Genomic DNA, 72,089 nt, shown 5'->3' on the forward strand with positions numbered 1-72,089 from the left:
TTATAGCAACACTTTCGTAAGTTAAATTTACTGCAATCAAGAAAGACTAGCAACCTTCTAGCAAAGTATCGTCCAAACTCTTATATTGGGATTTGGATTGTTGCCCTAGCTACTGTATTCCCTTGCATTGCCGACCTCAAATTCAGTGGGTGTCGAATGACATCAAAATTGCAGACTTCGTTTGTTTTGCCTAGTAAACTTAAGAGTGTTAAAGAGCCATCAGTCAAGTTAAGAGGAATCATGCTGAAATTGAAATGCTACCGGTAAAATTGATCGATCGACTGAGAAAGAACAGCAGCTCAGACGGCGAGGGCGGTTTAGTTGGCTAAACCGGTTTAATTACGGGTTTTTATTTGGAGGCCCAAATCGAGGCCCAAAATTTGAAGCCTTAATTGCGGCTGCCATGGCGCGCGGAGAAGCGGATGGCTTTTCGGTGCCGCTCCGCCTCCTCGAGACCCTCGACGACCGATCACGAAGGAAGTCTCACAGGCAAGCAGATTGATTTAGTCTTCCATGGAGAGATCAAAGAACCAGGTGACTGAGGACGCTTCTGGCGAGCAGCGTGTGAGTATAGTAGTGGCAATCGAGTCTGTGTTCCTTTTTGGATTTCTTCTCCGTGTTTAATTTGACCGCCGTACGTTGTGTTGATTGCTGTTACTCTGGGTTTGCCTCTGGCTGGAGTATGCTTCCAGATGTTATGGTCTCTTATATGTGACCACTGAATGCAATCTAAGATTACGAAAAAGATTCATAAATAGGAGTAAACCAGTGAAATTTACATAGTTTAAGGGTTAGAGAACTACTAATTCGAGTTGCAATTGCTAAGTTTTCTGATTCTTGATGCTATATTGCTTGTCTAGAAAGATTGCTAGTAAAAAACATTAGAGACTAGTAATAGATGGCCTCGATTTTAATAACATGCTCTATCCTGTTTTGGGTGCTCCTGTGTTTTGTTAAGATTCCTAGGATAACATTCTGATGAGTGTATCGAGATGATTCTATAAATGTACTTATGTAACACCTATATTGAATGCAATAGTAGGTGTGTTCCTATGATATTTTAAAATGTTATTTAGAGCTCTTAATTTACAGTGTATTTTTGTTCTCTAGAATCAAGATAAGCAATCAATGATGCAGTATATTGAGATGGAATCTCTCATCGTTTGTATCATGGGAGTGTAGTTAATTTGCCAAAATTATTTGGCCGATAAACTTAAGATGAAAACAAAGTTTTTTTTTTTTTTTTTTTTGTTGTTGCACAATTTGTCCTGATGATGGTCAAAATCTTGTTTAGTGGGTTCCATACTATACTTGGAAGCAATAAAACAATTAATGCCTTGCTGAATCAAGTGATCTCCACTTTGGTCTGATCGTAATATCTTTGAGAAACTTAAAAATGAACATACTCAGGTAAGAAATTGCAAAGGTTAACCTATAGATGCCAACAGTTTACTTGTTTAATTAAACAAGACAGAAACTTAAGCAGGCCAAATGATCTGTGATCATTGTGGCAAAAGGCGAAACGCTCGCCCCCAGCGCCCCCGCCGTACCCGACCCAAGGCCATCACGAGGGAGATAAATCGCAGCATCCGAGCGAGCATGTGACGGACAGGGTGTAATACGGGGGATAGGGGATTTATTCCCTAGCTGCCCCGAGGATCGACCCTGCGACTTCATTGTGGCAACACCCGCCACATACCAACTCGGATGACCTACGGGGTCTCAAATGATCTGTGATCATGCTTATATTATAGGATGATCTGTTTAACCTATTTATATCACTTTTAAAATAAGTTAATCATGCTTATTTTTTATCTAACAAAAATAGTTTTATTTTAAGAATCATCCTTGTCCATGTTGTTTAATATACAATGGTAGTGTATCTTCTGAACTTTCATGAAATTTGATTATATCTTCTTTATAAACAAGAAGAGCATGAGGTGTGCTGCCATAATAAGTTTGTTATATTAGTGATCTGATACGATACAATTAAATATCCACGTTTTGTCTGTACCATGTATGTTTTTTTGTCGTGCTCAAAAATGGTTGTGTATCTATGTGGAGGTCAAAGTCCGTGAGAGTCAACGGGAGGGGACCGCGGATCAAGCTATCCAAGAAAATCTCCCGACTGGATCCTCAGAGTCACTGGGCTGGTCTCTCTTAAGATTCCTGACCGGATTTCTTGAGTGGCTCTACTTCCTAAGACTCCCGATCAGATTTCCTGAGTCACTAGGTTTTGCTCCTTAAGACTCTTTATCGGATCCTTTGAGTCACGATCGAGGCTCTACTCCCTTAAAACTCTTTATTGGATCCTTCGAGTCACGAGGCTCTGCTCCCTTAAGACTCCCCACCGGATTTACTAGGTTCTGCTCCCTTAAAAATCTCGATCGGATCCTCTGAGTTACTGGGCTCTCCTCCCTTAAGACTCCCGACCGAATTTCTCGAGTCGCTGGATTCTGCTCCCTTAAGTATCTCGATCAAATCCTCCTAGTCATTGGGCTTTTCTCTCTTAAGCCCCCCCCCCCCCCCCCCCCCAACTCACAAATAAAGGCTCCCAACTCGGTGGGCCTAACACTCCTGAACTCCTTATGAAATGAATAGGCTATACTCTTAAGCATGCTCGCCCATTACCCAAAATTGGGCTCCCACTTTATTGATCCATTATTCTTTTAGTTGGGTTGAGCCCAATGGGCCTTGCAAATTATAGCCCAATTCCACAATTAATGTTGTGTGTGGTGCTGTCAGAAGCGTATGAGACAATATATTTGATACAGATACGAAATACTAGTAATATATGGGCAATGAGAGTGCTCAATAATGTAAAAATACACCGATAAGATATGTTCCTTACTCTGATATGACATTTAATCATGATATTTATTTAATGCGGGGATTACAAAGTATTATAAAAGGGTCCCGTCCTCGTAGGTGCAGGTACACTTCCTCACCGTGAAAAACTTACTCGCTTCTACTATTCTTCTTATACATTTCCTCCACCTCACTAACTTGAGCGTCGGAGTGGCTGCGTTAAGGACCCCTGACCTCGTTGACGATCCTTCTTCCTCTCCCTTTGGTGCTTTCTGCTGGTCTCATCCAATCAAAGCCTTCTTCTTCTGGTCAATTTCCTAGCCAACTCACTGGTGGTCCAGCTTCATCGATTTCAGAATGGATCGATGACAAAAACTATCATGACCTACAAACTTATTGCCGTACTACCAATATGAATTTTATGATAAAAATCTGCCCGAGAAACATTTTGTACTTTGATTGAAGACAACCTCCCTTACTCAACCTCAGAAAATAGATCGTCAAACAATAAGGAGTATCGTCACTACAATATCAGTCAAAATGTAATCAAATCCAAAATAATGGAGGGAGGTACTATTGTCTTAGTTACATTTTGTTGTCCACTCCATTTAGTCTCAGCATACTTTAATCAATAAATATTCAGCTGGTTCATCACATGCTATCAATTTTATCATCATACTAATTCAAATTTATTCTCAAAATCTCAGTTGTGATCGGACTATGTTCCTCAAGGAGTTTAAGCACATGTACAGAATCCATATTCACTCAATTCTTTATCTCTGTATATTAGTCTTTCTTGGAGCATATACACAGCTTATTTATTAGCTGATAACAGACTAATTCTTGTTAAGCTATTATCGGTCATTAAATTCTCCCTTGAGGCTGGTGAAATTGTTATGCTTTAGTTGATGGGTAGAATCTTCTCATTCAATGTCGTAGATGAATTTTAGTGGTGAAGTTTATTTTTTCTTTTTGTTGTGGATTACAATTCTCTGTAAGCATCTGTTGTTCATATAGTCTTCCATTGCCAATAGGTAAGGTATCTGCTAGGCCATTACTTTGCTATTGCTCGAACCTAATCAATTGTGTACCTAAACCTGACTTGACCCTGACTCTAGTTATGTTTCCTTCTACTCTAAACACTAAGTGAATATGATAAGAGCTGAACTCGAGCAGACTCACATCCAATTTAACAGTGCAGTATGCTAGTATCTAAAAATTTAATCAAACTCAGACTTGCAGATGTTATTAAAATACTTCTGACTTATCATTGCAGTCCCTACATAATTAATCCAAGAAAGTCTTGAATTTTGGCTGGTTATTTATTAAGATGTTAACATGGTATGCAAAATCTCATGAACTGCCACAATTGTTTCATCACTTTTTGTTTGATAAAGATTCCCTATATGGCTTGATCATCAAACTTCTTAAGCATCCTTTCTCTCACCAAAAAAACTGCATAAAAATAAACTTCTTTTCAACAAGTGAAGGAAGTTATTTGTGGTTGTTTGAATGGAAGTTCATACATTATAATAAGATTTCATACCAGAGCAGATATTGTGCATCTCTCTATTTTATCTGATTGTTTGAGTTCAGTTCTGGTTGTTATCATCTGCACCGCTGAGTTCAAATCTCTGGCATTCATATGCATTTTCCAATGCAATTCTGGGCACATGATGAGGTTTATTAAACAAGCATCGCTTGAAATCTTTTAACACAACTCAGATTGGCTGGGAATTTGGGACTTTCTTCTCTTAAACATTTTAGTGTTTTCCTTTGATTGCACAGGCTGGCAATATCTCATTATTTACGAGGACATAGGTGAAGAGTTCGTGTATAAGAGCCCAAACAATGTATACAGTTTTGACACAGGTATGGCTCATCAAATCTCTAAGATGTTTAAAGTTAAAGGTAAATTCTGAGCATCCCAAAATTAGGTGTTAATCCCCATCTTCCAATCCCACCATTCACTAGAATCTTTTGTCAGTTAATTCAGAATCTCTCTCCAGATAATGGGTACTGATTCACGATGCGCACTTGCATTGTGATTTAAACGGCATATTTTCTTGTTCGATTCTTTCCTCAGATTTTAGCTTTAGATTCTGTCTCTTTTCCATTTTTATTATCTTTATCATGACATGACAGATCATGAAATGTGTCTTTCAGACTTGACCTTCACTGTAACTAATAGCATCACAACTAATATTCTTCCCTTCTCATTCATAACAAGATCGACCAGATCTCAGCCGGGATGGGTAGATAGAATCTGGACAAATTAAAGTTGCAATTTGATTGTCTTATCTTTTAGCTTGGTAATGCAATGATTTTGACGAGTGGAAACATGCAGATTCCAGTGCACGTGAAGTGGGTCCTTGATGGAATTCAAGACCTTTGATTGAGGTGTCACTATATCCGTCATCATGACCATCTTTTTGTGTAAGCTTTTGTCTAATACGATGGTGAAGCTTATGAAGAATGATTAATCAGGTTAGGTTGGGTAACGTCAAGTCTGGAGTGATCGATTTAATCCCATGAAAATTTTTCATCGGCCATCAAGATAAATCGAGAGACGCTTGCAACGGGCAGCCCAGGAGCCGATGATGAAACTTATGAGTCATCACTTACAGTTGTTTGATTTACCACGTGGAATAGGAAACTTAGGAGCGAAATATAGAAGGGATAGAATAGAAATAGTTTACTTTTTGCAATGGAAGAGAAATGGAATGCCTTTTTATTATGGTTTGCAGAAATGTTGCAAAGAACAAAATTTTCCCTATGATAAAAATATCTCTACAAAAAAAAAATGACTGTGTAGGTAGTATAATCCTATCACACATCTTGCCCATCAACTCTTAGTCTTCTCTCTGGTCTAAATTGGCCTATCCAATGCGATAGACCCTCTAGCTAGATTAACCCATTCATTTGTTGCTCGACCAACCCAATTGGCATTATCAGCCTATTTGAGTTGATTGACTTGACCCACGTATTTTACCTACTTGATTGAACTTTGTTTGATTCTATCAATTTGTTTGACTCACCAGCTCAATTGATCTTATTAACTTGTTGGCTTGATTGGTTCATCTGACCTTAACCCACTTGATCCATTCCAACCTCGTCTTGCCTGATTCGCCCAAGCTATCCATTTGACCCACCTAGCTCCACAAACTTGATCAACTCAGTCAGCTTATCTAATTCTTCTAGCTCAATTGACTCACTTTGCTCATATGACCCGTCAATCGTATCACACATTTGACTCTATTAAAACTATTCAACCCTATTGCCCATATAACCCAATGAGTTGGATTGGCAGCCTACCCAATCTAACCAAATCGACCTAGTTTGACCTATTGCCTGACCCGTACAGTCGATGGATGCCTTTGCTCCATGTTCATAATACTCATTTCTTGAAGATCAAATATAGTAAAAATATATATTATTTGAAGAATGCAATAGATAAGGAATAATTATTTGTGAAATAGTAAGGAATAACTACTTTTTTTGAATGGGATATCATAATTATGTGAGAATAGTATTTTAAGATCTTTTTTGCAACTTTATGAGAATTTCTAGGGAATAATATAGTTATTCCCATGAAATACACACGTCCAATTAATCTGAGTGGAAATTAATGAACCAAATCTTAGTTGAGATATGAAAGCTGTATATTTTTATTGTATACATGACTATGGACAGTAGATAAGAGCTGCGGAAGTAGCTGTGGCACACCATGAGACCTAAACTCGCATTCAGACCTCATGCAACTAGTACATGTGCTTTCAATGCCACAGGAAAGAAATGGATAAGAGACAGCTCGTTTCTGCATAGGAGCAGCTTAAGTGGACATCCCTTTCTTGTTTAACTAGCTGCCACCTACCACGTTTCCTTTGGTTTTTGCATTTCTCTTTTTTTTAAAAAAAACTTAGGTGACATAGAAATGATGATGTAGGGTAGGGATCAAACACATTGACAATGTCAATGATCAGGTTGAGGTGGAGGGTGAGAGGATTGTGCAAACCACATTGAAAAATAAGTCACAAAGAGAAGTGCACTGTGGATAAGGTCGAGGCTACGGTATCTCACACCATTGATTTTGCTTTGCTTTTCTTCAAAAGCCAAACAATGTTTCAGAGAAGTCAAAAGTGAAAGGTATTCAGTAACTCCACTGTCACTGCTCAGCTTTTGTTGTGACAGGATTGTAGTGCTAGGGGCCAGGTTTGGTCTCACAAATGTTTCGGGAACTAGATTGGATTAGCTGGTTGGATTGGTTAAGCAGGAACAAAAAGGCCAGTCTTTACTGGTTTGATCCTACTAAAATGCACTCGATGTGGGTTTGTTTTCTGATACCCCCTTATTGTAGTAGATGCTTTAAAAGTGCTATAGTGTACTGGAGTAAGATGGAAAACAAAACATAAACGGTGGCAATATTTAATTTTTATTCTAATTTAGAGTGAAATAAAAGTGTGGAATCTATATTTTCAGTTTTCATCACAACTCAGTTTGGAATTCAATTTTATTTCATGTGGAAACTGTGAAGTTTAAGATACTAAAAATTTCTTACTTATTGCAAGAACTTAAAAAAATATATATGAAGTAAAGAAAATAATAATAAATATATTTCCAAAAATGGTATTATCCAAGCATAGCTGTCTAGGTGTTCTTCTTTAAATGTGCATAGATATACTTTTATATTATGTACATAAAACGTAATATTATAGATGGCAGGTACATTTAACAAATGCATGAGTGTCCACAAAATGTGATGACTGCTTTTTTTCGTATGCATTAATAGATTCCTCTGGTCCTTTTCAGTGCCTTCCTCAAGGGACCACTTTTATCTCCGTGCCAAAACAGTGATATAATAACTAATTAGTCTCTTTCAGCATTCTCAGGTAACTTTTATGAGTCAAAGAAAACACTTGCTGTTTTCAATTTCAAGTTTCTGCATGAATTTATTGCTGAATACTGTCACAGAGGTAGCGGGTGAACAGTCAAGGATAGATCACAGGTATACTTACAGCACTAATGGCTACAGACAATGAATCTTTTGAAGTGATTGATCATTGCAGGTAAGACCACAATCTCAGTGACCACATTTGCTCAATTTTCATTTCTGTTCTTCATTTAATATATTTTTTATTGACAGCAGAAGGCTAAGATGCTTCATAAAGCAAGCTGTCCAATAATGGCTGCCCTTTGATGGATCCAAGATGAAGCTACTCAGAAATCTGAAAGCCTCAGTTTCACAGGTAGACAAGTAGGTTATTATTACTCAACAGCATATTTTGATCTTTCTCTGGTTCAGTTTCATGCTCTCATATCATTATCTCTCCGATAATAATATACTGCAATGCCTGTGCTCTGCTCCCTCAAAAGAATAATTACTGAACAGCATATGTTATAAGCATGCCATCTTTATTGAATGACAGCGTCATATATACTCTTCCCTTGAAGGAAAGTGAGAATTAGTCAATATTCTGTGAGAAATAGAAATCTTGGATTCTTTGTTCAGTGAAGGACAAGTGTTGATTATAGTGCAGCAATTGATTGTATGGTCCCCTAGAACCCATGCCTACTAAAATTCTTGGGGAAAATATTCAAGAGGACATCCTTTACTTTTAAAATCATCAAGATGAGCACCTCTGTATTAATTATTATTAAAGAAATACCTCATCACCTTGAACATGCTCATTATACCACCTTGCCACTATCCTAAATTTTAATGACAATTTGAAATTAAAACTTTCTGATTTTTCATGTGACTCTATTACCTACTAAAAGAGAATATTCGAACCTAGACCTACTATAATAGACATAAAAAAAAAGAAGTTATAATGGACATATTCATATGAAGGGAGTCTCCTTGATAATAATCACAATCGGGTACCCTTTGAATAATTTTTAAAAAGAAGAATACTATTTTGATTTTTGGCTAAAATTCTTGAGCTTTAATAAGCTTTTGATGTAAGTAGTTGCAAGCTGTTCCCACTTCTAAGCCTGATTGATGACAAAGTTGAACAGTAGTAATCAATTGTACCACCTAAATTTAAGGGATTGTTTCATTTGTACTGGTGTTAGAATTTAAGATTGTCATATCCCATCTTTATTTCATTTAAGAAATAATATCAATAATCATAAACCTGCAAGTTAGTGGTAGACTTTTCTCTTGGAGACAATTATGATAGAATCTCACTGTCGATACTTGATGGCATTTGGCTTGTGGACAAAGCCTCTTGTTTCTTTTAGTTGGCAAAGTAGTGGGATGGTTTTAGATTCCTTAACCCACATACAAAATCCCTTGCTTACCTTAGAATCTAATGTCTGAGCAATGATTAAGATATGTCCAAAATGGTTTTGGCTTCTCTCTTAGTTGGAGGGCAACCTCTCTTGCTCAATTAAACCACACCTTAATCATGTTAATTCTTATCTTCTTGGTTAAGCCATAAAGAATCAAGGCAGTTGATGGAACCACGTCAATTTTTTATTTTTTTAATATAAGCAGTGACATGTTGTACTATCACATAATACAGTGCACCCAAATAATGCAAGGTAGAGAAGTATTATTTTCAATTTTTTCCTTCGTTCATGTGTTGCTTTATTAATTTGTGGAGTGATTAAAAATGTTATCTGCTTCATTCAAAATGAGCTGCTAACCTATTTATTTTATTTTATAAATTGACCTTGACTTCATTATATTTATTTTATTTTGTTGTAGAAGCAAGAGGAACACTAACTTTGAGTTCCTTGAATATAAATAATTTCATGCATAGACATGGAAAAAAAGAAGATTAATTGCTATTTCTATCCTGCTCTTAAAAAATCTACTCTTGTGTATATGCAATTTTTGGCTAAACAGTTTCCTACATTGCAAACTAGATTTTTTGAGTGTTATCTCCTGAAACCTTCTTGGACACAGAGAAATCAAAACATGAACAAGAGAAAGAGAAAAGCTTTGCATTTATGAAGTCTTCTTTACTGATTTCCAATAGACTTCCAACATTTTTACTGGGGCCGGACATATTTGTTGTCTCGGAAGAATCTCACTTATCTTTTAGGATAAAATCACTTCATCTTTCTGTCGGTTCATGACCCCTCTATCAGCTTTCAACACTGTCAACTCCACTAAAATTTTCAACCATTTCTTTGTCTCCCACAATTCCAAAGTCAAACTTCTTTCAAGGACAATTTTTGAAACTATGGCCTCTCGACTTTAAATACTTTTCATTTGCCTCATATTTTCGGAACAATTCCTTTAAATCAAGTATTGTTTGTTAGTAGTGTTACACTCTTTACTTTGTTGCACAAGAACAATACATAATGCACTTGTCTCCCCTTTCACTAAAAGGTAATAGAAGTAGTAGCCAAGGTGGTGCCTCCAAGAAGCTTGACCAGCCACTTGTTGCACATTAAGTTTAGATTCCTAGGAGAAAAAGGAATTAGCTAGGGAAAGAAATAATGCAGAAAAATGGAAGAAGTAAATTTTCTCTTTCAACCATTTCTTTGGAAAGAAGGAGAAAAACCTCTACCCATCCATGTTTTTTTTCACCATTTGATCCATATTTTTTTTAAAAAAAAAAAGAAAATCAAAAGATAGATATTTGATGTGGTTCATCACATGCAAAGTCAATCAACTGTTTGCTCCGAGCTAAAGGCCTTTCCCTACCACTAATGCTAACTTGCTTGGCTTTGACCCACAAGTAGCTAAAGGTAGGCATGCGAAAGCACCTACCAATTCAGCAAAAATTAGATTGTTAGAATATATGCGAAACTACTTAAGATGAGATTTGATGACCCACTTATCTAGATATGATTTGACTTTTAGATTCGTAGTGAGATGTTTTAAATAAACACATAAGTATAGTTGGAGGAACTCCAAGGGATAGATTCCAAACTTCAACCAAGCCATTAAGCATTAAGGGAAAAAGTCAAAGGAGACCATTATGGAAGATTAAAAAGCTTGTGTTTCTTCTCCACCACCATGAGTGGAGGGGTCCCTCCATGAACCTTGTGCATGCAAAGGAACAGATCACTAGTACAAAAATGTACATGCTAAGTTCATCAAAAGGAGCCTTTTAATAGAAGTGGAGGTCTTATTTCTTCATGGCAACAAAAGGTGAAAAAAAAATCTCAATGTGTATATATATTGAAGCAAATTTGGATGAAGAAACTCTTCACTTGAAATTTATTTATTTTATTTTTACTAAACAATTTTTTTTTTTTCAAAAAAGTGTGATGATTAATGGATATGTAGATGAGTTTAGGATATGCTCGATGGTTGAAGAATATTATATTTTTGACACTTGAATGGTTGATATGTTCAACTTGAGATGCATCGTAGTTAAAGATGGGATAGGTTTATTAATTTAATAATATAAGTTGATTTATATATGAATCAGTTAGCACCGTGAAAAATAATATTAAATGTTATAAACTAATGTGTGACTAGATTGATGATTAATTAGACATCTTGATGTTGATTTATTCAACTTTTTATCATAGCTAACTTATGAATAAATTTATGATTTTTCATAATACAATTTGACTTATAAGGAATTATAATGCATTTTTTTATATGATTATCTAAAATGTATAACTTGAAGTGCATTTTGATATATATATATATATATATATATATAGTATTTTTACCTTGCACATCCATCATGTATGAGAAGGGAAGTCTTGGTTTAATGATAAAGTTATTGTCATATGATTAAAAGATCACGAGTTCGAATTTTGAAAATAATTTTTTGTAAAAAATAAGATAAAACTAGATATAATGGATCTTCCCTGAAATCCTGCATAAAGCTCCATCTTGTATGACGAGAGCTTCATGCACACGATCCGGACGTGGACCCATATTGGGAATTTAATTAACACCCGATGAAAATAAGTGTTTCTCTTTGTTGGGAGTGATAAGTTAATAAATTGAAACTTATTGGCATAATTTTACGCAAAAGAGACGAAAGGAATCTTTGATGACGAGGACGGACTTATCCTTTAGCTCCTCCAAAGAATCTATCCCTTTCACTCTCCAAAATTCTAATTTAAAAATGGGATTAGATAAGGTTTGGTTAAATTATTCACCTACGAAATTGAAGGTTTCAATTAAATCAATAAAATATAAATTTTCATGCAAATCTTAGAATTATAATTATGTTATATTCATTTTACCTGTGCGTTGGATTCGGAATCCGACATATTGTCATATCGGCGAGACGGGCCACCGCGCAGCGGAAGCGGTATCTCGCCGCCGGGTGCCGGTTTCGTTTCGCCCCATTGTAACATGTTACAAACGCAAACGGCTCGTCGCATCCGGTCCGTTTCTTCGTTTCCGGTTCGACCGTTCGCTTTCTCCTGCATATAAAATGGACGTCCCCCTCTCTCTCCGTCGTCGCCCTCGTGCTCGTAGAGATCGGCAGCGAGGAAGAAGAGTGGAGGTGGTGACGGGAGATGGGATCGGCGGCGACGGAGATCGGACTGGACCTCAAGCTATTTGCTACCAGGACTGCCGGTGGCTTCCTCAAGGAGGTTGCGGCGGCCGTCGACGGCGGGGTGGCGAAGTTGGAGGAGTCCGTGCGGAGCTTGGTGGATGAGAGGAAAAAGATCGAGGTTTTCAAGCGCGAGCTCCCCATTTGCATGTTCCTCCTCACCGAAGGTACCTAGTTTTGTTTTCCCCTTTTTGAGTTTTAATACCTAGGCGGAAATTTCAGTTGAAATTTTGAATTTTTCATGGTTTCTGATGCCGATTTGTTCTTCGAAGCAGTGATTGAGATGTTGAAGAAGGAGCTTGAACGCTGCCTGGGAGAGCGATTCACGCACGGCTTCCAAGAATTCATACCCATTAGGAGTGAGTGCGAAGAGCAGGGTGCGGATGGGTTGAAGCTTGAAGTAGACTGCAAGGAGAAGAGGCACTGGATGAGCTCTGCCCAGCTATGGAGTTCTAATTCTACCGCCGATGACAAGGTCGATGATGATGGCAAAAGCGTCACGGATGAGGTACAAAAGAGTAATTTTGAGCGGTATTTTCGCCGATTTGATGATTTTTTTAAAGCGAACAATAATTCGATGTTGGTAGCAGAGAAATGGAAGATCAGATCTCTCCGAGGAGAAGGAGGAGAACGTTTGCTCGGAGTCCAAAAGGCACTATTTTGGGGCCGGATTCTTGCCGTTTAAGAGCTCAAAGGAGGCATCGAAGTCCACAACGCCGCCGCCTGATTTCTCTCTTCTGTCATCCGCCGCCGTAAAGAGCTCTGCTTTCTCTGTCTCTTCCACGGCCGACGACCACTCCGACAGTGGCTCCGGCCGCACCAAGCGAGCCGGGAGAGCCCCATCGCTGACGAGCGGCGCGCACCTTAGCTTGCAGCTGCAACATCCGCCGAGGAAGACGAGGCGGTGCTGGTCGCCGGAGCTTCACCGCCGCTTCGTCCTCGCTCTCCAGAAACTCGGTGGTTCTCAAGGTTAGATTTTTAGATCATTAATGAACAAAACTACCATTTTTCTCCCCTCTATTTGAGCGAGGAAACAATTCCACCTCTGATTACGAGCTGATCATGATGCAGCAGCGACTCCAAAGCAGATCAGAGAACTCATGAAAGTCGATGGACTCACCAACGACGAAGTGAAAAGCCACCTCCAGGTAGCTTCCGTCTTCAACACGCTTTCCTCAAAGCCTCCATTTTTGTCGGACAGATTCTTCAAATTGCCACCTAACAGTTTGTTAATGTCAAAACAACCTCCATTTTAGACCAACTTCGGGAATATTTTGACAATTTCCTTTTTTTTTTCAAAATTTTATCTGCTAATTCTGCATTCTTGTTCCTTCTCCAGAAATATAGATTACATACAAGAAAGGTGCCTTACGGTTCATCAGCTGGCACAAATAAGCCAGTTGTGTTCTTGAGAGACCTCTGGATGCATTCTGAGAACTGCAGCAACCCCTCAACACACCAGAGCACTGCTTGTGTTTCTGTTTCCCAATCTGGCTCTCCTCAAAGCCCCCTTCAGCTAGCCATCTCCGGCGTGGCAGCGGTGGCGCGGCCGGAGGAGATAGCTGCCTGGAAGATGATGGGAAGTTCGAGAGAAGCTTCAAATGGATGTCCTGATCAGTGAAGTTTACAGCTGAAACTTAGAAATCTGAGAGGTGTCACAGTTTCAAGAGAGGATTGCTATAGGTGTATTAATTGTTGTGCATTTGTATAGAGTTTTGAGTGTTTTGTCGATAAAATGTAGGCAAGAGAAGAGGCCTTCGGATATTTGGAACAAAATTATGAGGAAAAAGGAGACCGATTTTGCCCAAATTTTTTGTTTTGCATCAAGAGAAAAAAAAATCACGAGTTTACCATTTTACTAGGAAGAACTCAAATTGAATATGTATAACGATATTGTTTTGAAGAGTATTTATTGATATTTATGGATCTTATTTTGAATGGAGAAAATGTTATTTCTAATGTAAAATATCGCTCTTATTGATATTTGACAATTAAGTTGGTGGCTTGATCGATGTTCATGCGGTAGAACATCAAATCACCCACTTGATTTATATGGCACCTAAACTTATCAAGGTTTAATTAATTTGCAAAAGCTAAAAGAAAAAAACAATTGTAAATAATCCCTATCAACAAAGCTATCTAATTCGATGCTACCATCTTCGTCCTCTTGCATCTCTTCCTAACTCCTCTTATCTCGAGTCTCTCGGGTATAACCATGAGTGCTCTCTACTTAGAAACACCGATGAGAACTAACATAAGTATGCAAATTATACAACGCAATAATTAGTAACATTAGTGACTAAGAGAATAGAGGGGTTGCCATCCTTATTACGAAAGAAGCATTTGTCGAGGTCCCAAGAAAACTCGATCCAACCTATTGACCTATCCTTTTGTTTCACGAGAGTTAAATGTTTTATGCATAAAAGTTGCTTAAAATCCTCCGCTAGCATTACAAACTCTTTCCCCTTCGCTTATTCAATAAAATCCTCACGAGAATTAGAGCTCACTAGGCAAAAATTTTATTTTATTTTATTTTTAAATATCCAACTTAATAGTTAATACAATTACCCTTATAATTTCTCCTCCCAAATTAAATTTCAATTTTTTAATTTAATTGTTGTATAGAAAGAGTATTTTTGATGTGGTAAAAAAATACCAAATATACATGAGACATCTTCCAAGACCTGTGATTGTCCCAATTAATCAATGATTGCAACGTGCATCAACCAAATATAATCGACGTTACAGTATGGACCAATCTTGGATGAATAATCTCGCGAAACAAATTAATTATTAATTTGGTTATATTTGCAAACTAGGTTATCAAATTCTTTTTGAGCTCTTTTTTGTTTATTATAAGAGCTAGAAACTTTGTATTTCTAAAATAATTTTATTTGATTTCCTTCTATATATGTATATATTATTTTATTACGTTCAAACGAGAATATATATATACATTAAATATTATATAAATTTTCTATTACAATTATACAAAAATGAGCATCTACACTTAAAATAATTTTGATCCAAAACTTATCTACCCACCAGTAATGAATTAGTCGACATCATATATTATCAATAGCTAATAAATGAAAAAAAAAAGGATAAAAATTATCTATTTTTAATGAAAAAATGTTTAAAATATTAAAATGTTTTCTAAATATAAAAGTTCAAGCTCATCTTCTTCTTTCTCCATATAGCTGTTGGAGATCTGAAACCCTACCTCTCCAAATTTGGCGAACAAATAAGGTGACAACAAACCCTAATTTTCTCCTTGTTCTTCCTCTTCTCCTCTTCTTTTAATTATATTGCATACTTTTTCACGGATTTTAAAATATCATGATACACATATTTATATATGTGATTGAAAGGATCAAAAATTGAGTTGGAATCTAAGCCAAATATTTTGTTTTGGATCCATGAGATCTAGACGTCTGCTATATAAATCCACTAGAAATCATACCAAATTTTGCAGTGAGCTAATGAAAACCCTAACCCTAGATATAGCTCCATATATATCATTGTTTTTTTATAAAGAACATGATGATGTTAGAAAACCCTAATCTCCAGCAGCTTTTTTTTGTTTTCAAGTTCTTCTCTTTGATCAAAATTTTCATATTTCTTTTGCTGTATATTTTTTTTTGTGTGTGTTATTAATTAGGCGATTGATTGATCGATCCGTTGATCGGGACATCGGCGGCGATGTCTAGCTCGTCGTCGCCGTGCGCGGCGTGCAAGCTGCTGCGCCGGAAGTGCACGTCGGAGTGCATCTTCGCGCCGTACTTCCCGGCGGAACACCCGGAGAAGTTCGCCAGCGTGCACCGGGTGTTCGGCGCCAGCAACGTCGGGAAGCTGCTGAAGGACGTCGCCCCCGGACGGCGGGAGGACGCCGTGGCGTCGCTCACCTACGAGGCCGAGGCGCGCATCCAAGACCCGGTCCACGGATGCGTCGGGCACATCTGCCTCCTCCAGCGCCGCCTCGCCGAGATCCAGCGCAGCCTCGCCGAGGCCAGGAAGGAGCTCGCCACCTTCCTCGGCCCCGCGGCCGCCTACGCGCCCTCCATGTTATTCCCCCACAACCATCTCCACCTCCAACAACACCGCCACCAGCTCCAACACCGCCCCCTCCACGCCGCCGCCGCCGCCGCCGCCGTTTCGCCGTTCACGGAGATGACGAACCCCAACGTTAGCGCCGGCATTGGCCTCTCTCAGCTGCATCGTCATCAAGCATACGACGACAGGGCGATGGCCGGAGGGCGGCAGCTGGTTACTTTCCCGGCGCCGGAGCAGGAGCAGATTGAATGGCAGTTTGGAATGGAGCAATTAAGAGTTAGGGAAGGTTTAAATTAGCTGATTAGTGCAATAACCATGTTCATTTATATATATATAATTCACTGTTACAATTGGACAGATTAATTATATTAATTTAGATTGACGTGGTTGGTTTCATCTGCAATTAAATTTGATTAATTGTTTCTCTGATCAAGGCAAATTAAGATTGAAAGCCATGAACAAAAGTGTTTAGTTAAGTTTATAGTTGTTAATTAGGAGAGTAACATTAATTATCTGTGAATTTTTTTTCTTAAGTAAACGATTTTGATGCTTATAGAAGCTAGTTTATGGTTCTATCATGTAAACAGATCGAGTACTGAAGATAAGGCAAATAATATAAACAATTCATCCTTTTGTTTAATTAATTGAAGTAAATAGAGAATCGGAAGAATTTTTTCAAAAGGATTCGATCGATATATACAAGAAATAGAAATGGAGACAATTCAGATCATCAATTTTTCTATTTATATGGATTGAAGGATGATAAAGTATCCATCCAAAATTTTAGGAATTTAATTTTACTTTTATGGTTAACTAATTGGAATGGGGAAGTCAAAGGAAAAATCATTTTAAAATTGTCAATCACAGCTTAAACTTTAAACTTTACATGCAAATGTTAAAAATAATCTAAAAATATATTAGATTCCTTTTAAATGATATTCAATCGAAAAAAAAGTCATGTTAAATTTGATAAAAAAATATATTCGATTTAAATTTAAATATGCTAAATTTATAAGAAATTATATCTCATTTTTTTAACCTTTTTAGAAAAAATTAGATGATGAAATAAATAAAACTTTAAAATGAAAATATATTTTTTTTAAATACGTGGATTGCATGCAAAATTTAAGTTGTGATTGAGGATTTTTAAGACAATTTAATGTAAGTTGTTTAAACCTTAAAATTTTGTAACGGTATTTATTTGATTGATCTATAAATAGCCGTCTTTAAATTAACCCTGTTCTTGGTTTCTAGAAGCAATCGCCAGACAGGTTCTTGATCTTTCGTCAGTTGAGATGGGCAGAAGTAAGTAGATCCTTGTTCTTCTTCAAGATTTCAGATCGCATTCCCCTTTTCTTTTCAAACGAACTTCGATTCCATCAACTATGATCGTATTGTTTGTTTCACCGTCGTCAGGGAATTTGAATCCGCGGAGCAAAGCGTTCGGGCGGCAGGAGACGTTCTTTCGGGGAAGCAAATCTCAAGAAAGGCTCGGTGAGTGATTTGTCAAACCCTTGTTTGGTTTGGGGTTCCGGGAACAGCTCGATTATGTTTCTTACTCGGGGCTGCCTTCGATCCAACTGAGGCGATTGGTGAAGAGCGTAGGCTGTCGGTGAGGGGCAATCCGTGTGATCTTGATTCGCCGGTCGAAGTGGATGATCATTTTGATCGCCCTGCTGTTGCTGCAGCTGATGCTTCTGCTCCCTCCCCCAGCCTCTCACATTATAGCAAGTACATAGAGGATTTAAGCCTCGAGAGGTAAGATTTCTGAATGCATAGCCAAGTTTATCAATGGAGTAGTCTGTCTATTGAATTTGTTTATAAAACTCAGTGCGACCACTTCTTGGAACTTTCTTCTTTCTTGAACCATTGGATGATCTGTGATGCATTGATGGAGAGAGAGCAGAATTCCTTAAGGTTACAGAATCCTTGAAAATTCATTTTGCAACCATTTCTGAAATTGTTTGCTAGGGGGTCAAATAGAAAGAGAGCTTTGGAGAAGCTTGTTGAGGCATAGGAGAGGACAATGTACTCACTGAATTTACAGAAAACAAGTAAGATGCTCCTAGTTTCTTACATATTCTGATTTTGACAACCCTGCTAATGAAGTTTATATTCCATTTCTTTCTTCCACAAATTATTATTACCCTGATTTGCCTTTCTTTTTCTATTAGGTACATCACATTGTCATATTGGTCCTTAAAATTAATTAGAAAGGGAACAACGTTTGAATCTCATTTAGCTTGTCGTCTCATAGGTTTGTACTTATCCATATCTTCCTTTAATTATTCTTTTTCTTCTTGTTTATGGATAAAAGTAAATGATGTTTACATATACAGGACTGCTGGCAGTCAATTAATATTGACTGCAGGGATTCTTTGCATGAAATGATGAAAGAAACAATTCCAAAACAGTCAAGATACTCGTATGAAAGTATTAGTTTTTGATGTTTATATGCCAACTTATGCTTGATACCTATCTTATATTCTTGTAGGTATTACAATGCATTGCAATGGTCATCTCTTTTGGTGCAATGGATCCAATGAACTGCAAGGTTCCATGAATTTTACATGGGAGATTTTCTATCCTAAATCTACCGTATGCAGCAACCATATCGTCTGTATGAATAATTGGATATAAATTTATCGGTTTGTTTTATTTAGTTCATTAATTTATAACATTCTAATTAATAAAATGTAGGATCACCTTAGTGAAGCTCGTCCTGCTGTGTTATCTGCAGTACTGTCTGCTTGGGCATTTCTTCTTACGTTGAATGGAGAATTCATCCTACAAATTGGAAAGGGTAAACATTATAACGAGCAATTTTTCTTTTGCCAATTTATATGTTTACATATAGTTGTTCTTAACTTTAACACTTAAATGACACAGATTAATTTCATTCCTCTACCCCCTAATGGAAAAGGAGGATCAATCTCTCTGCGTGACTACTGCAGAAGTTTTAGCCCTTCTTTTTCATATCAACTGACTCCATGAGTTCACTGAAGAAAAGTCTTGTACATCAGTCGACTCACTAAAAATTCAACCATCTGAGAAATTCAAGAAGCTTTCTAAGGAATCTAATAATGGAAGCAACACAAGTATAAAAATATAACTAGTGAAGAAGAGTTTCTTGAAGATCTTTTCTTGTACATTGAGGTATTTTTTTTGTCTGTGTTTGCTGAACATTACTTTTTTTTTTCTAAATGCATCTAAATGATACTGAGTATGACATTTCTCTCTAGAACGGCACTTCAGAAGAAGTTTTTGCAAAGATTTCAAAGAAGTACCAAATTCCAAGGGTGTTAACTTGGAAGCAAATTTTACAGCTTTGATTTCTGTCTTTGCTTTAAATTTTCTAAATTGATATCTTTCACACATACTATACTCTTTTCTAAGACCTACATCAATTTTATAGCTAAGATATGTGGAAAAACTTCTTGGAAGTAAATTTTCAAAACACATGAAGGTGAGTACTTGATGTGTATTATGAACAAATTTCTATTATATGTTTTGGAATTCGTCTCTTATTCACCTAGAAAGAAACCTTCTACTTTTCTTGTGTATTCATTAGAGAAACAATTGGCTACTTGATGCAATGAAGATTGAGCAACTGGTTACAACAGTGAGTTCTTTGCCAAACTTGAATTTTGTGGCTAAAATTATTCAATTTGCTTATGATATGTCAGTTACTTTCAAGAATGTCGTAGAATAGATTTTATTCTACATGTAGGTTTTTGGAGAATTTGATCTTGATCTGAAGGCTAGAACTCAGTTGAGAAAAATGTCTGCTCAGGTAATTTGTACTTATTAGAATTAAGTTATATGTGAATAGCAATATATGCTACTTTGAATAATAATACTTTTTCATTAAAGACAGTATAGCGACTAGACTAGACAAGCTGGTTCAACTAGAAAAGTCGGACTCAAATGTCGAATTGTTCCAGTTATCCATTTGCGGCTGAATCAGACAATTTTTACCAATATAGATGAACTCATGGTGGTTTTATTCTCTACCAAAAATTCTCAAAACACTCATTTATCTACTCTAATATTAGACGCGCAATTTTTATTAATTTAGATATCTAACTCTATAAACTGACTAATTTTGAAGATGACCGATTCGATCCAATGAAAATTTCCCACCGATCAGAGTAAATCTAGGAAGCGCAATCCAACATCACAAGTGGTTTGAACCCTCGTTGCACATTCTACTTTTTACCATCGCACCATGCCCCTGGGAGCCTTGCTAGGATTCTTTCTCTTTTGTGGCAAAAAGGCGAAATCACTCGCCCCCAGCGCCTCCGCCGCACCCAACTCAAGGTTATCACGAGGGAGGTAAATCACAACATCCTGACCGAGCATGTGGCAGGTGGGGTGAGTTGCACATGATTCTTTCTCTTTCGTAACTAGAAAGAGATGTCATCTTCATTTTTTTTTCTTCCCTAAATCAATGTAATCCATTAGATAATTCTTTTTTATAAATGTTAATTATTCCAATTCTTTTTTTTTTATTTATACTTCTGAAAGTTGTATTATTATCTTTGTTAATATATAATAGTTAGGGTAAAAATCAAAAAGGTGCTTCAAATTAAAAAAAATATAGTGTCCCTTTTTCTAAAAAAATTAAATGGGCACCACTCTCATGATTTTATCCCGAAATTATCTTTTGACTTAATATTGTTGTAGAAGTTATCGGATAGCTTCTACAATGTCTAGCAGCTATCGAGCAACTACTATAACGTGTAGAAGCTATCCAACAGCTACTACAACGTGTTTAGAGTGAATTTGAGATTAAGATTTAAGATTTTTATCATATAGAAGCTATACAGTAACTGCACAACGTATAGAAGCTATACAGTAGCCTCACAACGTATAGAAGCTACTTGATATATAGCTCCTACAACTATTACAATGTGTTTAGGATGAATTTATGATTTAAGATTTATATCATGTAGAAGTTTTCCAGTAGCTGCTATAACATGCACCAGTACTCGGTAGCTACTATAACGTATAGAAGCTACTTGGTAGCTGCTACAATGTGAACCAGTACTCGGTAGCTACTATAATGTGTAGAAGCTACCTAACCAGTACTCGGTAGCTACTATTACGTGTAGAAGCTACCTAGTGGGTGCTACAACGTGTACTAATACTCGGTAGCTATTATAATATGTAGAAGCTACCTAGTGGCTGCTACAATGTATACTAGTACTCAGTAGCTACTATAACGTGTAGAAGCTACCTAGTAGTTGCTACAACATGTTTAGTGTAAGTTTATGGTTTAAGATTTATGATTTAAGATATCTGGATACTATTATATCAAAATACTATTTACTAATTTTGTTAAAATTATTTAAACTTCATCAAAATAATTTAAAAATAGTCGTAGAAGTTGTTTTGATATAATATTGTTCAGATATCCTAAATTCTAAATCCTAAATCTCAAACTCACACTAAACATGTTGTATGGATAGCTTCTACACAGTATAAATTCTAAATTTTAAGCTCACCATAATTTTTACAATAACACTGGGTCAAAAAGATAATTTTGGGATAAAATCATGGGAGTAACTTCCATTAGATTTTTTTGAATTGTAAAATCTGGAGCATCTTTTTTATTTTTGCCCGGTATGAAGAGTGAATTGTTATTTTTTAAAATGTGGTTAAATCATCTTATTGATAGAGCAAATAAATTTTACCTATTTAAAATTATGAACATGATATTTGTCATTGTATAATATTTATATATATACACCCACCCAAAATGTCAATTAAAATCTCAATGATGTATACATAAAACTTTTAATTTGAAAGCATTGTACCTTTAAAAATAAATTTTGAAATCATATTCAAGTGTGATTGAATTTGTATACTCTTGCAACAATGAACCAATTTATATAATCTAAATAAGAAAGGAGGGTTTTAACATTTATGAAATAGTTAGGTAACTTTCTGAAAAATTGCCTACACATAATTAAGAAAAGGGGGCCAAATTCTGTAACTTTTTACCCCAATTTCGGCGATCGAGTGCGAAATCCACAAGATCTCCGTCTTCAAGGTTGGATTTTTATACTTCCATTCGCTTAATCCTCTCAGTCGCACTTCGATTTTCTGTTGTTTTCTCTTTTTTGATTGCTTTGGTCCGCCGTTCGTGTTTCCGGTAGGGTTCTTGTGCAATCCGAGCTCCATCCTTGAAATCTTGAGTGATTTAGATTAATCTAGGGTTTTGAAGCCGCTTAGTCAATCCGTAATCGACCCCTCTTCTCCTTGATCGTCTCTGCTCTTTATTAATCTCAATTTCAATCCTAGCGCGCTTTGCTATTGCAATTTTCCCCCATTTCATAATCTACTACATTCTGTGCAGCTTTGATCTTCCCCCATTTGATAATCTACTACATTCTGTGCAGCTTTGATCTTCCCCCATCAGGATTTGAGTTGTGCTTGCGTTTTTGCTCAACGTTTAAGAGGTCAAAATGTCAACTTGCAAGCAGTTCTCCCGAATCGATACCGCTGAGCTGAAATCTCAGCTGTTTAGGAAGCTTGGCTGCCAACGAGCTGAGAAGTACTTTTATAACCTCAAGAGATTACTCAACCTGAGACTCAGCAAGTTGGAGTTTGAGAAATTGTGTTATAGTATTATTGGCAAAGAAAACATTGCCCTCCATAATTTGTTCATCAGATCGATCCTCAGCAATGTTTGTCTCTCACTTGCTCCACCTAGTAGAGAGACACTCACAGGAAATTCGCGTACATCAAAACTTTCCAGCATTGGTGAAACCGTTCCTCCATCACCTCGAAGGGGAAGATCATCCATAAGCAGTAGGGATAGAAGATTAGCCGAGCGATCTAGCCTACTCGGGCCTTATGGAAAAATTCCTCCAGGACATGTTCAAGAAGTCACTAATTCTTGTGATTTACAGAGGTCAAGAGAGCAGCAAAGTGCCCTAGAGTTGATATCTATTGGCAGCAAAGCACTAACATCTGTGGAGGATGGGGAAGAGGTTGATCAATATCGATGTAGCCCGAGTGTCCAGAGTAGAAGTCCTCTGAGGCCTCCGCTAGGCATTCTAGCAACTGCTGGTGATCGTTCTTGTAAATCTTTTTCTGGTGGCTTCTCGTCGAGCTTTCGAGGTGTGCAGTCAAATAAACTCAATAGCTGTCATCATACTTCTGAACTACCAGATTCGAGGGCCTTGAGGGTTTGGTTGGAGAGGAAGTTGGAGGTTGGAGGCCTTGGGTTGTCAGTTGATTGTGCCAATGCGTTAAATCATGGGATGGATGCATTCCTGAGAAGGTTGATCAGACCTTGCATGAACCTTGCTAGGGCTAGGCGTAGTTCGAATAGGATATATCGTGCACACGGAAGTATTTTGCCTAACATGAAAGGTTTTTGGCAATTGGATCCAACACAAACATCAAACGGGTGCTATTATGCTTCATCGCATGATTTCCGATTAGCAATGGAAATGAATCCTGATTTACTTGGAGGTGATCGGCCCCTACAGCTTGAGAAAATCTGCTTTCATTTTTCAGAAGATTGAAATCTGACCTGTGTATGGTCGTAGTTACGTTCTCATGGTGATTCCTGGAGAATACAATTTGAGGATCCAATTCCTCTTTAAACTTTGTGAAGCAATAATATGCGTCTATTATATTTCCAAGAATGAAAAAGAGAAATTCAAGGCGTCTGAATTATTTATACACCAAGCTTCATGGAATATGGCATAAAGGATAATGGCATACACCTACAACTTCACAGGTTTGATCATTCTAAATCTGCCAATTTCTTGTGATGGATCTTACATCCTTGTCGAATTAGGCTGTAAAAATTTCAATTTCGAAAGGAATTTTAAGTTCATAGTCATTTCTGAGAATGGGCTATGCTTGTAAATGATATATTAGTTTCCACCTGTTGTTTCATTTTTGAAACTATACCGAGGCATTCTGTTCTAAATTAATGAAGGCAGGCTATTCACTGCAGTTCTATTCTTCTAGAAACATGGTTCCACTGGTTTACCATTATACTTTAAGGGTATTCTGATAACTCCTTGCCGTTGCCAAACTGTCCAAGTAATTCATTTCAATTACATAGTTCAAGATATGAAACTGTTAAAAGATGCCTACAAAATAGTTCAGTGAGTTAATCTTGAAAATAGAGGAGATAATAAGGATATATGTAGCAAGCTGTTTTAACAAACTCTGCATTAAATTAAATGCAGATCATCGTAAGTATTTCATGAGCATCGTTACTACATTAGCATGACATGACAGATGTTTAATGAAGGCTAGATCTAAACAACATCGTGGATTTGAAAGAAAATGGATCAAGTATTAATGTTGCAATGAGTATTTGTAGATCAAATTCCTTCAGGCAAACTTTTAGGCAAGCAGTGGCAGAATGCAGGCTAAGCGCATATTGACTAGTTATTTATGGAGTATATTTGAAGTGGACATTTAAAATAAATTAAGGTAATGTGAATGTCAATAAAGGGGTATAAATGAGCCAAGCCGTTGGCAAACTATTCGGGTCTCGGTTTGAAAACAGTTCGTTTGATTAAGTTAAAGCGCCAAGCTCGAGCTTGATTTCAAGCTCAAATACATTATCGAGCCGAGCTTGAGCTTCATAATATTTTATTTGTGAGCTCATGAACATGTTCATTTAGAGGCTCACAAATGTGTTCGTTAAGAGACTCGTGAACATGTTCGTTAAGAGGCTCATTTAAATATCACCTTCCAAATTCCAAAAGAGAAGTTATAAAGACAAAATTGAACCAATGACTGAGATTGATCTCAGCCTACTCTCTCAATCCAATGGCTGAGATTGTTTCAAAATTCAACCAATTAAAGTTGTTCTCTCATCTGTGCACGGTTTGCTATCGCCAAACCCTAGCCTACCCATCTGCCGCCTCGCTGACGCCATTGCCGCCGACCCTCGGAAGATCGAGAGTCTCCTGAGAAACTCTTGTCGCCTCGTCCTTGTCGTTGTCGTCGCTTGCAAAGAAACTCTCATGAGAGACCAACAGTCTTGTAGCAAATGTCCAATCCCTGATCTCCAAATCGAATCCCCACTAGTCCAACACTTACAATCCCTGATCTCCATTCTCTTTTGTGGTTTGCACGACTTTTTTGCATTGTTTGATTGTAGAGTTCAAGTGTTTGACCAATTGATGTTTTTTGGTTCAGATCCATTCTTTTGTCGTCATTATTGTATATTTGTATTTGATTCTGAACTGAAACCATGAGTTCTGTTGTAATGTCATTGGCATGGATAACAATTTTATTGTAATCTTGCTTGTGGGCAGTTTATTGTAATCTTGACTACAAGTCATGGCTTTCATTTGCATGTTATGTATTCATTTTTATAGGTAATTTTCTTGATATGTAGTTGATTTCCACGAGCTCAAATTCGAGCTCGATTATGTGCCTAACGAGCTCGAACTCAAGCTTGTTTAACTAGCCGAGCTCAAGCTTGAGCTATTCGCGAACTCTTTAATTTCATTACGAACTGAACTCGAGCATAAGAATTGAATTGTATTGTCTTATACTGTCAAAGTTTAGTTGTTATCTCATTCTAATATGCACTAAAATATGTATAGTTGCCTTGCTGCATAGGCATAATAGTATAATTATGTGATTGGAATATGCACTAAAATAGGAAATTCTATGGCCCATAAAGTATTCACCTATAAGAAATAAGGAATTTGAAGAACTCAAATCAAATAGAAAGGTTAGTGATGTTATTGCACATTAATGTTTGACATTTTCTAAATAGATAGCCACTATATGTATCTTTATTGGTCGGGTCCTTGAAAATTAAATCTTATTTAGCATTTGGTTATTCTGACATAGTTTCAAAATACAATTTATGGATGGTCTTTGATATATCTACATGGAATTGCCTAAGCAGTTGAATTCTATAGTTTGGTGTTGGATGAAGTCTTCATGGAATAGAAGTCTTCATATAAATATTTAGTCCCCTTTTGCGATCGGGTAAGATCTCTCATCCCTGCTTTGGATGTTTATGTTTTTCATAGGACACATTCTCTTTGCTACAAGTTGTACAATTTATTTTGTTGCACCTGTTTCATGTACATTTACTTGTTAGTTCATGCTCTACTTAAAAAGAACTGATGTGTATATTTTGTGTACTTTGTATCAAGTTTCAAGCACATGTGCAAATCTTGTGCACTTCAACAAAAGTGATCTAAATGTAAATCTGGACTTTTGTTTATTTTTTTTTGGATCATCCTGTAATATTGATTCTACAATATTTAACATGTTTAATATATGATTATGTTTAATGTTGTGAAGTGATATAATGTAAGGTCTTCTATATGTTACTACATGTTTCTATTTTGCCAATGGAAGATGAACAAAACTAGAACGAAGGGATCCTTCACCCAGATTCATATGAAGACTCTTGGTTTAACCATTGGATCTGACTTTGCTTAATTTCGACAGTTGCTAGTGACCATTCAAGATTTAAAGAAGCAAATTTGATGGCTCTTCACATGGATTTTGCATATAGGGACTAGACTGAAGGCACCTCTGCGTTCTGACTACTTGGATAAAAAAATATGAAAAAGAAGAAAAGATACAAATTTACTCGTGGAACTTCATCATTTATGTATATTGGGTCGACTTCATGGTGCTCTACCATATACATCCTTTAGGGTCTGACTACTTGGATAAAAAAAATATGAAAAGAAGATAAGATACAAATTTACTTGTGGAACTTCATCATTTATGTATATTGAGTCGACTTCATGGTGCTCTACCATATACTTCTTCTTAGGAACCTGGAAAGCTTTGCTTATTCATTTTATCCTTCTGACAATTTTGGTTGGCTATTTCATGTCATATGAATCTATGTGATTGCCCTAATTATCCTTGCATTAGCTTTTGTTGTCATGAAACATTTCTTTGTGCACTTTCTCTAATTCTCTACTAACCATTCTTCCTCCTACAAAAGTTGTAACCCAACCAACCCAACAGAAAGTTGTTCCAGTAAAGACAGGATCTTGAAAACAAGGATCTTGAAATCTAGTTTTACTTGGCTGTGAAAGTCCTCTTCATGAGGATCTGTTAAATAATCAGGACACTGATGTTCCTCAAGATTTTGTAAATCCTACTTATTAAACCTGATCAAAACTCAGGAAACCTTCGACTCCTTAACCTGTAGGCTCGAAAACTTAGAAATTATAGGAGAAAATCTAATGAAATAGTGGGAAAGAGATAAGATATATTGCAAATTAAACATTATTAATCCCGACCTCACTATTAAAGTACAAGATTTAAAATATACTAATTGGAAAGAGATGAATCTACAATGCACATCAATCAATTATTAAGCCTTGGTGTTATACAAAGGTCTGTCTAGAACCCTACTTTTATCGTTAACAAAAGAGCTGAACCGAAAAGAGGACAGTCTAGAATGATTAATTATAAACGCCTAAATGACAATTATCATGAAGATAGTTATAAAAAATACCAGACAAAGACCAAATACTTAACAAAATTCAGAATTCAAAATGGTACTCTAAATTTGATATGAAATCTAGATTTTGGTAAGCCAAAATGCATCCAAACTCTATAGAATGAAGTGCATTCTCTTGTCCTAAAGGACACTTCGAATGACTAGTCATGTTATTTGGACTTAAAGTAGCCCCTCAAATCTTCCAAAGAAATATGGATGATATCTTTTGAGGGATATATTCATTTACTTGTGTTTACATAGATGATGTATTAGTATTTTCCAAAACCAAGGAAGAATACTATGTACATCTTCATATGAAAAATTTCCTTCTCTAAGCTCACATCTCTACCAAATTACTTGACGTTCCTGGCAAGACGGAGGATATAAAAACCCTTCGATCTATCCTAGGACTTTTAAATTATGCAAGACCATACCTGAAAAATATAGAAAAAAAAAGTGGTGCTATGTATAATAAAACTTCAGCAACCGAACAAAGATATGTTAACCAGCGGGATATAGATCAAAACTATGGTAAAACAACTCCTAGTGCTTATGTTACACCTTGATTTTGACTACATTCTGACTACTTAGTTGTAGAGACAGATGGATGCGAATTGGAATGGGGTGGAGCTTTATTTAGAAAACTATCTAAATATGATCCTAAGACTTCTGAATCTTTATGCAATTAGATTAGAAAATATAAAGAAAAATGACACCTTATTTCATTAGATTATGAAATCTTAGTAGTTATTTACTGTCTTGATGCTTTTGTGCTATTTCTATGTAGCAAGCAGGAAATCACTATAGAATAGATTGTGAAGTCATGGCCAAATATAGTCAGCAAATGAAAGAAACTAGAAAAGGATTAGGATCCAAAAATTAAGTTTGTTGATACTATCATTAATAGAGGATTACAAATCAATTGGGAACATATAAAAGGAACTAATAATTCTCTAGCTGATAACTTTCACTAATTTTATACGTTTTGTTCACGGGAAGAACTAAAAGTGGACTAAAATAGGCTCTAACTTCTTCATCAGCACTTCACTCAAATCTTATGGAAAAACCTAGCCAGATAAAACTTATTTAGCAGCAGCATCCTTCAACAGTAACTTACAATCTTCTCCATAATCCTTTAAAGAAAGTATCAGACGACTTTTATGATATTCATCTTTCTGATGTTACACCAATTCCTAGTTATCACACCAGGCAAAGGATGCTCAGATACATGAAATCCTTCAAGCTAAAAAGCTTTTAGATAAGTATTTTCTCTGGCAGACAAATAATCTAATCTCCAACAATTCTTAGATACATTGCCCCATTTCGCATATGTTCTTCTTCCTCAGCCTTCCTCCAAGCAGCCTACAGGCCAAGAAGGTGTAATTTGACAGGTAAATAGGCTCTTGTATAACCTGAAAAGTTAAATGTATCTTTTCTCATTCAATCCTCGATAGATGGGGTTGCATGGAATTCCCCAAATTCAAGCCACCCCATGCTGCTTCCAACTCCTCCCTTGCTTCTCTGCTAGTTTTGCACTTGAAATAGTCTACTGACTCTTGGGTTGCAGACAGCTTGGTTTTCTCCAACTTTGATCGATGTTTTACCAGGATTTCATCTAAGTTTCCTAGTTGTTCAGACTGCTGTTTGGTTTTGTTTCCATTCTTACAACTTCAGTTACTTTCAGTGCCTGTTTCTCCTTCGCAAATCTAGACACATGCTTTACCAAGATCTGATCTAAACTGACTAGAATGGTGATGTTTAAAACCTCAATTTTAGCTCATTTAACTTGAAATCATCTGTTTTGTGCATACAGTTGCAGGAAGCTGATTTTTGTTCTCTTTGTTGCATTCATCTCCTTCTTGAGTCGGGATGCTGCCACATGACGGTGCAACGCTAGTAGATTTAGTTTTCATGTTTTCATTTTGGATTTTAATATCCAGATTTAATTCTACACTCTTCCCATTTTCGACTTGTCTTTCGAATTTTGAGACATGTTTTACCAGAAGTTTATCTAGACTGGGTATTTCATTGATAACTGGTTCATCTTTATTAAATAACTTCCTTTCAACATCCTCATTCTTCATTGTTCCTAGCATTCTCTTGTCCTCTAGTGAAGCACTATTTAGCTTTGCTTCTTGAACTTCTCGTCTAATTTCGAAATGTGCTTCACCAAAAACTTGTCTAGACTGGGTACCTCAGTGACAACTGGTTTGATATCCTTAAGTGCAGCACCTTAAGTCGCAGCTACAACAGCTAGAGAAGTATGCTCATTCTCGTAAACATTTTTAAGCCTGTCAAACATTGCCTCTGCGAGCTTTGTTGGTGACGTAGAACTGCCGCTGCAGGCACTAGTTGAAGGTAGTATCGTGTTTGCTTTGTTTCATTATGATGCATGGCCTTCTTATTGTCAGGTGACTCTTGCTCATTCTCTGCTACAGAATGAGTTTCATGCTCAGGAGATGCATCCGGTAGATCATCAGTTGAAGGGTTGGCATCAGGATTTTGACTGATTTTTTTTTTTTTTGAAATTCAATGTATATATCAACATTTTAATTGATTTTCAATTGACCAACATTGTCAAATGGAAAAATTTGTGAACCTGGTTAACGCTCAATTTTTTTCTATATATACATCATTGTTTTTCATTACCAAAATTTTATCAGTTTTAACTTATTTCATTCATCTTTCTACCAAAAAAAAAAAAAAAAAATACTATTACTGAAAAAAATACTATTACTGAAAATTTGAAGAGAAATGGATCAAAATTTCAATCATTATTTTAGTAAATATTCACGAAAATTCAATTAGAGAACATTCTCGAGTTAGTCTTAATCTACACCATCTTGAATTTTTGTTTATCACACAACACTCACCTATCATTTTTCATATCCATCATCATATTATTATAATTTTAAAAATTATCTAAAATTTTCAACTAGTGACCCTCCTATTCCATTTTATATATGTCCTTAGAATATTGACAAAGTAACTAATATTTCATACAAGCTCTATCTCATTGAATCAATCTGCTTCAATCATCAGGGATTCAATCAAATGAATCGAACATGGTTAGTGTTATGCAAGTGATAATGATAAGGGATAGAAACATCTCATGCAATCCTCGATTCATAATTTTCTTCATTCTCATCAGAAATAGGGCTTGATAATATTATGCTCGATCAAGCAATCGAAATGGGCAACGAATCAGATGGAGATCATAGCAGATGAATAGTAACAGATGATAAAGTTCTTACAGTAACCTATATAATCATGAGTAAAGATCCAATAGTTAATAATGCTCAAAAGAATGAGTCTTTTTGAAAACGGGTGGTGACATACTATAATACCAATTGAGATAAGGCAACTAAAAAGATATATATGGATACAGCAAAATCACATTGGGCTTCGGTGAAAAAGATCATGAATAGATATAATGGAATCTACAATTAATAGTGCAATGATTGACCAAGCGGATGAAGTGATGAGGATTTGATGGTACGAGCTTATGAAGAATACAATAGTACTTTTAAATATACTTTCCAATATGAACATGTGTGGAGGATTGCGAAAGACAGTCCGATGTACGCTTCTCAATCCTCAGGGCAACATGCTATAAAGAAAGCAAGGACATTAAAATTATTAAGTGCATATACAAACTCTTCTAATCATAACACAACTGTTAATGTGGATGATAGAGAAATCTGATCTCGTTTAATGGGATAGAAGGAAGCAAAGAGGAAAGACAACGAAAGAGTTGTCCTAATTGATAAATTGAGTCAAGCTGTGCAACCATTAGTAGCATATTTGGAGGAGTATAATAAACTAAGAAGGTGAACCAACTCATCCAAGCACATCTCGTAATGAACACATGAGGTATGATAGATGAACAACTTTAAAACTATCTAGTGATATGCGAGTAGAAAAAATTGAACATGTGATTTGTTTGTTTTAACTTAATGTGGTTTATAATTTCTATGGTTCGTCTTTCTATATTTGATTAACTTAATGTGGTTTATAATTTCTATGATTCGTCTTTCTATATTTTATTAACTTAATGTGATTTGTAATTTCTATTTTTATGTCATGTGTTTTAGTATTTGTGTAATTCACTTTTTGATTATTAATGTTATATACAAACTAGTCGTTATAAAATTTATATATAAGTAGGAGATGAAGCACGCACAATTCTCCACACCACTTCTATTATTCTCTTTGGCACACTAAACTCTTCATTTGTTCCCAAATATCTCGAGATTCTAATGAAACTAACATGGAAAACATTTTCGAATACACAATGAGCCATGTAGCATCATATCTCGATGAAGATTCATGATGGTAGTGCACAATCAACCATATTAAGTTAGTTTATATATAACATTAATAATCGAAAAATAGATTACCCATATACTAATAAATTAAGTTAATAAAGCACAGAAATGACAAACCATAAAAATTGCAACAACATTAAATTAATAAAACAAACAGATCCACTACATAATCAATATTTTCTTCAACTAGCCACATATTTCTAGATGGTTCTGAAGTCATTCATGTGTCATGCCTCGTGTGTCCATTATGAGATGTGTTAGGATAAGTTGATCCACTTTCTTATTTTATTACACTCCTCCAAATGTGCTACTAACTGTTGCACAACCTGACTCAATTCATCAATTACGACCACTCTTTCTTTAACTTTCCTCTTTGCTTCCTTCTATCCTATTAGACGAGATCATATTTCTCTATCATCCACATTAACAGTTGTGTTAGGATAGAAGAGTTTTGTATTTTCACTTAATGATTCTGATGTCCTTGCTTTCTTTATATCCAAGGTCTTGAGGATTGAGAAGCGTATACTGAACTGTCTTTCACAATCCTCCACACATGTTCATATTGAAAAGTATATTTAAAAGTACTATTGTATTCTTCATGAGCCAACACCATCAAATCCTCATCACTCCATACGCTTGGTCGATCATTGTACTATTAATTGTAGATTCCATTATATCTATTCACGATTTTTTTTCACCGAAGCTCAATGTGATTTTGATTTATCCGCAGATATCTTTTTAGTTCCCTTATCTTGATTGGTATTGTAGTATGTCACCACTCATTTCCAAAAAGATTCACTCATTTCCACTTATCTTGATTAGTTCCCTTATCCGTTAATGATTGTGTAGATTGTTGTAAAGAGCTTATCATATGTGATTGTCCACACTGTTCATTTTCTATGATCTCCATTTTATTCGTTGTCCGTCTCAATTGCTTGATCGAATATAATATTATCAATCCTTATTTTTGATGAGAATGAAAAAATTATGAATCGAGGACTGCATGAGGTGTTTCTATCAATTATCACTGTCACTTGCACACTAACCCTTCTCGATTCATTTGATTGAATCCCCAATAATTGAAACTGATTAATTCCATGAAATGAAGTTTGCATGAAATATTGGCTACTTTGCCAATATTTCAAGGGACATATATAAATCGGAGCTTGAGGGTTTCTATTTGAACATTTTGGATAACTTTAAAAATTATGATAATATGGTGATGTGTATGGAAAAGATTAGAAATTATGTTAGAGTTGTGTGATAATGGAATTGAGGATGTTATAGATTAGGACGAACTTAAGAATTTTCTCCAATTAAATTTTCATCGATATTTGGAGAGTTTAACAAATCCCTAAAATAATGATTATCATTTCTCTCCAAATTTTTGGTAATACTATTTTTGGCTGTAGAAAGATGGATGAAATAAGTTATAATTGATACAATTTTGATAATGAAAAACATGATGTATATATATAAAAAAATGAATGTTGCCTAATGTTTCAAAATTGAATGTTAGCAACATTCACAAACTTTTCCATTTGGCAACATTGCTCAATTGAAAATCAATGTAAATATAGATAAATATATTGAATTTAAAAAATAAAAAATAAAGAAAAAGCTGAAGCGCGAGTGGGCCCCTGCTGTCAGCCCACTCACGTGCTATGCATGCACTATGATGCAGCCGTGAGGTGCACACCTCATTTTTCTTTTTTTTTTTTAAAAAAAAATATAAATCACCGGACAAAAAGCTTTGCTCAATAATTTCTAGGGATATTTGGAGAAATATCCTCTCCAAATATCTTGTAGATGCTCTAATATAACTTTCGTGGTCGCCTTAAGATGGTGCGGTGATTGAGGCATGAAGTCAATTGAAATCCAATGTAAACATAGATAAACACATTGAATTTGAAAAATACTTTTTAAAAAAAAAATAAAGAAAAAGTTACAACATGGGTGGACCCTTGTTGTCAGCCCACTCACGTGCTAGGCATGTGCTATGATGCAGCCTTGAGGTGTACAACTCATTTTACTTTTTTAAAAATCAAAAATAGAAATTACCGGACAAAAAGTTTTGTTCATTAATTTCTAGGATATTTGTATCCTCTCCAAAGATCTTATAGATGCTCTAATATGACTTTCACGGTCTCCTCGGGACGGTGCGATGATTGAGGCATGAAATGTTGTCATATTAGGTCATGAGGTCGAAACCCCGCGTGTTCGAGCATGCCTTCACTCATACCTTGGCCACACTATACTAATGACTAGTAGTCATTCATAATTTACCTTCTCCATGTGAACCTAGGGATAGATTGATGGGGGCTGGAGATGAACGAATCACCTTTTTACTACATCTAATGTATATGACTTCCGCAATTACCGATTGCAAGAGTATTGGGACAAGCCTGGAAGTCCCACTACCCAATGTCCTTAAACAGTGGATATATTTGGTTGAAGACTCGGAACTCATCACGAATCTTCATCCTTTTCATTTAAAAGAATAACCGCAAGTAAAACACGCCAAGAAGATGTTAAATCAAACCAAAATTTATATTTCTATCAACAGGATTTGAGAGTTGGCACTATATCGTCAACAAGAAAAGCAACAATTTGCACTCGTTAGATGAACAACATAGTTTGCCTGTAACTAGACTTTTGAATCTGTTGTAAGCATGCCTCTGAGAATATGGAGTTCTGCATTGCCCTAGTTGCGCAATGGTCCAATGGAACTCCATTGATGCAAGAGTGCTGAGACTAGTACAGTTTCACTCCTAGAAGTTCTGAAAGCCTGGCAAAACTCACAAATGATCCTGATGACAGTCAATGGTAGTAGACTAGCTCTAACAACAACACTAAAACACTAGATTCAATACTGATATGCTTCAATCCTTGCGTGATAACTAATACATCCAGATGCCGTGTTGAACAGAGGTTATTAAACAACTAGGTTTCAGGTAATGAGAGTAGGATATCGGCAATGGCAACATGCCATAATCTGCACTAAAAAAACCCTTACTCCTAAAGATCCACCCATGAGAAGGGAAAAGACCAAGAAATTAAGAAGAGAAATGAGAACAACTGGGTGATTCAACTTCGTTGGTTGATTTTAAAAGTAGATCATGATCAAAATTCAATTAGATTTGATGGGATCCAAGACTAACCTTTCTGCTGCTGCGGGGAAGGGATCCATCGCCGCCCCGTCGTGGGAGAAAGCATCTTCGACTTCCATGATCGAGGGAGGTTAAGAAACGAAGAGGAGCAAGCAATCGAATCAGTAGGCTCTTCCGCTGAAGGAGGAGGAGACGACTGTTGATTCTATTTAAAAAGGAAACAAAGTTTCAAATGTAGCCGTTACGGGTATAAAATTATAGATCTTTTTGTATTTGCATTTACCCAAATCTGTACCTCCATGGCATGGGAAAGGGGCAGATCCTCTGATCCAAAACAAATAAAATAAAATAAATAGTGTTGGTAATTTTTGACAGCATGAAAATCGAAACTAAACAAAAAATAAAATAATGCGGTAAATATGATCACTCATAGTGATCTCCCGAAGTCGCAACTGAAGACGTCGGTGATCGAAGTGGGCAGCCGCTGTCGGAAGCACAATCATGGGGCAATCGGAAAGTGCTCCAAAGTTCACGAGCCAAATCCCAACCAGTGGGTGTTCTCCTCTGCTCGCTGATCACCTCGCAAAGCTCTCTGATCACCTCCGCTGCGCTCCTCTGATCAGATTGCCTTGGACGCCATCATATATAGCAAGCAAGACATCGGTTACCAGCCGATGCCTTGATGGCTGCTTTCAATAGAGGAAGATGAAGGTGAATGAGCACCCCTTCATCTTCCCGACGTTGCAACTGATGTAACATTTAACATCTCCCACTCGTCCAAGTCAATCCATATGGTCACATAGACTACAAGGTGATCATGTCATGAAAACCAGAGCGAAATTTAGTCACAAAGACCAAATAAGTTACGAAGACTTTATGAGGATCAAGTCACGAAGACCAGAGCAAAATTTAGTCACAAAGACCAAATAAGTTACGAAGACTTTATGAGGATCAAGTCACGAAGACCAAAGTAAAATTTAGTCACAAAGACCAAATAAGAGCATCCATTCCATACATAAGAGAAAATGGTTTATGCGACAGCAAGCACAGTGAACATTCAATTGCTAAGAAGATTGTCACACCTTACTTAGCTGCTCCATAGAACGAATCAGAGACATATGTCCATAGAACGAATCAGGGACATAAATGACTTGCCTTTACCCCAGATTAATTCATTTACATCATTATGAACATCTCTAATATCTCATTTTGACCATATGTCAAGAGCATGTTCAATATCTCCAATCAAATAAATTATTTACAATTACATTTTATGTACTGAACTAAAAATGTAACCGGTACCAGTGAATAAATGTCACAGATGTAAATCAATCTTAATATTTCTTTTTAGCTAGAATCTATTCATTCTAATCAGTCGCTTTCCTAGTTATGCTCCATAGACCGAATCATCCATAGCCAATAGGAAACATGCTAAAATAGCAAACACTGATCAAAACTTCAAATAGACAGCTAAATAGTCACTTAGGGTAAGATTGAGATTAACTTATAATCTCAAGGGTCTCACATAGTAGACAAGCAGGGATCCATTCTCCTACTACCCTTCTTGTCGCCATATCACATATGGTATGAATTACATGCTACGATGTTATTCTCTTTACTAAAAAGAGCGTATATTTTTTCTAAATTTAACATTGTACAGATTTCGATCTAGACATTCCCAATGTCTAATCCTGAATTCAACATATGAATTCTAATATGGCCTCAAGCAGATTCAGTTAATGGTGGGTGCATTTACTCCAATCATTACACAAATGATCTCATCTTGACACAAATATCAAGGCGACCTTAACTTATGGGTATGTCTTTATTCACAGCTACATAAGTTATCCCATAAGCAACAGTTTTACCTCTATTCGTACTTAACAAATAGAGATGATTGTCCATGTGAGTGGACCAATCTCAATCTGCCAACATGCTTATCGAGACTTTTATTCGAATGTAACAAAGACATATACACTGAATAAATCATGACATTTTTCATTTATCACAATGTCTTTACAATTAATTACATTCTTCGAAGTCCCAAAGACTTCACATGCCCATGAAATGACTCTTTAGTCAATGACTTAGTAAAAGGATCAGCAAGCATATTTCATATAGGAATGTACTCAAGAATAATCTTTTTCTTGTCAACAATATCCCTTACAAAATTATACTTAATTTCTATATGCTTGTTTTTGCTGTGATATTTGGGATCCTTTGAAAAAGCTATCACAGCTTGACTGTCACATTACACAGTAACATGACTCCCACTATCCTCAGCAATCTTTAGATGCTTCAGGAACCTTCTTAGCCAGACAGCCTCTTGTACAACCGCTGCACAAGTCACATACTCAGCTTCCATTGTCGACAAGGCTACACAAGTCTACTTCTTGTTGTTCCATGAGATGACGCCACCATTCAGCAAGAAGACATAGCCAGATATGGATTTTCTATCATCAAGGTCCCCTGCCCAATCTTCATCTGAGTAGTCACTTAGGCTCATATCTGATCCTTGGAACCAGAGATAATAATCAGCTATTCCTTTAAGATATCTGAATATCCTCTTCACCGCTTTCCAATGTCTCGATCCTAGGTTTGACTGGAAATGACTAACTAAGCCAACAACATAGTTTATATCGGGACGGGTACACAACATAGTGTACATCAAACTACCAATGACACTGGCATATGGTTTCTTCTTCATTTCGGCCATTTCCTCAGGAGTCTTGGGATACATATTTTTGCTCAAGACAGTACCTTTCGCTATATGCGCCTGTTCAACATTGCAATCTGACATATTAAAGTGTTGCAGCATCTTAGTGATATAAGCTTCTTGAGACAAACCCAAAAGCCTCTTTGATCGGTCTCTAACGATCTTCACTCCTAAGATGTACTCTGCTTCTCCCATATCTATTATGTCAAATTGTGATGAAAGCCAACTTTTGACTTCTATCACACACTTTATGTCACTTCCAGCTATTAGCATATCATCAACATATAATGATAAAATGTTAAACTTTCCTTTTTCCTTTCTTAGGTAACACAATGATCCTCATTGATAATTTCGAAACCATAAGATAATATTACTTCATTAAATCTTATGTTCCATTGTCTTGACGCTTGCTTTAGCCCATATATAGACTTCCGAAGTCTACATACTCTTTTCTATTGGCCTTCAGCAACATAACCTTCTGGTTGTACCATATAGATTTCTTCGTCAACATGACCATTAAAGAAAGCTATTTTTACATCCATCTGATGTAATTCCATGTCATATTGTACTACTATAGCTAGGATGACACGTATTGACACAAACTTCACAACTGGGAAGAATGTCTCTTCAAAGTCAATACCCTCCATTTGGGTATATCCTTTTGCAACTAATCGAGCTTTGTATCGATTAATCGATCCATGTGTTATCCTCTTTACTTTGAGAATCCACTTATTCCCAATAGCCCTTCAGCCCGGAGGAAGATCGACTAAATCCCAAACTTGATTCTTTCTCATTGACTCCATTTCTTCATCCATTGCAATTTTCCATTCTTTTCTAACTGAGCTTCTCAAAGCTTCCTCAACTGTTTGAGGTTCCTCATCATCAATTGGGAGAACCATTAATGCTTCATTCTTAATATCAAACATTCTTCGAGGAATAATCTGGCGACTACTTCTTCGAAGGTTAGACTGTTGAGAAACTGACTCATTCAGTGGCAAATTACTCCCACTCAGTTGACTAGATTCAGGTATCTCCTGATCTGTTGATAAAGGAACATTATCCTCCTCCTCTATCTCATATAGAGAAATTGTCTTATCAATTTCACCTCGTGTTGGGAACTCAATTTCTAGAAAAGTAGCATCTCTTGACTCTATTTCAGAGATGGTTCCATCTTGTCGCTTACCAATAAAAATATAACCCTTAGAAGTCTCAGAGTATCTTATAAAGATACACTTCTTACCTCTAGGTCCTAATTTTCCATATTCGTGAGTCTTATCATGAACGTAGGTAGCTGACCCCTAAGGTCTCAAATTACTTAAATCCGGCTTTCTGCCTGTCCAATGTTCATGTGGGGTAGATGGAACTGACTTTGAAGATACTTTGTTAAGTATATAGGCCGCAACTAATAATGCATCTCCCCAATAGGAGATTGACAAATTAGCCTTTGCCATCATAGACCTAACCATTTCAAGAAGAGTCTTATTTCTTCTTTCAGCAACCCCATTTTGCTGTGCAGTTCCAGGGATAGTCAACTGTCTAATAATCCATTTCTCATTACACATTGTCTTGAACTGATCAGAAAAATATTCTCCTCCATGGTCAGTGCGCAAGGTTTTAACCTTACGTTCCAATTGATTCTCAACTTCGTTCAAGTAACGAATAAAGCAATCCAATGCTTCAAATTTGTGAGAAATCAAATACACATGACCAAAACGTGTGAAGTCATCGATAAATGTAATGAAATAAGAACTCCCATTTCTAGCCTTCATATTCATTGGACCACAAATATCCGAATGAATTAATTGCAATGGTGATTCAACCCTAATAGCCTTACCAAATAGTTTTCTAGTCGTCTTTCCCGCAAGACAATGCTCACATATAGACAAGTTAATCTTAGCATGAGTGCCTAATAGACCCTCCTTAGCTAATATATTCATTCGTTCTTGTCCTATATGTCCCAATCTAGCATGCCAAATTTCATCATTAACGTCAGCATTACTAGTAAGAGCAATGTTTGAAAAACAACCATCATTATTATTTGGTTCTATATTAAAAATCATAAAATCATTTGTTACAAAACCATATCCAATTAACACAGAGTTAATTCGAAGTTCCACACAATGACTATAAAAATTTACATTATAACCTAAATCAAGAAGACAAATGACGGAAACCAGACTCAGTCGAATCTCAGGAGTGTACAGGACATCATGTAGAAACAAGATGCCTCCACCACGTAAGTTGAGCTTGCAAGTGTCAATTCCTTTGACTTCAATTCTTGCATTGTTTCCTACATATATCCATTTGTTGCCAGTTGGTACCCGACGGTACTCCACATATGTAGCTCGATCATGAGATACGTGGTTCGTTGCTCTTGAATCTACAATCGACAAAGGATACGAATCAGCTAATAACACTGTACTTGCAACATATTGCTCGTGGAAAGAAGACAAAGATAGATCTACCTTTTTAGGCTCAGCACACTCTCGAGCAAAATGACCCTTCTTGCCACAGTTGAAGCAAGTCAACTTGCTCATAGGTCTTTGTCCATATCTCTTTCCTTTCTTCTTGATTTGGTTTTTCGCAGCAACAACATTAGCCTCCTTTCCTTTCCCCTTTCCTTTCTTAAACCACTTGTTCTTATTCGTGGAACCAGAACTTTCAGCTACAAAAGCTTGACCAGAAATCCTTGCGGACTCAATCCTCTCCGCCTCAAGTTCCACATGGCGTGAGACATCAGTGAAAGTTTTGATACTCTCACTATGAGTCAGATTCTGTTTCATTATTTCCCAAGAGTCAGGAAGGGAACGAATAACTGCTTGAGCCTGTTGTTCATCTGTCAACGCATAACCAGCAGTCTTAAGCTCTCGAATCATGTTACCCATCTCCCTGAGATGTTGGGCTATGGTAACATTCGAGCGCTTTTTACAGCTATCAAACTTGATAGTTAGCTGACGAAGCTTACTCAGACTGACTCTAATGTACTTCTCTCTAAGTGCTACCCAGACAGCATGAGCAGATGGTAATGACTCATACTCAAATATCAGGTCATCCACCATTGAACTAATCAATATACCCTTAGCAATGGAGTCCTTCATTTTCTATGCCTTATAGGCATCAAGGTCACATCTGTGCTATGTTGTAGAACCATCAATCGGTTCCTCCATGATTTGATTTACAGCCTCTAGAACTTCTTGTTCCTCAAGAACGTATTGTATCTTGAGGTGCCATATTTTGTTGTTATCTCCATACAATTTCTCACCCTTATTGAGTTCAGCTATGATGTTTTTAGTTGCCATGATCTACATAAATAAACACATTATTTATTATTTCAGTGTAATTCATATATGTGTAATTATTTATTGACTCAGTGTAAATTAGAGTTAGTTTACAAAATCAAATGATAACAATGTTTCCACTCATCATTTGTATGTTCTAATCTAATCAACACTGATCAATAATATTACATATATCCCATCTAATGAACGAATCATTATTAAAATGAACTAATCATTTTTCATATAAACTAATCATATGGATATATGAACAAATCATATTCACATGAACTAATCATGTCATGAAATGAACTAATCATTTCCAAGTTTGTTAACATATAACATAACTTTTCATTATTTAATTCTGTTCGTACATAACAACAGAAATTATTACATGACTCAAAAACTAAATGAGCTTACACTATTCGTACATAACGACAGTAAACAGAACACTAGTAAACTAGATAAGCCAGCACTGCTCCCACTAGGACAAACACTAGTGTGGCAGCCAGCATTATCCCTATTAACCTGGACTCATTTGGGATAATTTTAGATGGGGCATTTTCAGGATTCTCCATCAGATCCATTTCTGAATCTTCCTCGAGCATTTCCTGGTCCTCTTCAGACTCTTCAGGCTCTTCTTCACCCATATGGTGAAGTAGTTCCTCACATAGTTTTGAATATGTGACGCATCCTTTATGACGCCCCCATACATAGTCTGCTATTATCCTAGGATACTTTGACAATGATTGCATTAATGTCCAGATCCTATAACTATCCAGGACTGGAAACTCTTTTTGCTTAAGTTTCCAGAACAGTCTATCAAACCTTCTTACATGTCCGTCGACTCCATAAACAGTCTTATACTCTATCTCCTGAATCTCCTCTTGGAGCTAGTTTCGCCGCACTTCGCGACGAGTCAATGTGGTAATAGTCCGTGCCATCTAAAAAATTGAATTTAAAAAAGTTAATACAAAATCGACTAACCAGTACAAAACCAGTTTAATTCAATTCATATAGGTATAATACCATCATTATAAATCAAGAAAAACAAATCTTCTTGATTTTCAGGAATTTAAGTTGACTGACCCATTGGACCGGTCAATCAGGAGTTCGGATCTTAAGCTTAGTTTATTGTCCTCATTAGAACTAATCTAATTGGACAGGGACTTCTGACATATGTTCTATTATTGTTTAAGCCTATTTGAGTCAATCTCAGACTTATTGATTAAACTCAGGTCCATTTGATTCATCCAATGCCCATTGGATTAAGTCTGATCTATTAGAACAAATCTAATTTTTATGATCAAATCTGACACAACAGAACTAATCCGATTATATTTGATCAACCCAACTACTGTAATCAAGATCACCCTAATTAATTCAATAATAAACTGAACTGATTAAACCAACAAATAATTTGAACCAGCTTAAGGTATCATTGAATCAAATTGGTCTGCTTAAATCAACTAATAATTTAAACCAGACCTAGGTTTGATTGGACAAATTGGTCTGGTTTAATTTTTAGTAAATTGAACTATAAATTAATTAAATATTTATTTATTAATTAATAATACATTTTTATATGTATTTAATTAATTAATAAATATATTTAATTAACCTTCATTGTTCAGGTATGTGAAGAAGAAAAAATAAAAAAACAACATGCATGCATTTTTTTTATACACATTTTCATTTTTTTTCTTTACAGTGCTTCGTCAAAAGTACTGTTCATTCCACATTCCACTTTTTTTTTTCTTCAATCGATTGAAGCAGTTTCTTTTCTCACTATGCTTTGTCAAAAATACTGTTCATCTCGTGATTTTGAATCGATTGGAATATAATTTCAATCGATTCAATCCAATTGAATCGATTGGTTAATCGATTCAATTGATGAACAGTATCGTCTTCTTCGTGACAGAAGAAGAAAAACGCGAGCTTTTTCGCGTCAATTTCCATGCTTTCAAAACTATGCTTTGATACCATTGTTGGTAATTTTTGACAGTATGAAAATCGAAATTAAACAAAAATAAAACAATGCGGTAAATATAATCACTCACAGTGATCTCCCGAAGTCGCAACTGAAGACGGCGACGGTCGAAGTGGGCAGCCGCTATCGGAAGCACAATCACGGGGCAATCGGAAAGTGCTCCAAAGTTCACGAGCTAAATCCCAACCACTGGGTGTTCTTCTCTGCTCGCTGATCACCTCGCAAAGCTCTCTGATCACCTCCGCTGCGCTCCTCTGATCAGATTGTCTTGGACGCCATCATATATAGCAAGCAAGACATCGGTTACCAACCGATGCCTTGATGACTGCTTTCAATGGAGGAAGATGAAGGTGAATGAGCACCCCTTCATCTTCCCGACGTTGCAACTGATGCAACATTTAACAAATAGATCAGAAGATAATTATAATCAGATTAGTTGCAGTCCATTTATAAATTCATCATCTCCAGATTATAGTTTGGATCGATACAGATAGCTGAAAGTCACCTGAAGACTGTCGGTAGTGGGCAAGTGACTAGATAGTATGGTGCCGAGCGAGGGACGACCTCCAGCCACTTGTCCCGACAAATAATAATCTGGGAGACAATGGACTTTAAAAAAAATCATAATTAATTACAATAGAATCATGATCACGATATGACTATAACTATAAATGGTTCATCTTTGGTCTATTGTTTTTTATCAGAAAATTTGATCTCCATGAGATGACGCCGTGTGTGGGCTTGGAAGGGCCTAGCATGCCATGCATGCCTAACGACCTCGCTTAGTCTCACTTAGCTAAATCATGATCGTAATTCGATTGTAATTAGTTGTGATTCCTCTCTGGATTCATCTTTCCATCTAAGTTATAGTTTAAGTTGAGATAAACAGCCAGAGGCCACTACTAAGCCGGGGACGATCTTCGACAATCCATCTCGATCCAAATTATAATCTGGATAGGAAGATAAACCTATAGAGAAATTACAATAAATTACGACTGAATTGCGATAATAATTCAACCATAATTATATTATGGATTATTCTCTCATTCATAAAAAGTAGATTAAAAGATCTACTCTTGAATTTTTAGGGGTGTCTGGATCAGATAGGTTCGAATCAAGTTTAAATAAAAACTTTATAAAAGAATTCTAACTTGACATGAATTTGAATCCGGCCAAAAGATGTTAAATCCGAACTCAGATAATCCAACTAACCGAATAATTTAATTTTTTTTTTATTTTCTATAATTTTTTATTTTTATCTAATACTTCATTATTATTGTACTAATCATCATATTAATCATAAAAAATTATTAAATTCTAAATTCAAATCTACCTAATAATTTAACTCGATCCTGACACAACCTAAATATCTTTCGGCTCAAATCTGATACATACTGAAAACTCCTCATCCGAATCGGATATTTTTCAAATTCATTCGGATTGGATTGACCGACCCAATTCAGTTAAAATGAGCGATTTTAAAATTTTCCCTATCTATAAATCCTGTGAACCGCGGGACCCACGTAATTGCCGACCCCGATGTTTAATCGCGTCGTAAATGCCACGTTAACAAACTAGGCCTACTCGTGTATTAATTCGTGCGCCGTTCATCGTCCGCGTCGCATGTTTTTTTAAAAGTCAGTTCTTACTTCTCCGCAAAGGCTTCTCTTCTCTCCTTCCGCAATCCCCTCCCATCTCGCCGAGCCTAGGCGTCGTGCCTTGTGATGAGAGTCGAACGAAAGGGAGAGCGATCGAGATCTGCTACTGAGGATTGATATGATCGTCTCGGCTCTTCTGACGTCGGTGGGGATCAATCTCGGAATCAGCGTCCTCTTCTTCGCCCTCTACTCCGTGCTCCGGAAGCAGCCGTGCAACATCAAAATCTACGCTCCTCGACTCGTCGCCGAGGGCCGTGCCCAAGCGCCCGGGCGATTTAGCATTGAAACCTTACTACCTTCGGCCGGTTGGGTTCGTAAGGCATGGCAACCCACCGAGGAAGACCTCTACAATTCGTGCGGCCTCGATGGAGTCGTCTTTGATCGAATCTTCAGTTTCAGGTTCCATTTTTTCTTATCAATCTCTCCTCATATTGCCTCAAAATCTTATTGTGGCACAGATCACTCTGACTAACCCTTAAAAAGTACGTTTTTTTTTTGGGTCTTGTTGGTTTTGTTTTGATTATGGATTTCAACTTTCTGCAGCTTGAAGGTTTTTTCTCTTGCTGCAATCATAGGAGTATTTGTTCTCCTTCCCGTTAATTACTTGGGGGACCACCTTCGGGATATCGACTTTTCTGATCTTCCCAACAAATCTCTTGATCTGTTCACCATCTCAAATGTAAACGATGGCTCTAATTGGTAACGCCTATTTACACACAATTTTATTGTGCTTTTCTCTTGCTGTATATCTTGCGCACAAATTATTAGTTTATTTTTTTTTGAGGAAAAACTTATATGCTTTCTGAGTATCTGAAGTCTTAATTAATGTCTTGTGATAAGCGGGCATCCAACTAACGTTATCCAGAACAAGAAGGCTTGAGCTTGCTAGTGCCAATAATTACGGAAGTGTATGTTCAAATAAGTCAAGTCAGATCGCGAGGGAGGTCTATAATAGTCCAGTATAGTTCACACGTCCAAACGTGACAAGAATGTTCAAATTTAAACTTCAGATATGAGGGTCTTGTTATAGCTTAGCTCGTAGGCAATTTGTTAACTAAGTAATTTAATGTTCTCAAAAATTGGTCATTAAATTCTGGAGCTGACATGAGTTGGAAGATTTTGTCTTTAGATTTGCAAATCAACTTGCCATCTTATTTCAATTCTGATGCGTTCACAGAAGCACTAGTCTATCTATTTCCTGTAAATTCGTTACAACCTTACCTTGTCATAATGTAATGAAGTTCCCTCATATATTCTAGGGGTATAAAGTTGACGGGATCAGAGAGTCAGGGAATCTACTGAGATCTTCTACCTTGATAGATTGTTTACAATATGATCTGGATACACTATGGTTACTGATGCTAATAATATCTAGTTGATTATTGATTTGCTGGGAACCTAGAACCAAGGTGCTTTGTGCAAAATCTTGGTTGACAAACTGAAAAACTTGCTAAGTAGTTGATCTCACACAGCTTGAATTAAATTCAAATAATAAATTTCATATATAGAATTTGACGGATCAATATCTCACATGAGTATGAATGTAGGTATCTGACTCATTCTTTGAAAGGTTTTACACATGGGAAATGTAAATGCTGATGTCTGACTTGGTATGTACGCATTCAGTTTAAGCGTCCAAGATAAAGACGTAGGAAAGAACTTTTAGTGTGTGTCCTACCTACCTAACTCTCTGCCTCTCATTCTCATTGTGATTGAATTTTCACAAACATCATTGTTTAGAATGACTTGAAATATTGTTCCATGTCGGTTGCCGTGAGTGAACATTTGTTTCTGCCCACCGACTATCAAGCAGAACATAGCCAAGACCTATGAAACACCTTGGTGAACAAGCGTGAGTCTTTTGCGAGCATGGGGTGGGATCCCTAGGGCTATATGAATCTTCCATTGTTCTGTGAATCTTAAAAGTTAAGCCGGTAAAGTAGCAGGGTATGCCCACATTTGTTGATGTTTTCAAATGTTGTCCAATAAACCCCCTCTGAATGATCAATTTTATAATATAATGTATGTTATAGATGTTTTGTGCACTTACTTTGATTGGAGCATGTTGCTTGTCTCTATAGGGTGTATAATGTGTCAATGTTTTGGCCCTCTCAGCTAATGTGGAAATTAAATAGTAAACGAGAGTGGCTCTGTCTTATTATTCTATTTTAAACTCAGGTAAATCTTTGATTTTGGTATCATTTAAAGTGACATTTTTACCTGACCAAATCAGTAGTTTTGTTCTTGATGCTTGTTGAAACTGGATTGCCATTCAGAACTTAAGAATTCCTTGGCAGATTCTTCATGGTTATTAATTTGTCTGTCTCTTTCTGGGTGTTTCAATATGAAGGATTATCTATCTTATTCTCATTCTTTGGCGAGGTTATGTTTGTTGAAGTTAAGAATTTATTGGCAGGTTATGGTGTCATTTTTCTGCAGCTTACATAATAACAGGTGTCATGTGTTACCTTCTGTATGCTGTAAGTGTTGCTTGTACTGAGTTTTTTCACATGCTATACCCTGCCTATTTGTAGAAGTTTTTTTTCCTAGTAATTCTGCTCTCTCTCTCTCTCTCTCTCTATATATATATATATATATATATATATATATATATATTCCTTGAAGGATTGCAGGATTGAACTTTGGTTGGGTAGGTTGTATAATATTTATATATCTACCACTTGGTGAAGAGTAACCCTGATTTACATACTCGTGTGTACTTTGTTGTCTTTTGCAGGAGTATAAATATATATCTGAGAAGAGAATTGCATACTTTAGTTCTTCAAAACCACAACCACATCATTATACCATTCTTGTTCGTGATGTCCCTTTACATGCTGGGAATTCTATAAATGACACTGTTCGGGCATTTTTTATGGAGTATCATCCATCAGATTACTTGTCTAATATCGTGGTTTGTCGAACGAGCAAGCTTCAAGGTCTCATAGTAAGGAAAAGAAAAATATGCTACACAATTATACCCTGATGAATGAAGACTGTTCAATGTTTCAGTAGCTTGTAATTCTGGAAAATTGACCATTTTTTTGATATATTTTATAGAACTAGTCCACTTCAAATATAAAATAGTTATTGATCATGTTCACTCAATAGTTAGAGCAGTTACAAAATTTGATATTTTTGTAGAATTTGGGGAAAATTATTTTATTACATCATGATTGAGATAATTATTACATAAGCTACTAGGCTAAATAACCATATTTTCATCTAATCCTATGTGTAATAAAATAATCCTATGGCTAAATAAGCTACTAGGCTAAATGACACCGTTCGGCCGAAATCGGCTGATGGACTTAGACAGCTCGGAATGACATAGAACGAAGTCCTATGTGTTCGTCTAGTTCTTCTGATTATATATATGCCCTCAAACATCAATTTGACACAATATATTGAGAGCAATTTTTTTTAGCCCCCGGGGCTACGGTGTAAGCGAAAAGGAGCCAAGTTGTCAGCCAGACATTCGCGGTTCGATCCTCAACTACGACGCATTTGGGGTGTGCAACCATGAGATGTTGGGATTCTAGGCCACTCGCCGCAAGCGCTTCTTGATTTACCTGATGATTGGTGGGAAACTTGGGCCGGGTCGGTCACCTCAGGTTCGGTGTTACCTGGTTCAATATTTTTTATATTTTCATCTAATCCAACATATTAGATTAACTAGAAAAAAGACTAGGGCATGACTATAGTGAAACAAAATATAATATTTGCATGCAGGCTAAACAAAACTTAGGGGAGCACATAGCCAATGATCACTTTGAACTCAAATCCTACGATCTTAGACTGGCCAACACATCAACAAAGAGAGGATAAAGTGAAACAAGAAGAAAATCTCAAGAACAAATCTCGTGAATAGCTTCTACTTGAAGTGACCCATTCAACAACACATAATAAACTGATGTTTAACCCAAAAAACAAAGCCCTCAAAAGTCTTAAAGGATAGATGGATAGCATAGATGACCCTTTGCTAGAAGTAGAAAATGAGAGCATGATACTTCTCTGTTCAGGTCCCCATGGGATTTTGGCTGCAAATATACAATACATAAATAAAAGAAGATAGAGATCAAGACAAAATCTGCTAAATGAGGAAGAAGAGCGCAGATCAGAAGAGTGGTCTTGACATTGAGGAAGAGGTATGTGTTTTGCGGAAGAGTATGGAGTGCTTGGTGGAAAGGACACTGGATATGATCGAACAGATGGAATAGAGGAAAACATATAGGGACCATTGTAGCCTGGTAGAATGGACAAGTTGAATCTACAGAATGGGGAGGAAGAAAGGAGGCTAAATTGCCCATGGAAGTAAAAGGAGAAAGGGTAAAAAACCTCAATGCACAGTCAAGTAGGTTGCCAAGACATCTTTGATATTGTAGGTCGTGAGGATGCATGAGGCCTAGTAGGAGAGAAGCAGAGAAGACATTGTTTCATGTATGTTCACTTTGGTTCGATACGACAAGATGTTGAAGAGTGTGCCTTAGAAGGAATGTATATCTCAATGCCAAAATCCTCAGAAGAGAAGTTTGTGAGGCAGGGAGGAATCTTGCATATCTCAACTAGAAAGATTGCTGAAGGGGGGGGGGGGCTGGTGTCGGTGATGTTGTACATGGGTGAAAGGAAGTGAGATCGGGTGAAAAGGAGAGGGGTGTGGCTTGCGGTGAGAGATTTTTGTGATTTAGTGGCTAGAGATTAGAAATGTGATATGAGGATTGGGAGGCCGTTGTCAAAATAAATGACCTCCTCCTAAGGGGAATATTGTGAAAGAAATCCTAGAAAAGGGTTGACTTGGCAACCTTTTATATGTAGGTACATGTTCTAGTACCTTGCTTTTAAGTGAGAATATATTAAAAATCAGCATTTCAAATTAACATATAGATAGCTAAGTTATCCCATAGTATTCTTGGCTATACATGCATATAAGAAATTTCAGTTGGCTATGTTATGTGAATGTTTCTAAATGACAAAGTTGAGTGCATTTGTCAGCCTTTAGGTTTAGAATATTGCCAAACCTAGCTTTGGCTTTCATTGCTGCTGTTGAATTACCTTTTTTTTCAACCTTTCCTTATGCAGCTTTTGTAAATGTTAGCTTATGATGTCAACATATGATATTTCTTGATGGCCTCAACTACTGACTTTCTGCTTGTAAAGGGTTCTAGAACTTTGAGAAATGCACATTAGTAATGTTATGATATTCTGATAAATGCTGAAGCTCATTCATTTAGCTGTCTTGAGCAAGAATATGCTAGATTACCTAAGACTGCCAAAACACTGTTCTACTGAACGTGTGAAACTTTGGATACATCTTAGATTCTCCATATGCATCTAGTTTTGATTGTGATCTGCAAGCCTTTTGTTTCATTTGCTTGTCTTTAGCTCTACTACTCTCATTTGAGTATGATGTGAAAATTGTTGTGCAGACTGATGCGGAGAATATCTATAGGAAACTCACCCACCTGAAATCAATTGCCAGTTCCTCAAGAAATCAAAATCGTAGTGGCTTCTTTGGACTGTTTGGAAAACGTGTTGATCTTGTGCATAATTATTCGAAGAAATTGGAAGATATAGAACAAAATGTCAGATTAGTGCAATCAGATTCACGGGGAGAGGTACATCACTTTCTCCTGAATTTCAGTGATCCCATATGAAGATTAATCACATCTTTTTCAGCAAGGTTGAAGTTTTTGTATAATCATGTGACAAAGCTAAGACTGAGTGTTACTACACTTTCCATTGCATGATTATCTTTCTATTCGGGTCAATTTGAATAATGCTTTTCATCCAGTATTCTTAGGATGTTTTAGTTTCATTTCGTAGAGTTTACACTAATTGAGCAAGTTTTACTGTGTACATTAGCCCGTAGATTTCTAACAAACTCTAGGTTTTCTTCAATGATAGAACATCTCATTCTTGCTGGTTGATTAGATGCATGTGTTTCAGGTAGCTAAAGTCAGCTTGGAGGATGGAATATTTTTATTTCAGATAGTTATAACCTATATTTTTGAAAATCTAGCAGGATTAAGAAATTAAATATTTTAAACTATTCATTGAACATTTGTCATAGTTTAACGCTCACTGGCAACCATGCAACTCTCCTTCTTTATCCGGGCTTGGGACCGGCCATGACTGGTCCATGATGGGCGGAGTTATTTTAAACTATGCATTGATATAATAAAATTTGGGATGGAACTCTAAGTTGGAGATGTTCCATGCAAGCTTTTAAATACCATTCTGGTGCCAGTTTTGACACTCTATTGCACTGGTATTATGGGCAGGATGATGAGCCACATTTTGCTTTTACCCAACAAATAAAAAAACTTAAGATCATTCTTCAGTCCAGCAATGGCTGACCACTGCCACTAAGCATGTTCTTCATAAGTTGCTTCTAACTAAATCAGGATCCTTACTCTATGTGATAATCCATGCAAAATATTTGCTATCATCAAGTTGAAAATCTGTGTTCGGGTGAAGCTTCTTTTGTATGCGTTCTTTTGACAAGGGCTCGTTGATTTAGCTGACATGCATGTAATGCTTCACTAAAGCCATTTTTACCATTTTCTTACTTTGAAATTTTGTCTTTCTGGTCTTATTCTTATATGAACTAACATAAATGGAGACTTGATTCACCTATGTCTTCTGTCCAAGTATTTTAATTGTAGCTTCTTTTCTTGCTTCATGCTGTTTCTTAACTGGATCATTATTAAAATAAAAATTAGGAAGTCCCTGCTGCCTTTGTTTCCTTCAAATCTCGTTATGGCGCAGCTAAAGCTCTTCACATTCAACAATCTGTCAATCCGACTGAATGGGTAACAGAACAAGCTCCTGAGCCTCACGATGTGTATTGGCCCTTTTTCTCTACATCATTCATGCAAAGATGGATTTCGAAGTTAATCATCCTTGCAGCATCTGTTCTATTAATAATTTTGTTCCTTTTAGTTGTTGGCATTGTTCAAAGTTTAACTTACTTGGAGCAATTGGAGGCTTTGTTTCCATTTTTGGGAAAAATATTGAAAATGTAGGTAGTTCTAGTTACTCATTCTTTTTACTATACTTGTGTTTGTTAAAACTATTATTGAATTTCTGTGTTTGCATATGTTCTTCCCTCTAGTGAGGAAACTTAATGCTGTATCTATATCCATTCTAGCTTCTATACTCCCCTAAACCCCGCCTCCCTAATCACCAACATGCTGACCAAATCTGTCTTGATAATTTTGTCCATGCCCACAAGCTATCTCCTGTAACATCCTGTGCCTCTAGGTTCATGAAAGTTTCCTTGAATTAATGCTGATATGATATAATACCCAAATTACATACACATGTATTACTTATGGGTTTGGTCCTAATTAACCAGTGTCAATCCTTAATTCTATGTGGATTCAAGTTAGCATGAGATGCCAATGTTTGGCTTTATTTCTTATTACCACAAGCTTCTTTCATTATATTGAAACCAAGATGACTTATGATGTTATGCCTAAAAGGAACCTATCCACGTTATTTGAAGGTTAGTCTTAACAAGTCTCCAAAGCCACTAATTACAATTTTCTTTTGACTGAAGCCTGTACAACTGAAAGATAACCTTATCCCATTAAAAGATATTGGAGGGACAAGGAATCACTTGACCACATTATTTGTGTTATTCAATCTCGAACTGCTTGTTTAAATCTGGCTTCTTTTAATCTTGTGAGACACTCTGATAGCTTATCTGCGGGTCTTGAAGTCTGGTCTGGACTCAGAAATGATAAAGATGCTGCTAATTGTGCATTTGTTGTGGACGGCACAAACTATGTAAAGCTTAGATTGTCAGACATGATGTAAATTTGTTTATAAATGTTTTGGCTCATATGATAGATTTTCTTTGTTAAGGTAAAATATCTTTCTTGAATAAGATTTTGTTTTTACAAATTTCTTTGTTAAACTTACAATCAATTTCTGGTTTCCACGGTGACTTTGATCACCATTGTCCAACTGAAGCTGGGGTTATAGGGCTAGTTTTTGTATCCTGTGGTATATGCTGTTCAAATTACTCTATGCATCCTTTGTCACTCTATAGCCGATCCCACCTAGCGGAGTTCTTATTGTATCCTTTGTTGCTCTATCTTTTCTTATGTTACTAGCTGAATGATTGTTAATCAATGGGTGGCTATTTAAAATACTCATATGAAACTTATTTCTCCCAATAAGCATATTAACACCTTTTAGATGGCTATATCATACGATTAAACTGACAGGGTGTGCTAATCAACTGTTTACTGTTGCTTTTTTGTCGATTGAGCCATGTTATCGGTTGAAACTCTACTTATTTTCCTGAATAATAATATATGTGGAAATCATATACTTGCAGAACTGTCGTCAGTCAGATTGTAACAGGTTATCTGCCTAGCCTCATCCTTCACTTGGTGGCAGCTCTTATACCGCCTATCATGAAGCTGTTCTCTGCAATGCAAGGATATATAGCCCTAAGTGAGATTGAGAGAAGTGCATGCAATAAAATGCTTTTGTTTACAATATGGTTCCTCTTTTTCGCAAATGTGCTCACTGGATCAGTTACAAGCCAAATACAGTTATTATTTGATCCAAAAACTATTCCTTTAATACTAGCTGTTTCTGTTCCTGCACAGGTAAAAGCACTATAGTTGTCTTGGAAACATAAATGCTTGAATAAATTTCTAGAATTTCAGGTTAATCTCGATAAGGGTTGGAACAACCATATCTGAAAATTGATTTGGTTTTTATGACAGGAAGGTCAATTACAGATGCTATACTGCTATTTATTTACTGAGATAACTATTGGTGTAGAAAAGTTTAAGATAGAGTTCCTAAACAATTATTTGGGTGTTTTGAAGACAAAAATTCTAGTGTTAGAGCCATATAAAGCATACATTTATTTTTTTTTTTTTGTAATTGTAGATTTACACCAAGTGTTCACAGTTAATTATAAGTTTCTTTTTGCATTAATACTTGATGAACTTATCACCTATAAACCCTTGTTGGTTTATGCTATTTGATAATATCATGATAACTGATGTGAGTGTAAATAGATTAAACTATGAAGCTTGAATTCTGGAGATACATTTTAGAAATTGTTTTTTAGTTAATCAGAACTAAAACTAAAATATTGAATGTATAAATGTAGTTCCAATAATGGCAAAAGAAGCAAGAAAATAATTATAATGGCTGGACAATAAATTTCAGTTAGTAAAAGTTCCAGATATCTAGGATATGTTGCTCAAAAAGAATATATTGATGAAGATAATGGATGGTTGAACTGGAGAGAATCTTATGTGTGATCATCACATACTACTAAAAAAGCTGAAATACAAAAATACTATCTAGGTGCAATTAGTTGTGTTTCTAATCGTGAATGACTAGTGATATAGCATTAGATTTGATCCAAGATAGTTGGCACCAATACAGTTTGATGCTGATAACCACCAAGCCTATAGGGCAGTAGCTAAAATCTACAACCGACAAAGCCCTACTATATCCATAGCTACTGGTGAACTGTGTTGGTATAGGGTGGTTCAGGTTAGTATCAACAAGTGACGTCACCAATTAAGATTGAAATTTTGATACGCTGATTAGTTGTGTTTCGCTAAGTATATATTAATGTTTTCTGAACCAAAATCTTTCCTACAACAAGTTTTAGTATTTTCCCCCTGTTGTTGTTTACTTTCCTGTACAGCTTGTTGTACTTGAGTGGCTTGCTTGGTATGTATTATACAAATAGGCACAACTCATTATCCTCCTACCTGCTTACAATGGGGCTAGTCATAAATTTTCTTTATTAATTTGACGACAATAATTTAATTTTTGCTAAATGGCAGTTTGGCAGAAGTGTCAGTTAAGAGAATTTGTTTGACATCAAAAATTGCTAAGCCATTTGCTTGTTTTTTAGGCTTCATTTTTCATTGCTTATGTGGTGACATCATGGACTAGCTTATCTTGGGCACTCAATCGCACGATCCCCCTTATCAGTGATCTCGTAACAAGACATTTTAGCAAGAGCAAGGATGAGCTTGACATACCATCGATCCCATACCACAGTGAAATACCAAGGATTCTATTATTTGTGCTCCTTGGCCTCACTTACTTCCTTTTAGCTCCAATGATATTGCCATTTATATTGATCTTCTTCTGCATGGGTTACATTATCTACAGGAATCAGGTGAGTGGCATTTTATGCTACATTTTTGTTGTGTTTGCCAGTCTACACCTTGATAGAAAGTAGAAACATCTTTATTGCATAGGGATGTTTAGTGAACATTAACTATGATTATTTCTTTTGTACTTGTGATAAATACCAACATCTATTACTACCTTTGAAATGACTCTGTTTACTGGCTGAGACCAATAAATATTGTAATTGATCTCTGGAATTGGAATTTTCTTGCAGCTATTTGATGTGTATCAACCTAAGTATGACACAGGTGGCAGGTTTTGGCCTGTGGTGCACAACTCGATGATATTCTCTCTTGTGCTTATGCATGTTATCGCATTTGGCATATTTGGGCTTAAGAAGCTACCCCTTGCCTCAGGCTTAATTGTGCCACTTCCAGTGCTTACTTTTCTGTTTAATGACTATTGTCGAAAGCGCTTTCTTCCTGTTTTCAACAATTTCTCTGCCGAGGTATGTTTAGGTATCTCGCGAAATCTATTGCTTTCCTCTAGGTTTGTTCTTTTTTTTTTCATGTGAGCTATAAATGCTATCGAAGTGGCTATCTTCCATTTCAATTTTCCTCGGGGTTTTGATGTTTATTTCCACTGAGTTGTCGCAAAGTACTGAGCCCTGTCTCTTGAAGACAAACTTTTGTGCACCTTTTACTTAATCATGATGGTGTTAATAGATGGATCTTATATTCATATTGGTCAATTTTGTTTTTGCAAAAGTTCTTGCTTTTCTTTGTCACTTCTGATAGAACATGTACTGACCGAAATGTATTGGACTCTTGCTGCTTCTAGACTTTGATAAAGAAAGATCGAGAAGATCTGAATGATCCAGCAATGGATGAGTTCTTTGACAAGCTCGTGACTGCATACCGTGATCCAGCATTGATGCCTATTCGTCGTTTGAATCTGAATGACGATCATAGTTCTCCCCTACTCTCATGAAAACGTTCAAGAACTTGATACGATAGCGCATTTCTGGAGACATAGTAGGTTTGGTTAGAGATTCAGTTGGATGTTTGTTTGCTAAGGTAGGATGGTGCTTATGTTCCTCATTTGGCAATTGTTGTACTAAGCAATCTTATTGTTCATCCCGTTATGTATAACGATCATGTTCTTATAATAAATAGATTGTTAGTGGTTGTAGTTGCTGATAGTGGTTGAGTTGTGCTGTTGGTCGTCATCGAACTTGGAGGTGTCAATAGGTTGTGCCTATAGGATTAACTCCACATGGGTGGATTAAACTAGTTTTTAACGATTTATTACATATGCATTAATTTTTACATTTGATTCCATATTGATGAGCGAAATTGATATATATCCGTTGAATGTAATATAGATAGGTTAGGATTTAACCTATGAATTGAGGTTTTCGCATTATTTGTGAAGAACATGATTGGCGACGCAATTTTAGGATTCTTTGGGTTGAAAAATCGTGATAAGAAATCAGGTTTTTCAGTTATCAATCGATTGATATTCATTAATCGATTACCATACAGATTCAATCGATTAAGATGTTCAAAATTGCGAATAGAGAGCTCCTAAATCGATTGGGCTATTTGATTGGTGTTTACCAATCAATTAGCATGAGGATCAATCGATCGGGATTGCCAAATCGTGACGAAGGTTCTCAAATCGATTAGGCTAATCAATTATTATTTATCAATCGATTGGGATTGCTAGATAAGGTTCTAAATCGATTGGATTGATTGATTGGAGTTCACTAATTGATTGAGCCAATCAATTAGTTGAACCTGATTTGCGAACAAAGAATTTCAAAATTAATTGGTGATTGATTTCATCAATCAATTATCATGAACAACCAATCGATTATAAAATTTGAGGATGTTTACAAAGAGTTTCTGAATCGATCGGTTGATTGATTGATGTTTGCCAATTGATTGGGCAAACGATTATAGTTTATTAGGTTGCCCACAGAGGGTTTCTGAATCGATTGACGTTCATCAATCAATTAGAGTAGATGAACTGTAAACAGTGACCTTCAGAATCGACCAGGGGACTAATTTCTATGTACTAAATGGCAATTGATTAGTGCACGTGTGAATCGATTCTCATCTATTCTTAATCGATTAAGAAGGGTGTCAATCGATTGATAACTGAATTTAGCTCCATTTTCAACCGATTTTTCCTGTATTCTTCTTCGCTCTTGCTATTTAGTTGAACTTATATTATCACCAAAGTGAGAACTATTTGGAAGACTAGGAGTATTAGCGTAGAGGGATGTATGCCCATGCTAAGGGTGATTGACCCAACGAAAAGTCATTTTTATGCCGGATATATGTTTAAGGAAGCTCACAAATTAAGTTAAACTTTTAAGTCATGCACATTGTGTGTCGGCCCAAAGGAAGGGGTACTATATAGTTGATATGCACAATTTTGTTGGGCTGCATGGATCTAGATTTTATATTTAGGTATGATCACCCTATACCTTTAACTAATGATTCTACTGCGGGTAAAAAGATGATAGTTGACAAGTGGGGGCGATCAAATCATGAGCCTAATGATCATGAGGATGTCTATTCTAGAATCACATAGGGATTCAATAACTAAGAATGAGGATACTAAAATCTTCCTTAAGAAATTAGCAGACCGATTCGCTTCAAACAAAAAGGTTGAGACTACTATACTTCTCATGAAGTCAGTGTCCATGCAGTACAACCTGAAGGGTAGCATTAGAGAGTAGATCGTGGAGATATCAAACTTGGTTATAAATCTTAAGACACTAAAGCTAGACATGTCTAAAAGTGTTCTTGTGAACCTTATCATAATCTTTCTGCCTACACAATTCACTCTTTTAAAGATTAGTTATAATATTCAAAAGGAGAAATGGACACTAAATGAGCTTATAGCTCAGTGTCTATATGCATCCTCATCTCAGTATTCGAACAAGAAGAAAAAGAAGGGTAATGGTAAGAGTAAGGGTAAACAACTTGCAATGACTGGGGCTTCAGGGCATAAGGTGCAAAAGCAACAAGATATAGACCCAACTTGTTTATTTTATAAAAAGAAAGTCATCTGAAGAAGGATTGCCCTATATACGTCAACTAGCGTATTAAGAAAGGGAAACTCCTCAACTTTGTTAGTTCAAAAGTCAACCTAGCTATTGTACCTAATAACACTTGGTGGTTAGACACTTGTACAACTAGTCATATAAGTGTAACTATGCAGGGTTGTTTCAAGAGTCGAATGTCAATTGATGCTGAAAGATTCATCTATACAGGAACTGGCAAGAAGAAAAAAATTGAGGCAATAGGTATTTTTAGAATTTGTTTAGGGAACAATGTACTTTTGAATTTAGAAAATACATTTATAGTATCATCTTTTAGACAGAATTTAATTTGTATTTTATGTTTGGATAAATTTAGATATACTTGTTCATTTGGAAATGAAAAGTTTAATATTTTTTTTTAAATTTTATCTTGTGTGGTGGTTCCTTAATTGACCAACTATATATATTGGATACTGAAACTCATACATTTAATCTTGTGATGTATAGTATAAGTGTGAAGCGTGGTGTGACAAATGAGAGTTCATCCATATTGTGACATAAGCATTTAGTACACATCTCTAAACAATGCCTAGAAATATTAATGTCACTAGGAATTCTTGATTCCCTTGATATGTTAGATTTTGGAATCTTCATTGAGTGTATCAAGGAGAAAATGACTAACAAAAGTAATAAGGGTTCAAGATGGAGTAATGATGTCTTAAAATTTATACATACGGATATATGTAGATTGTTTCCTAAAGCTTCTTGAAACAATCAAACATACTTTATAAACTTTATAGATGACTATGCCCAATACGAATACTTGTACCTTTATGAGAAGTTGTAATCTCTGGACATGTTCAAAATATTCAAAGCCAAAATTGAAAATCAACTTGGTAAGAAGATTAAAGCTGTAAGATCAGACCGTGGTGGTGAATACTATGGTAGATCTAATGGATCAGGTGAACAACATCCTAATCTTGCATACATTGTGGGGATGTTGGCCAGATATTTGAGTACTTGGACCAAAGCATTAGGAATAGTTGAAAATCAAATTGCTGATGCAACAATTCTCCTATGCATTAGTAGTAAGGAATTTGATATATGCTTAGGAATATATGTGTTCGGATCTTACGTACATTGTGGGTATGTTGGGCAAATATTTGAATAACCTTGAACCAAAGCATTGGAAAGTCATAAAGAGGGTTATACAATATTTGCAACGAACAAATGATTACATGCTCACATATCGAAGATCAAGTCATCTGGAGATCATTAGATATTTAGATTCTGATTTTGCTGGATGCTTAGATAGCAGGAGGTCCACCTCAAGTTATGTCTTCATGATGACAGTGTAAGGAACTAGGACGTTAAATACGCGAAAGCGCAGCGGAAAACATCTAGTTCCTTTCAGAAGATCCATGCAAAAGGAAACCATATACTAAGTTTCTACATGATGTAGGAAGTTGTACCTTTGATGCATGCACACGAACTCTAGATAGCTTGGATCTCAGTACGATCACACGTTCGCACCTCTAATGGTATCCACACGAGCAAGCTTCTCGTTTGTCTCACAAACTCACAAAGTGGAAAAAGAAACAACCGTTGGTTGTGCTAGCAACCACAAGGTTGAGTTTCGGCCAAGAGAAGGAGGAAGGTGGAAGAAGAAGACTAAAAGTTTCCATCTAATGAAAATATCATCTATAAATCATATTTATATCCATCTCATGAATACCAAAGGGTTTTGCCCTTTGGTCTTCCAATCCAATGGTTCAAAATTGACCATTCATCTTCCTAGTTGAATTCAAGTTCACCCGATGAGTCTAACTCATTGAACCATCATCCAATGAGTCTAACTCATTGAATCATATCAATCCAAATCAGCTCCATGAATCTAATTCGACTTAGACTCAATCCAATAATTGGATCCAATTGAGTCTAACTCAATGAGTCTAATTCGGATGAGATTTTATCCAATGATCCATCATATGAACCTATCTCTAAATCAACTTATTCTTTATGTGTGACCTAATAGGTTCTTGTAACGTTGGCAATATATCCAAATCAATATTTAGATACATAAGTAATGAGTGACATCTAGTAAGACATCATTGCTACCCAAGTGACGAGAATGTCGAGATCCAACTTAACCTTTCCGTGGCTATTATCCTGTATGACTTGGTCCTTCTATCCTTGATATCTAGATTGATCAATGAGATATAGATCATGTCATCTTCTTATCAATCTTTGTGTTTCTTGATCTCTAAGAAGACACACTAAAACAAATAAGCTCAATATCACATATTGACTCATTGAGCATGATCATGCATTCTTGTGTCCTACTAATCAAGGAGCCCACAGATATCACTTTCATCATATGGAAGGGATAAATCCCATCTACATCACTCACATCCCTCCGCATAGGTTATTGCATATCTAGTGATCGACTTTATAGTCCACCCTGTTACAAGTGATGCTTGCCGATACCAAAGTATACAATGCCTTATGTAGGGAATCGTAGTGACTTCAGGTCTAAGGACTATTCATACCAATAGTCACATGAGAATGTTTATGATACTCATATAACAATTCATGAAACATTCTCATGGCAGATCATTCAGTATATATTCTCTAATATATACTCATGTGTCAATCTGATATCTCATATCCATGACTTGTGAGATTAAGTCATCCGTGACCTACATGCTGTTAGGACCCTTGTGTTGGTTAGTCCTAGGAAAACGTATCGGTTCCACTGTACAAAATTTTTTGTACGAGTGTCGAACCTTTCCTTAAATAACCTATTGTGTTCTTTAGAAGTTAAATTAGGAATCGCAAATGGAACTTAACATCATTGATTCCAAATTTAACTTATCTGTTCTTAATGGTTTAGATTTGAATCGCAAGCGAAACTTAACACTATTGATTCAAATCCACCTATGTTATTAATTCCATTAAATATTAATTTCCAAAATTAGCTTCCAGGACTGCATGGCGAGGCACATGACCTTCTTGGATATGGGAGCAACCACCACCGCCTAGACAAAGCCTTTTAAGGAAAGCTAATATTTAATTTCCTTAAATAACTCTAGGTTTAACAAAAAAAAAACAATCGAATCACAAATTCGAAAAATAAAACTAAAGAAATACAAATTTGAAACAAATCCGAAAACTCTAGAATCATATGCCTCTTGTGTTTGGAATTTCCAAAAATAACTATACAAAGAAAACTAGTATGATGCGGAAAACAATTATTAGTTATACCTTTCTTTGTAAGTAAATAACTTCTTGATCTTCTACCGTATTCCTCTTCTAACCTCGGACGTTGTGTGGGCAATGATCTTCCGAGATGAGAACCACCAAGAACCTTCTTCTTCCTTATAGGTTTAGGCCACCACAATTCTCCAAGAGAAGTAGAGGTCCGGCCACCACCACCAAGCTTCAAGGGATGCTTGAAACAAAACCTCCTTTCTCTCCTTCTTCTCCTAGCTAGAACCGGCCACCATCAAGAGCTCCAAGAGGGGTTGCCGCTGGCCACAAGAAGAAGAGAAGAGGGAGAAGCTAGGGCCGGCCACCAAGGAGGAAAAGAGAGGAAGAATAGAATAGAGTCGTTCGCCATGAAGGCACCTCTACCCCCTCTTTTATAATCCTTGGTCTTGACAAATAAGGAAATTTAATTAAAAACTTTCTTAATTCTTTTACTATGAAAAGGAAAAATTTATTTAATTAAAAACAATTTTCCTTTTCATTATTATATGGCCGGCCACTTATTACCCCAAAACAAGGAGAGTTTTAATTAAAACAAAAATTAAAACTTCCTAATTTATTTCTGGAAATTTATAAAAAATTTCTCCAATAATTTTTCCCTTCATGGTGGATTATAAAAAGAAAATTTTATAAATTAAAATCTTTCTTTTAAACATGTGGATAATTTCTAAAAAGGAAAGTTATCTCTAAAAATTAAAATCTCCTTTCAATCTACAAATAAGGAAAGATATCAAATCTTTTCTTAATCTTTTGTAGAAACTAATAAAAGAGAATATTTAATTTTTAAAACTCTCTTTTAAATTATGATCATGGTTAAAAAGGAAAGTTTTCTCAAAATTAAAATCTCCTTTCAATCTACAAATAAGGAAAGATTTCAAATCTTTTCTTAATCTTTTGTAGAAAGTTATAAAAGGAAAGATTTAAATTTTAAACTCTCTTTTAAAAACATTATATCCACATAAGAAATAATTTTAATAAAAATCTTTTTTAATATTCTAGTGGCCGGCCACCTAAGCTTGGGACCCAAGCTTTGGCCGGCCACCTATAATTGGCTTTACCAATAGCTTTGGCTGGCCCTAGCTTGGGCTCCAAGCTAGCTTGGCCGGCCACCTTTAGGTGGGTAGAAAGGTGGGTATAAATCTCTATATACAAGAGGCTACGATAGGGACCGAGAGGAAAAATTGACTTTAGTCTCCCGATGAAAATAAGCTTCCCGTGTTCACCCCGAACACACAACTTAATTCCATCAATAATAATTCATTCTACTAAAAAACTATTATTGAACTACCGCACCAATCCAAAATTACATTTTGGGCTCCTTCTTATTATGAGTGTGTTAGTCTCCCTGTGTTTAAGATGTTGAATGTCTACTAATTAAATGAGTTACTGACAACTCACTTAATTAATATCTTAGTCCAAGAGTAGTACCACTCAACCTTATTGTCATGTCGGATTAAGTACACCTGCAGGGTTTAACATGACAATCCTTATGAGCTCCTCTTAGGGTCATTCTCAACCTAGATCACTAGGACACAGTTTCCTTCTATAATCAACAACACACACTATAAGTGATATCATTTCCCAACTTATCGGGCTTATTGATTTATCGAACTAAATCTCACCCATTGATAAATTAAAGAAATAAATATCAAATATATGTACTTGTTATTATATTAGGATTAAGAGCACACACTTCTATAATAACTAAGGTCTAGTTCTTTTATCAAGTCAGTATAAAATTAATTTACCTAAAATGTGTTGGATCGAGACCGCGCTAGAGGGGGGGGGGTGAATAGCGCTCGTGGCTAAAATCGTTCGATTATCGGAATCGTAAAACTTAAGAGTTAATGTAGTGGAAATTAAGTTAAGAGACACAGACACGAAGGAGTTACTTCGTTCGGAGCCTAAGGCGACTCCTACTCGAAGGCCCGCGATCCTTGATCGCTTTCGGTGGGCAACAACTATAAATCCGTTAAATAGTTACAGATTGCAAGTACAATAACTAATAAAATATACCAACAACAATGTAGAATCGAAAAGACTGAGCTCCGGGTCGTCGGGGGTGTACTTGCAGCACTTCAGGATGGTCGTATTCGCAGCACGTTGCAGAAGATCGCTTTAGAAAGTTGTGCCCTTTGAAGCTACACCTCAACCCTCCTTTTATATACGGTTCTGGGCGCCTGGATCCCTTCCAGGCGCCTGGAGTGTGACGTGGCCAACCAACCAGGATGCTCCACGTGGCGAAGTCGCGCAGGGGATAAACTTTGGTCCCGAGCGCCCGGATCCATTCCGGGCGCCCGGACACTCTTTTTCCAGCAGGTTCCTCACCTGCAAACAAAGGTTAGTCCGAGCAAAATACCCTGCAAGACAGTGTTAGAATATGATAAAACATAGTAAGGAATAAACGACAGTCTTCGGACTGTCCGAGTCTGACTTTGGATTTCTAGCCGGAAACCCTAGGTCGACCCGACGCCTACTGTTCCCTCTGCGGGGAACGCGTCCTCACCTACTCTACTCAGGAGATTTACTTGTTGCCAGCCGATCCTCCAGATCGACTGGACTTTTGCTCAGCACCCGATGCTTCCGGACTTTCTGCTGGACATCCGCTTCCCCGGCTAGTCCAGTCTTTCACCTGGTTCGCGACACCAGGACTTTTCACCTAGGGTTACCACCCCCTAGGAATTTTGCCTGAAGCCCTCGACCTGCCAAGACTTTCCGCATAGGGTTACCACCCCCTATGACCTAGGGTTACCGCCCCCTAGGGTTTTCCCTTTGCCTAACCGCAGCTAGGACTTTCCTGAAATCCTCAAGTAGACTTGTTAGACTAAAAAACATCTTAACTTTGAATTCTTTGCCGTTATCAAAACACGAGTTCGATCGTCGGATGCTTACCGCACCAACAATCTCCCCCTTTTTGATTATGGCAACACAAATTCAAAGTTAAGTAAATAAGCGAATAGATAGTCATTTTAAACACAGGCAAAATTTGCTAAGTATAGATGAACAAGGTAACTAAAGTAAATTTTGCCCTATATACTTCCCCTTAAGTTTTGGCTCCCCTTAACTTTTGCTCCCCCTTAAGTTTTGGCTTTTTATATTTTTAACTTGAATTTTATATTGACTATATTTTTGCTACTCTCCCCCTTTGCCATAATTAAAAAAATGGGCAATGTGTAAGGGGTTGTACATTATTAAAGTTAGCAATGTTCAACAGAGTTTGGAAGTTAAGGTGGACAGGATTATTCATTTAAGTTCAGTTGGTCCTTAAGTCCAAGCATAAGTCGTGTTTATATGTTAGGTATCAGAGCCATAGAGAACAAAACATTCTTGAACATAGAAATTGAGTGTCTTTTGCCAACTGTCTAACCTTTAGTTACTTGCTGATTGTCTATAGGACAATAGCTTTTACTAGGTTAGTCAAGTTAAGTTTTTTTTTCTTTTTTGGTCCAGATAGATTTGACTAGAGCTGGAGAACTTTAACTTGATTAATGTCTATTGCATATTTAACACCCAGACTCATATTGATGCACAGATATAAGCATTCTTGAGTCCAGGCTATACCCTATGCATCTCACACCATTCTATGTTTTTCAATCACAATCAAGGTAAACCTAGGTGTTTGTGAGATGCTCTGGCTTAATTCTAGGGAAACATGATATTTAGGGGGAAAGGCTAGGCTAATTCCAGAATTTGAAAGTCTATTAAAATTGGAGTTTTGAAAACTGTTTTTCCTAGAATTAAAAAAAATGTGACTAAAAGACTAATTTATTAGATTAAGGTATAGTTAATCAAGCCTGAAGTGAAACTGTCCATTAGACTAAAAAGTCGATATAGATACAAGAGTCATAATAGAGCTGCTACAAGCTGTACTAGAGTCATAATGGAGCAACAGTAGGAGCTACTGAGATGATGAGGGAGGTGGTCCGGACACCTGGAGTAGTGTCAGTCGAAGGTCAGAGATCTCCTGTCGTACGTCTCATCGCAAGTCGGAGAGCTCCTGTCGTACGTCTCGTCATAAGTCGGAGACCTCCTGTCGAACCTCTCGTCGAAGATCAGAGACCTCTCGTCGCATGGACTGATGAAACTCGGAGTTCTCATGCCAGAGACTCGACATAGTCCTCTCTAGTCCGGAGACTCGATCAGCGAGAGTGCGGGGAGCTGGGTGTGGTGCTCGAGGAGGTGGTGGGGCAGGAGCAGCCTCCTCAGGAAATAGTGCCAACATGAACTCATCATGCTCTGCCTCCTCCGCCTGCTGGTGCTGTGCCCCCCTACGCCAGGACATGGTACCCTCATCGTCTATATGGATATTCGCTAGGGAAAAGTTCCTAGCTCCTATGATGTCAAACTCGGTCATGTAGCGGATGTCACCTCTGGTGACGTCAATGTGTAATGAGGCCATGTAAGCTGTCAGAATATGACAATAAGGCATATGTACTCGTCTGCTGGTCACGAATCCAGCTGCATAAATAATAGTGGAAAAGATGTGAAGACTGATGTCTATATCTAACCTCTGACACAGGGCATAGAGCAGGAAGGAGTGAAATGGACGCATCACCGCAATGTCGTGAGTGGTAAGCGGTAGAATACAAAGTACTAGAACCCTATAAAGGGCGTAGTCCTGAATTCTAAGGTTAAGTGACCTAAACTGGGTCTCAGTGGGATCACGCTGGTCCTCAAAGAAGAACGAATAGATCGTATCAAGGGTAATATGTGAGTAGGGATCTCCAAAAGGTAGCTCCCTAGGAGGGTAGCATAAAAAGGTGCATGGTGACTCTCGTAACCCTAGAAACTCACGAATGGTGGTGGGAGATAATGTGATATCCGTGCCAGCTGCCCTAGTGGTATAGGAGTAGTCGTCTACTTTCACTAGGTTGTTGTAAAATTCGGCACATAAACTTATGTTTACTGCGCTGGCGCACTCAACTAGGTTTCGCAGCCTATAGTGGTTTATAGTCTCAGAGACTGGAATACAAGAGCGTAAAAAGAATGATCTGTCTATACATTTGGTTCTAATGGCCATGTAATTTGTTGACATAAACTTAATCCTAAGTTCGTCGGTGGGAAACCTAGGGTCAATGCTAGGGGTAGAGGGCCCAACACCAGAATTAGTACGCTTCCTAAATTTGAAACTAATATTATACTAAGGTAGAAAGAAAAAGAAATTATAAAAATAAATTTTAGGAGGGGATAGAAATTTTACCGAGGAGCCATTGTTAGAAACTTTAGAACTGACGACCTCGGTTGAGTCACGACTTCGTATCAACCTCGAAAAAAAAATTTTAATTTTGAAAGTCTTCGCAGAGAAGCCAAGATGAGGCTCAAGGAAAACTTGGGTGAGGGTAGGGGGCGCCTGCTGCCCCCTATATATAAGAGAGTCCGGGCGCCCGGTTGCGGGCGCCCAGGGTCTGAATACCGGGGGCGCCTGCCCCCGGTTTTTGACCGTGGTATATGTATATTATTAATGCTTTAATTTTTAATTTAATCTTAATGCAAGTATAATTAAAGATGCTTAAATCAACTTGATTCTTAACCATCTTTAATTGAGAATTAATTCAAATTTTGAAATTGAGTTTGGAATATTTTGGAATTTGGGTTTAAAATAATTTTGAAATTCATTTTGAAAAGACTTTTAACTAATTTTGAAATTAATTTTGAAAAGATTTTTAAATAATTTTGAAATTAATTTTGAAAAGATTTTTAAATAATTTTGAAATTAATTTTGAAAATAATTTTGAAAAGATTTTTAAATAATTTTGAAATTAATTTTGAAAATTTTTTAAAGTAATTTTGAAATTTGTTTGAAAAGATAATTTTATTCCTTAGTCATCTCACCCGATCTACATTGTCAATCAGGGAATCCTATAATTGATGTGAGATGAATTGAGGTTCAATTTACAGGTTTAGTTTAACTTTGTGTTAGATTCAGGTTTAGCTTTGGGTTTAACAAGTAGGCATTCTTTGGATAAACTTCTGGGCTATGGTGAGTCACAAGGAACTCATTAAAGTAACCATGCCTTCGAGGTTTCCCAAATAGTCCTACCCACTGAACTTAATACTAACCCTTGGTCTAACTAGTTAGGATCCATTTAAGGGTAGTTTCGGTCAGTTCCACTTGGCCAAATGCACCAGGTCGAAGCCATATCTTCCTAGACATGCGATGCCCAAGTTTCCCTAACGTACTATCATCCAAAAAATTTCACCAGTACTGTCTTTCAAGTTAAATCTAACCCTTTTTAATCTATCCTTAATTACCCTATCGGGTAGTCTACTCTTGTTTTACCCATTCCGGGTAAATTAGGTTCAGTTACCCTGTCGGGTAGTTCAGTTGGAGGTGCCAGCTAGTTTGGATTCTCCATCTACTTTTCACAATTTCGATTTGTAGAATTTTGAATTTGATTTTTAATTTTAGATTTTTAATTTAATTTCGAATTTTTAAATTATGAATTTGATTTTTAATTTTAGATTTTTAATTTAATTTCGAATTTTTAAATTATGAATTTGATTTTTAACTTTAGTCCCCTTTTTTTTTTTAGATTTTTAATTTAATTTCAAATTTTTTTTTTTAAATTAATATCGTTTTCATTTTAGCTTTCCCTGGATCACGGCCTCGATATGGTCTGTCGAGGTAGTATATTTGATCCTTCGGAACCCAGTATTGGCCAAGTCCAATTTGATTGATCAATTTGAACTTGGGGACCCATGCTTGGACTGATTTACTACTTTGTTTGTTTATTAAGGATAAATAGGATTTATATTTCTTTTTATATCCTAGCCCAGTTCTATTGTAGACGGCTCTTTGTGTCCCAAGAATTAGATCCAAATTCTTGGAGCCCAGAGAGAATTTTTCTAAAGTAATTTTTAAATCTTTTAACTGATTTTTCAGATTTAAATTTTCTTTCTCAAGTTGTTGTACTTGAGTTGAATCTTCAGTTAAAGGTTTTGATTTAGTTACTTCTTTAAGAATGGTTACCTCTTTTAAAAGTGACTTAATTTTCAAATTTGACTTGGCTAATTTGCGAAGTAAATAATTGACTAAATTATTAAGCCTAGGAATACTTACAACGGAGTCTGGCCCTTCGGAAACGGATGCGGATCCGTGGCTTTGCTCGGAGTCTGCTTCTGACTCGCTCTCGGCTGATCCGGTCCCGGCCATCAATGCGAGTAAACTCGTTTGGTCGAGTTCGTCGTCTTAGTCCTCCGAAGAAGATTCGTCCCAAGTTGCCTTTAGGACTTTCCTTCTTCTTTGCTTCTTGGCTTCCTTTTGATTGGGGCAGTTGGCTTTTATATGCCCCTTTTGGTTGCACCCGTAGCAAGTGACTTCGAACTTTGTCTTTGAGTTCTGTTGAGCCTCCTTGGATTGAACTGCCTTCTTCAGATCTTTCTTGTTGAAGCCCTTCTTCTTCTTGTAGAGTTTCTTTACAAGATTCACAAATTCGCTGGCCAGTTCATCTTCTGAATCTTCTGAATCGGGTTCGTCTTCTGATTCCGATTCAACTTTTCGTCGTCCTCTTGATTCCCGTGTTCGACTCGTTCCTGCAACCAAAGCAATCCCTTTCTCGGATGGCTGTGCATTAGTTTGTTCATGGAGTTCAAACTCACTAAATAATTCGTCTAATTTTAAGGAGGACAAATCCTTAGAGACTTTGTAGGCATCTACCATTGATGCCCACAATGTATTCCTTGGAAATGAGTTTAAAGCATACCTTATGACGTCCCGATTCTCTATCTTCTGCCCGATTCCGTGAAGAGAGTTGAGGATGTCTTGGATTCTCGCATGTACAGAACTCGCCGTCTCGCCTTCCTGCATCTTTAGATTATATAACTTATTAAGTAGAAGATCTCTTTTACTTACCTTGGTGTCGTCAGTGCCTTCGTGGAGTTCGATTAGCTTTTCCCAGAGCTCCTTTGCGGAGGTGAATGGGTCGACCCTGTTGAGCTCTTCCTTGGTAAGGCCGCACTGGAGGGTGCAGGTAGCTTTGGCGTCGGCTTCCACCTTTTTGATTAGAGAGGCATCCCACTTCTCGCAGGGAGTCGGTTTGCCGTCGTCATCGGATGGTAGCTGAAGTCCCGTCTTAATGATCATCCATGTTTCGAACTGAATCTTCAGATACGTCTCCATTCTTCCCTTCCAGTAACGAAATCATCTCCGGAGAATAGTGGGGGACGAACAGTACTGAACCTCTCTTGTTGAGACATTTTGATCATGAAAAAGTACAAAAACACGAAGATCTATTCCAAGACTGAGTCTTGGATTAGTAGTGCTGGAAGCAGAAAAAGAAAACGAGCTCAAGTGGTATTGACCAACTTTGAGCAAAAAATGATTCGATAAAAGAATTAAAATATAGCTATAAAGCTAAATGTTAATTGACTTTTTTTTTAAAAAAAAAATACCACGAAAAAAAAAATTGTTTTGAAAGGTGGTTGCACCAATTCAAAACGACCCCGCTCTGATACTAATTGTTGGATCGAGACCGCGCTAGAGGGGGGGGGGGTGAATAGCGCTCGTGGCTAAAATCGTTCGATTATCGGAATCGTAAAACTTAAGAGTTAATGCAGCGGAAATTAAGTTAAGAGACACAGACACGAAGGAGTTACTTCGTTCGGAGCCTAAGGCGACTCCTACTCGAAGGCCCGCGATCCTTGATCGCTTTCGGTGGGCAACAACTATAAATCCGTTAAATAGTTACAGATTGCAAGTACAATAACTAATAAAATATACCAACAACAATGTAGAATTGAAAAGACTGAGCTCCGGGTCGTCGGGGTGTACTTGCAGCACTTCAGGATGGTCGTATTCGCAGCACGTTGCAGAAGATCGCTTTAGAAAGTTGTGCCCTTTGAAGCTGCACCTCAACCCTCCTTTTATATGCGGTTCCGGGCGCCTGGATCCCTTCCAGGCGCCTGGAGTGTGACGTGGCCAACCAACCAGGATGCTCCACGTGGCGAAGTCGCGCAGGGGATAAACTTTGGTCCTGGGTGCCCGGACCTGTTCCGGGCGCCCGGACCTCCGGGCGCCCGGATCCATTCCGGGCGCCCGGACACTCTTTTTCCAGCAGGTTCCTCACCTGCAAACAAAGGTTAGTCCGAGCAAAATACCCTGCAAGACAGTGTTAGAATATGATAAAACATAGTAAGGAATAAACGACAGTCTTCGGACTTTGGATTTCCAGCCGGAAACCCTAGGTCGACCCGACGCCTATTGTTCCCTCTGCGGGGAACGCGTCCTCACCTACTCCACTCAGGAGATTTACCTGTTGCCAGCCGATCCTCCAGATCGACTGGACTTTTGCTCAGCACCCGATGCTTCCAGACTTTCTGCTGGACATCCGCTTCCCCGGCTAGTCCAGTCTTTCACCTGGTTCGCGACACCAGGACTTTTCACCTAGGGTTACCACCCCCTAGGACTTTTGCCTGAAGCCCTCGACCTGCCAAGACTTTCCGTATAGGGTTACCACCCCCTATGACCTAGGGTTACCGCCCCCTAGGGTTTTCCCTTTTCCTAACCGCAGCTAGGACTTTCCTGAAATCCTCAAGTAGACTTGTTAGACTAAAAAATATCTTAACTTTGAATTCTTTGCCGTTATCAAAACACGAGTTCGATCGTCGGATGCTTCCCGCACCAACAAAATGGTCCTACTCAATACTCTTAGAGTGTACTAGTGTTATTTATTAGTCAAGATAAACTAATACCTAATTACACTACGACTATTTCAATGGTTTGTTCCTTTCCATCTTAGTCGTGAGCAACTGTTTATAATTTATAAGGTGTTGATAACATGATCCTCTGTGTGTGACACCACACACCATGTTATCTACAATATAAATTAATTGAACAACTACATTTATCATGAATGTAGACATTTGACCAATGTGATTCTTATTTCTAGATAAATGTTTATATCAAAAGCTAGGCTTTTAGTATACATCCTAACAATCTCCCACTTATACTAAAAGACTAAGCTGCCATGTCTACTGCCATACATCTGATTCTCAACCCTTCAACATGCTCATCAAAAGCTCTTGCCTTAAGGGCCTTAGTGAAAGGATCTTCCAGGTTATCACTTGATGCAATCTAGGCGGCAACAACTTCTCCTCGTTATACGATTTCTCGTATTGGGTAGTACTTGCGCTCTATTGTGTTTACTTGCCTTATGGACTTATGGTTTCTTCAAGTTTGCTACTGCACTAAATTATTTTGGACAAACCAGAAATCATATCTAAGTCTATCTTGAAGAATCTGAGTCATACAGCTTCTATGGTTACCTCAGAGGCTGCCATATACTCAGCTTCTGTGGTGGAGTCCGAAAAGCACCTATGCTTATCACTCTTCCATAGTTATGACTTTACCTCCTAAAGTAAATACAAAATCCCGAGGTCGACTTACTATTGTCCTTATCCGATTGGAAATCAAAATCCGTGCAACCCACAGGGACCAAATTATCCGCCTTGTAAGCTAGCATATAATCTCTAGTGCCTCTAAGGTACTTCAATATATGCTTTACTGCAGTCCAATGTCCTTGTCCAGGGTTACTTTGATATCTGCTGACTATGCCCTTGGCAAAACAGATTTCTGATCTCGTGCATAGCATATATTAGGCTTCCGACAGCCGAAACATAAGGAATTACCTTCATTTCCTCTATCTCCTTTGATGTCTACGGAGACATCTCTTTAGATAAAGTTACTCCATGCTAAAAAAGGTAAGAAATCTTTCTTGGAGTTTTGCATGCTTAAAACGAGCAAGGATT

At 36.9% G+C, this 72,089-nt stretch overlaps 4 protein-coding genes across 10 annotated transcripts; all 4 read left to right on the plus strand.

Moving 5' to 3' along the window:
- Positions 1–12,167: 12,167 nt before the first annotated feature.
- LOC122006729 (myb family transcription factor EFM-like) lies at positions 12,168–14,102 on the plus strand. Of its 2 annotated transcripts, none has more exons than XM_042562328.1 (5): positions 12,168–12,460; positions 12,569–12,801; positions 12,884–13,262; positions 13,365–13,441; positions 13,633–14,102. In XM_042562328.1, exons 1-5 carry the CDS (start codon positions 12,256–12,258, stop codon positions 13,912–13,914), a joined length of 1,176 nt encoding a protein of 391 aa, XP_042418262.1. In that variant the 5' UTR covers positions 12,168–12,255; the 3' UTR covers positions 13,915–14,102. The 2 variants fall into 2 exon arrangements, with proteins under 2 accessions (XP_042418262.1, XP_042418263.1); XM_042562329.1 differs by having other exon boundaries at positions 13,368–13,441.
- A 1,402-nt stretch (positions 14,103–15,504) lies between these two features.
- Positions 15,505–16,728, plus strand: LOC122004025 (LOB domain-containing protein 25-like). Its single transcript, XM_042558977.1, has 2 exons — positions 15,505–15,542; positions 15,955–16,728. The coding sequence occupies exon 2, from the start codon at positions 15,996–15,998 to the stop codon at positions 16,641–16,643; it is 648 nt and encodes a 215-aa protein (XP_042414911.1). The 5' UTR covers positions 15,505–15,542; positions 15,955–15,995; the 3' UTR covers positions 16,644–16,728.
- A 5,563-nt stretch (positions 16,729–22,291) lies between these two features.
- On the plus strand, positions 22,292–24,323 carry LOC122006730. Of its 2 annotated transcripts, none has more exons than XM_042562330.1 (2): positions 22,292–22,401; positions 22,751–24,323. In XM_042562330.1, exon 2 carries the CDS (start codon positions 22,817–22,819, stop codon positions 23,882–23,884), a length of 1,068 nt encoding a protein of 355 aa, XP_042418264.1. In that variant the 5' UTR covers positions 22,292–22,401; positions 22,751–22,816; the 3' UTR covers positions 23,885–24,323. The 2 variants fall into 2 exon arrangements, with proteins under 2 accessions (XP_042418264.1, XP_042418265.1); XM_042562331.1 differs by having other exon boundaries at positions 22,368–22,401; positions 22,708–24,323.
- A 20,534-nt stretch (positions 24,324–44,857) lies between these two features.
- LOC122006732 (CSC1-like protein HYP1) lies at positions 44,858–56,208 on the plus strand. 5 transcript variants are annotated; one of them, XM_042562333.1, is made up of 10 exons: positions 44,858–45,295; positions 45,440–45,595; positions 47,313–47,376; positions 47,634–47,843; positions 50,323–50,511; positions 51,619–51,917; positions 53,244–53,520; positions 54,798–55,067; positions 55,296–55,539; positions 55,862–56,208. In XM_042562333.1, exons 1-10 carry the CDS (start codon positions 45,015–45,017, stop codon positions 55,894–55,896), a joined length of 2,025 nt encoding a protein of 674 aa, XP_042418267.1. In that variant the 5' UTR covers positions 44,858–45,014; the 3' UTR covers positions 55,897–56,208. The 5 variants fall into 5 exon arrangements, with proteins under 5 accessions (XP_042418267.1, XP_042418266.1, XP_042418268.1 ...); XM_042562332.1 differs by having other exon boundaries at positions 55,296–55,529; XM_042562334.1 differs by having other exon boundaries at positions 51,619–51,788; positions 55,296–55,529.
- The last annotated feature ends 15,881 nt before the right edge of the window (positions 56,209–72,089 follow it).

The sequence above is a fragment of the Zingiber officinale genome, chromosome 7B, assembly GCF_018446385.1.
Source record: "Zingiber officinale cultivar Zhangliang chromosome 7B, Zo_v1.1, whole genome shotgun sequence".
In the NCBI taxonomy this organism is placed as follows: Eukaryota; Viridiplantae; Streptophyta; class Magnoliopsida; order Zingiberales; family Zingiberaceae; genus Zingiber; species Zingiber officinale.

Excerpts from the sequence above, each read along its gene's own strand:
- LOC122004025 (XM_042558977.1), top strand. The coding sequence starts at position 15,996 with ATGTCTAGCTCGTCGTCGCCGTGCGCGGCGTGCAAGCTGCTGCGCCGG.
- LOC122006729 (XM_042562328.1), top strand. The coding sequence starts at position 12,256 with ATGGGATCGGCGGCGACGGAGATCGGACTGGACCTCAAGCTATTTGCT. Across the intron at positions 12,802-12,883 it reads GCAAAAGCGTCACGGATGAG|AGAAATGGAAGATCAGATCT; the intron begins GTACAAAAGAGT and ends TGTTGGTAGCAG. Across the intron at positions 13,442-13,632 it reads AAGTGAAAAGCCACCTCCAG|AAATATAGATTACATACAAG; the intron begins GTAGCTTCCGTC and ends TTCCTTCTCCAG.
- LOC122006732 (XM_042562332.1), top strand. The coding sequence starts at position 45,015 with ATGATCGTCTCGGCTCTTCTGACGTCGGTGGGGATCAATCTCGGAATC. Across the intron at positions 45,596-47,312 it reads GTAAACGATGGCTCTAATTG|GTTATGGTGTCATTTTTCTG; the intron begins GTAACGCCTATT and ends ATTTATTGGCAG. Across the intron at positions 55,530-55,861 it reads TCAACAATTTCTCTGCCGAG|ACTTTGATAAAGAAAGATCG; the intron begins GTATGTTTAGGT and ends TGCTGCTTCTAG.
- LOC122006730 (XM_042562330.1), top strand. The coding sequence starts at position 22,817 with ATGTCAACTTGCAAGCAGTTCTCCCGAATCGATACCGCTGAGCTGAAA.